This window comes from Carlito syrichta, unplaced genomic scaffold (genome assembly GCF_000164805.1).
Source record: "Carlito syrichta isolate Samal-C Ts95f unplaced genomic scaffold, Tarsius_syrichta-2.0.1 Scaffold306785, whole genome shotgun sequence".
Taxonomy (NCBI): Eukaryota; Metazoa; Chordata; class Mammalia; order Primates; family Tarsiidae; genus Carlito; species Carlito syrichta.
The window spans coordinates 133113-205201 of NW_007250881.1; positions in this window are offsets into that span (position 1 = coordinate 133113).

Here is a 72089-nt window from a genome sequence, read left to right on the forward strand (position 1 = left end):
ATAAAATAAAATAAAAAGTTTAAAAGAATCAAAATCATACAAATTATGTTCTCTGCCCATAATAGGATTAGACTAGAAATCAATGACAGAAAGATAACTGGTAAATCACTAACATTTGGAAAGATAAATGTGTAATTACCATAAGACCCAGAAATCTGCTAGATATTTACCCAAGTAAATTGAAAAGGTGTGTGCAAAAACCTGTCTGTGAAGGTTATAATAGCAGCTTTATTAATAATTGCCCAAATGAAATAATGCAAATGTCCTTCAGTGGGCAAATCGTTAAACTCTTGTATATCATGCAATGAAATACTACTTAGTAAAAAGAAACAAGATATTGATATATATAATAGCATGGATGCGTCTCAAAGGCATGATACCGAGCGACAGAATCCAGTTTCAAAAGGTTACATATTGTATGATTACCTTTATATGACAGCCTAGAAATAGAAGAGTTATGGTGACAGAGACTGATTATTGATTGCCAGTCATTATGGGCAGTGACAGAGGTGTGATCATGAATGTGCAGCTTTAGGAAGTTGTTCTGGGTGATAGAACTGTTCTATACCCTTATTGTGATGGTGATCATATGAATCCATACATGTGTTAAAACAGACATTCAAAAACTTTATTGGTCATATTATTCAATTAACTCTATGTTAAAAACAAAACAAGTTAAAATAAAAAAAAATCCAAGTTTTGCATACTTCCATCCAAAATAATTTTGTCTGCACTCTGACTCACAATAGCAAATAATTGCAGAAAAAGTAAATGTCCATCCATAGGTACAAATGTTAGTAAATTGCAGTATGATTATACAATTGGAGATTGTAGTTAAAATGGAGGAATTATAACTGTATTTTCTCAGCAAAGGTACATCTCCAAGTTGTAAAAGCATGTAAATATTTATGTATGATGTGGTGTGTGTGTGTGTGTAGCAGTAAGATACTATTTAGATAAGCTTCAAAACTGGCAAAATAACTTTTAGCATTATTTATAGATAAATATGTGTAGTAAAATTATAAAAATATTGATGAGAATAATGGACACTGTCTTAGTCAATTCTGGCTGCTGTAACAAATACACCATAGACTGGGTGACTTAAATGAAAGGAATGTATTTCTTATGGTTCTGGACGCTGGAAAGTTCAAGATCAAAGCAACAGCAGATCTAGTGCCTAGTGGGGGCACTCTTCCTGGTTTGTAGATAGCCATCTTCTCATGGTATCTTCATTGGTGGAGAGAGGATGACTGGTCTTTTCCTCTCTAATAAGGTCACTAAACCCGTTCACAATATTTCACCTCATACCCTAATTACCTGCTATAGTTTGGATGTTTGTCCCTGCAGATCTCATGTTGAAATTTGATCCTCGGTGTTGGAGGTGGGTCTAATGGGAGGGGTTAGGGTCATGGGAACAGAGCAAGAGCCCTTATGAATGTATTAATGCTTTGAAGAGGAGGTAGGAGTGAGTTCTCATTCTATTCGTTCCCTTGAGAGCTAGTTGTTAAAAAAAAAAACAAGACTGGCACCTCCTCCCCCACCCTCGCTTCTCCTCTCTGGCCAGTTGATCTCTGTGCATGCTGGCTCCTTTTCACCTTCTGCTTTGAGTGGAAGCACCTCGAAATTCTCACTAAAAGCAGACCCTGCTGCCATGTTTCTTGCCCGGTCTACAGAACCATGAGCCAAGTAAACCTCAGGTATTCCTTTACGGCAACAGTAAACAGACTAAGATCCCTCCCAAAGACCCCAACTTCAGATGCCATTACATTGGGGACCTAGGTTTCAACATATGGATTTGGAGGGAATGCAAACATTCAGTCTTTAACATACCACTGTGTGTTAAAGTAAGAGATGAGGGATTGTCGGAGATTATGCACAGGGTTTCAGTAGGATCAGAAATGGTTTACTTCTTAGGAAAAAGACCTGAAGGATGTATTATTCAATGTTAAAATTCAACAAAGTTGGTGGTGCTGTGTCAATATTTTCTAGATTTCTCTGTATACTTACAATATCTCATTAAAAATTTGACCTGATTCATCTTGTGGCTTCCTATTTTGGGCTTTTCTAGTTTCTTGAAGAAACAGTTGAGATAAAGTGTTGGGCTTTGATGTTAAGGTGAAGCGGGTTAATAAGAGTCAGCACTCAAGAAATTTGCTCTAGTTTTTTGAAAGGCGATACATGATAGAGGACAAAGAGCATGTGTAAGAACAAACTTGGCGTCAATGAACTGAATCTGTGTTTTGGGAAGAAATCCACAGCCTTTAGGTGTAGCTGTTTTGGGCCCATGCGTTTATTCTGAGCAGTGCCCTTGCATAGATGATGTGAGCTCTTGGTGCCAGACTGAACGACGACAGAGGAGTTTTCCCTGTTTCTGCCTTGACAGCAGAGCTGCTCTCAGAAGGTGGGAAGTCGGGACTTTTTGGGTCTTTAGAAAGTCATGTCTTAGAGTATTTGACTGTGGTCTAGCAACTTCTGATCCATCATATGAATTCCCAGCTCGTGGGTGAGATTCATGTTCAACACACGGAGAACAAATAAATATCTTGTTTTGGCTCAAAGTTCAGTCTCGGAACATCAATACAGCTAAAGTAAATAGAAATGATTCCGAAAAGCTTGAAAATTGCCGTGGGTCATCACCCAATGACATTCGGGGGGTGGAGAAGTGAGAATTGCGTTATGGAAGGACACAGCCATGAGTCGTCCTTTCTCGGCCTCCTGAACGCATGTATCTCCGCCAAGTCTGTGACTCCTTTGATCCCCGTCACCCTCTCGCCCCCCACCCACAGTCTCCACCCCACCACGTGTGCTCTCCTGACTTCCTCCCACCTCTGTCTTCCCACGTGTGGGGCGATCTGTGCCGCTCACCATGGCTGCAATGTCCCCCTTTGCTGCCTAGCAGTTTATCCTGACAGAGGGCTATCGGTGGCTGGGTGATGAAAGGATCCTTCCTTCCAGACAGGAGAATTTCCAATATTTATAATATATGATGATAACATTTGAGCTCTGACAAAGAATCGTAAAATTATTAATTGCAATCAGAACAAGTTCAATGACATCATCTTAACTCCCTTCATACGGCTGTTTTTTTAAAAACTTGAGAAGCAAGGACAAAAGGTGTAAAAGATGATTAATCATTTTAGAAACAGCTAGAGGGCCATAGCCCAAGCCTGTGCTGAACTAATCATGCTTTCTCCCTCTCTCTGGTTCATACTAGGCCGCACATCTCACAGGCTTCCACTGAGTTCACCTGGTAACTAGGAAAAGGCAAGTGGGCCCTCTGGCTTCTACACTCTCCCTCTGTTCTGCCCCTCATGTATGACACCCCTATGCTTGGACTAAAAATTGGACTTAGGTTTTTTTTTTTTTTTGAGTCGGAGTCTCACTCTGTCGCCCTGACTGGAGTGCAGTGGCCACTCCCGGCCACCGCAGCCTCAACCTGCTGGGCTCCGGCGATCCTTCCGCCTCAGCCTTCCGAGTAGCCGGGTACGCGCTACCACGCCCGGCTAATTTTTTGATTTGTTGTAGAGATGAGGTCTTGCCAAGTTGCCCAGGCGGGTCTTGAACCTGCAGATTCAGGCAATCCATTCACCTCGGCCTCCCAAAGCGCGGGATTACAGGCTGAGCCACCGAGCCCTACCGAGAAATCATTTTCAAAGCCTGTTGCTGAGCTCTGCTCAGGAAGGCAAGAACTCTGGCCAGCAGCAGTAGTGTGTAGGCAGAGAGGGCTCTACAGAACCTAACTTTCACGACATACTTATTTTTAACGACGCAAATAATACATGAGTATTTTCTCTTTGTAAAATGTGTGGACACTATCCAAGATTTCAGAGTAATAAGTGAAAGTCTCTCTCCTTCCTCTTCCCTATCCTATTTCCTTCCCTGGAGGTAACCATTGTTGGTTTGATATGACGCCTTCCAATGCTCCACGTACTTGAATAGTTTTGCCTCTACTAGTAACCAGAGAAATGCAAATTAAAACAATTGACAAAGGATCATTTCTTTCTCATCCTGTTTCCATTGCAAGAAATGAACAAACTATGTGGAATCAGTTAGGACTTAGGGAAAGAATGATAAATAAAAGCAACTGTTCTGGAAGTTAATTTGGTAATCTAAATGCATTTCTGCTCCATCAGTCAGGGTCCAGTTAGGAGATAAAAAAAATACCAATTATTTGAAAAGAAAAAACTTAATAAAAATGACTGTTAACTAGAAACAGTGATAAGACACCTCTAAGGGATCCAGGAACAGTAGCTGCAAAAAAGAAAACACTACATTTTGACTGAGAAAAAGCGGACACTGGAGGCACGAAGGACTAGGAGGGCTCCCCCAGCCGCAGCCCAAGGCCGAAATCGAGACCTCTTTACAGAAAACGTGTCCGCCATTAGAAAAGCCAGCCATGGGTGGGAAGAGAATTTCCAGACTGCAGGCCATATTGATCTCTAGAGGTGTCTGTGGGAGGGACCGACGGGTGCCAGAGCTGCCACTCTGGAGACAGCTGCAAGGTGGTGGGGGGACTGTGGCTTGTCAATGTGCTTGGAGCTAGCTGGTGGTGGCTACAGGCTCCCAAGCTGAAGCGACATGGAAGACTGGGGCCCGGAGGGGACATGTCGTCCCACCGCTACAGCCTTGCTGTGTTCCTTCAGCGCCCTCTGTTGACGAAGCCCATCATCATAACGCAGAATGACTAGAAAGGAGAAATGTGTGCAGGGTTCAGCTCCAGTTTCACAAAGCGGCAGGAAGAAAGATGTGGAGCCGAGACCATCAATTGGCAGCTGGCACAGGCTTTGACCTCTGAATTTCATTTCTAAAAATGTGAGACAGTTACTAAAGTTAGACGTAAATATGTAGATAAAGAATGGTTATTGCAGTGCAGAAAAAAATGGAAATAAGCCGAATGTTCAAAAATTGAGAACTGCTTGAGAAAAACAGTGGTTTATCTATAAGATGAAGCCGTATTTACTGATCATAGAAATATGTTTATATCACTAACTGTAAAGTGTACATTAATAGCGACTATTATATCACGACCTACTCACCAGCTCCTTGGTATAACATATGGCTCCTAACTCTTCAGTAAGTGTTTACTGAACAAATGGGTTGAATCATATTCCTGGGTCTACTGTAACAAACTGCTACACATATGTCACAAACAACAGAAATTCATTCTCTCACAATTCTGGGTATCAGGGATCTGAAACCCAGGACCACGTTTCCTCTGAAGAGTATAGGGAAGAAAACCTCCCCGCCTATTCCAGCCTCTGGAGGCTCCAGACTTTCCTTGGCTTGTGGCAGCATGACTCCCATCTCTGCTTCCATCTGCACATGGCCTACTTCTGTCTGCGAGTTTTCCTTTTCTTATAAGAACATTTGTTATTGGACTCAGTTAGGGTCTACCAGATCTTCCAGGATTGTTTCGTTTTGAGATCCTTGACATAATGACCTTTGTCTTTGCAGTGACTCCTTTGCAAAATAAGGTCACAGGTAGGTTCTGGGTAGACGTGTGTTTTGGGGGCAGGTTAAGGAAAGAGCACCGTTCAACCCACTGCATGTATAAATAAATATATGGCAACATTTTACAGTGGTTTGCTTGGGTGGTAGAATTTATGAATAATGTGCATTTTTTGCATACCAGTGTTTTTATGATTTTTATGCAAAGATGTTTATATTACTTTTGAAGTAAAAGGAATGTTAAAATATCTTTGGCATCTGAGAAATGAGAGATTATGTCGAGAAGTGCTAACTTCACACTCTTGAAGATACGGTTGAATCCGTGGCTCACAAACCCCAAGTAGTTGTATGCACTTAGAGAAGGAAACAGTAGGAGCAAATATACACCTGAGGAGGAGGGGCAGAGTCACCACACAGAGATCTAAGTTGGCCTGTTCTCTGTGGCAGACCTGCAGAGTTCCCAGCTGAAAGCGGTCACAGGGAAGTGGGCAACCAGAAATCCACGCTGAGTCTTCTGGGCATCTTTGAGTTGTGCAAACTTGTGGTTTGCACAACGCTTGCCATTTCGGGAAGCAGACCAGGTTTGGACTCTCCCCGCATTGCAGAGCTCTTTTTTCCCTGCTCTTCACGCTGTGATTTACTGATGAATTCTTAGTAGAAGTGCTCCATTAAAATAGGAAGTTCTGTGACGTCCAAAGATCTGAGGATGAAAGGCATTTTAAAAAGGCTGTCATCCTCTTCCTTTTACTTGGAGAGGCAGCCCTTTTAAAAGGAAAGAAGAGAGAACATGGGAATTAGGGCATATTTACCTTTTTATTTCTCTTAAAGTTGTAGTTATTTTATTTCCAGTCTCTTTTGGGGACAAATCTTTTTTTGTCCTAAAGTTTGAAGTTGAAACATCTATCCTAAAACATGACTCAATATCAAGTGCTGGACTAAAGATCCTAATGTCATCTGGGGGAAAAAAATGTCTGAATAGAAAATAATTTTTAAAAATTAGACTAGTTAAAAATAATAACCGCTAATTCATCAAAGAGGAGAGCATGATCCTTGAAAATAATTGTTTAATTTAATTCCAGATTGACATGTACTAACAGTGGTGTTAACATGTTAAAATGTCAGCAAAATGAAGGAATAAATACTTGAAATGTAAAAGCATACAAAGATTTTTTTTTTTTGAGTTGGAATCTCACTCCATCGCTCAGGCTGGAGGGCAGTGCCACACTCATGGCCCCCCCAGTGTTGACCAGCTGGGCTCCGGCAATCCTTCCGTCTTAGCCTTCCAAATAGCCGGAACTACAGGCGTGTGCTATCACGCCCAGCTAATTTTTGATTTATTGTAGAGATGAGGTCTCGCCAAGTTGCCCAGGCTGTTCTCATACCCATGGGCTTAGGCAATTCCCTCATCTTGGCCTTCCAAAGTGCTGGGATTACAGGCTTGAGCCACCGAGCCCGGCCTACAAAGGTTTTAAAACTAGAACAGGGCTGGCGTATCTTTTCTGCTAAGGGCCAGATAGTGAATATTTTAAGTTTTGTAGGCTAGATGATTTTTGTTGAAGTGACCAAACTCTGCCATTGTAATACAAAAGTAGCAATAAACAGTATGTAAACTAACAGGCATGGGAGTGTTCTAATAAAGCTTTATTTACAAAAACAGGCCGTAGGCTAGATGTAGTCTGTGGGTGGTAGTTTGCTCTCCCCCAAAGAGAACATCAGAGAACTGCAGTAGTACACCACTGAAGGTGGCTCTCTGGACTTGGGTTCTCCAAACATGACCATTGCTCTTCCATGAAAGAACTAGAGATTCTTCCATAACATGAGTCATTGTGAAATGGGAGAAGGGATTCTCTCAGATAAAAATCTGCTTTGTTATTTTTCTTTCTAGAAGGAAATACCAGCATATTTGCAGGTACCTGTGTTTTATTTAGAAGATTAACTTGCGCTCAATGATGATGGACATAAAAGGAAGAAAGAGAAAATGAACCTCTGTCTTTGTGAAATGAATGGTTGGATTCTCAGAAACAAGGATCTTTCCAATGAATTCTGTTGACAATACTTTTGACCACTATGTTCTGGGAACACGTATAATACCTGCCTTATAAATTCTTCTTCTTATATGGAGTCTTTACTGTATACAGTTATGTGTTGAATGATGGTGATTTATACATAATATGCTGAATCTTGAGGGTACCCAGTCACGGTGCACACAGAGCAGCTTGATGGATTTCTTTACTTGTGATGTTATTAATTCAACCATATTCATTTTTCCTACACAATATTTGATGGCAAGATAAAACTTCAGTGGAAAGTAAGACAACAGAAATGGATATTTTGGAGGAAATGTTGATGGAACATGGTTTTATTCTGGGTTAAGAGAGCTAAAATACCAATGAGGACTGAGCACATTCATTGGAACGTAAACTGCTTTGAGTAAGAATACCTGTATTCGGTATTTTTGGTAAGTTGGAGAAATCACTAACCTCCTACCTCTTCACTTTGAAATTAGATGATTTAATACGTATTTACTCAAATTAAAGAACACATGTTAACTTGTGCAGCTTCTTAATATCGTCTGTGTCAGTTGGGTTTTCTAGCAAACAGATGCTGAGACAGAATTAGGAGGTCAAAAGGACGCTGCTAGATGGCGAATTCTTTCTTGAATCACACTCCTTGCAGCTAGGAAGCTGAGTGGTCCATCTCCAGGTCTGATTTATCCTTTTATCTGTCAGTCTCCTCCTTCCAAATCTTATTGGCTGATTTATCTTCCTGTGGCCTTTGCATTGAGAAGGTGATCTTATTATTCCTGCCACCCCTCATTATGTAGATTCTTTTGGGATGAACTTTTCCACTTCCATGGTTCTAATGTAGCCTTTCATTATCCTCTGTAGGGGTTATCTATAAACTGATAATGATTTAATGTATCAATTAAGATTGTATTTCAGGGCATAAAACACAAATGTGGTTTAAATGTAAAATAAGTGTGTAGGTGTTCAGTCTGGGGGTGGGACGGGGGGTCCATGTAATTAAGAACCCAGGTCCTCCTATCGTTCTGCTCCATCTTCCTATTGTATGACTTCCATCTTCAGGATCACACCATGGGGGATGGGGAGACACCTCTTATCAACAAGGGTGCCTGAACGAAGCATATTTGTATACCTAACCCTTAACTATAGCCCACAATATCATAATAAACAATATTGATTTAAAAAATCACATCATGGACAAAATGGCAGTCAGAGCTCTGGCTGTCGCATCCTTGATCTTAGCAGGAGGAAAGGGGAAGAGTGGAAGAGCAAACAGAGTCTATCGTCATTTGCGTCACACAAGTTTAAGTAGTTTTGTCAGAAGTTCCACACAGCAGTTCTCCTTCTGTCACTGGCCAGAACATAGTCACACGGCTACATCTAGCTACTAGGGAAGCTGAGAAACAGAGATTTTAAAAATTCTTTTGAATTTTTTTTTAGCATTCTGCAGGAGAGGAGAGCACGCAAGAAGATGACGGGAGTGGATACCGAGCATAGACATCCACAGTCTTTTTCAAATCCTCAGGCCTGTGTTTCTAGGTCTGTCGTCTGAGTTTTGGAGACACGTATTCCCCTGGCTACTAGACATTTTCACCTGGGGGTTTCACAGGCAACTCCATTTGTACCTGTACTTAGCTGAACTCCATTTTTATTGCCCCACAATAATTATAATCTTTCATATACTTATTCCTTAACTACTTGATCAGTCCAAACTCTTGTTTTTTTTTGAGTTGGAGTCTTACTCAGTCGCCCAGACTGGAGTGCAGTGGCCGCTCCCAGCCACCGCAGCCTCGACCTGCTGGGCTCCGGCAATCCTTCCGCCTCAGCCTTCCAAGAAGCCGGAACTACAGGCGTGCGCTACCACGCCTGGCTAATTTTTTTGATTTATTGTAGAGATGAGGTCTCGCCAAGTTGCGCAGGCAGGTCTCGAACCCACGGGCTCAGGCAATCCACTCACCTCGGCCTTCCAAAGCGCGGGATTACAGGCTGAGCCACCGAGCCCGGCTCACACTCTTGTTTTATAGTCTTCTTTCCCCCTCACTTTCCATCTTTAATCTGTCTTGTGAATTCTTTCCTAATTACTTTTCAAATTTCCCTTTTTCCCCATTATTACTTCCAGAGTCTTTGTTTAGGACCTCATTGTTTTTCAATGAGCTAATTTGTATTTATTTCATTTTTAGAGATGAGCTAAATCAAAACCCAAAGGGCCCGTGCAATTCTCTCACTTTGGCCTCCAAAAGTGCTGGGATTACAGGCGTGAGCCACGGTACCCGGCCTGATTAGATAATTTTTAGTTTGCTTTATGAATCTTAGCCCTGCATCTTCTGATTCATCCTTCATACTGTTGCCGAATCTATTTTTGCAAAACGCAAATCTGGTCATGTGTTCCACACCTGAGAACCTTACACTGCCCACGTTATAAAGGCCAAGCTCTGTAGGTGGCGTCTTTCATGGACCTATGACGACTCCCATTTCACCATTGTCTTTGGCTGCCTCTTACTGTGCACCTGTGTCTCATGCTTGCGGTGGTACACCTCTCCCTCACTGTGACATGCCTAGCACATCCGGGCAGAGCCCAGTTACGCCGAGACACAGCTCTTCAGTTCTGTCTTACCTGCGTGCACTATGCCCTTCGCCTTGGAACACTTTCTTCTAACAAAGCTAAAAGAGCCTCTTCATCTTCATGAAGAAGACCAAAGCCCATGGATGTTAGGGAAAATGGATTAGTCTGGATTTGAAATGTTGCATTAAGATGACAGTATGAAATCCAGATGGAAACGTATAGTGCCTGGGGTGGGGAAATAAGGATTTTGATGAGGTCAGCGTAACCATCACAATATACTCTGTGAAAAGGGATGAGGTGGAAAGTTTTAGAAGGAGGTTTCAATGCATTTGGTTGCACATAATAGAAACATGGTCAGCAGCTGCTTGCGTACAGACCAGTTGTTATGCCTGTGCGCGGTTGCGACATTGGCTTGGCAGGTCCCTGCTGTCAGGACACAACACTGGCCTTCTGTACTCTTCTTGGCCTTCTCTTGTGGTGAGCTCTTATGGCACCATGACAGAGCTCAGTGCTTCATGTTTTTATGTGACAGCACTCCAAGAGGGGGAGGGCAGGAGGAAGTGTTTTTCTCATTATGTACCTCTTTTAGGGAGGAAAAGCCTTCCCAGAACCCCTTGGAGGTCTTCTCCCTACCACTGATTCAAGGGAAATGAGCCACATGCCTTCCTTTACAGCGATTGCTTTCAAAGGGGAAGAGTCAGCCACGACTAGGGCGGAGCGCTTGTTCTGTGAGGAGGGTAGAAGGTGAGAATGGTGGCTCTCCAAGTACCTGCCACAGAGTTCATCAGGACCCAGGATTTCACCCTAGTTTTGAGAGGAAGGGGAACATGGGGGTAAGTTTTGAAAGTGATCAACAGTGTCAAGTGTAGCAAATACTTCAAGAAGAGTGAGGACTGAGTAAAGACTGAAGAGGTGACCATGAGGACGATGTTGATGAACTCTAAGAGCAATTCTTTCTGTGGAGTGGTTGGGGTTAAAGCAGAAGGTTCACGGAGCTGTAGAGCAATCCAGTGATGTAGAAACGCAGGTAGAGAATGTTTTAAAAGTGAGGTTTTAGGAATGAGGTTTTAAGATTTTTTTTTCTTTTTAGACAGGATCTCTCTGTGTCACCCAGGCTGGAGTGCAGTGGCATGATCCTGGGTCACTGCAGCCTTAAACTCCTGGGCTCAGGTGAGCCTCCCACCTAAACCTCCTGAGTAGCTGGGACTGCAGGTGTGCCACCGTGTCTGACTATTTTCTTTTGACTTTAAAAATTTTTTTATTTTAAAATTGTGGAGCCGGGCTCGGTGGCTCAGCCTGTAATCCTGCGCCTTTGGGAGGCTGAGGTGAGTGGATTGCCTGAGCCTGCGGGTTCGAGGCCCGCCTGGGCAGCGAGATCTCATCGCAACAGTAAATAAAAAAATCAGCCGGGTGTGGTAGCACATGCCTGTAATTCCGGCTACTCGGAAGGCTGAGGCGGAAGGATCGCCGGAGCCCAGCAGGTCGAGGCTGCGGTGGCCGGGAGCGGCCACTGCACTCCAGTCTGGGCAACAGAGTGAGACTCCAACTCAAAAAAAAAATTAAAATAAATAAATAAATAAAATTGTGGGGTACATTTCGGGGTTAGGTATACAGTATTCACTGTGCAGTTACCCTTGTTGATGAAGTGTGCCCCTCTTCCCCAGGCAGATTTCCACTACTGTCAATCCCACCTCTCCGCACGCCCCCCCCCGCAGTTTCCCGCCACTGTCACTCCTTTTCTTTTAGTATTGTGGTAGTTGTTCAAGGTCCACTTATGAGTGAAAACATGCGACACTCAGTTCTTTGTTTCTATGAAAGATCAGTCAGTAGTATAGTCAGTATTATAGACTCTAATTCCATCCAGGTTGCTGTGAAGTTCATGATTTTGTTGTTCTTTATGGCTGCGTAATATTCCATCGTGTGTATGTACCACATTTTTTTAATCCAGTCCTCCTTTGATGGGCAGCATGGGTTGGTACCATGTTCTTGCTATGGTGAACAATGCTGCGATAAACATACGTGTGCAGGTATCTTTTTTATAGAGTGATTTGAGCTCTTCCGGGTATATTCCCAGTAGGGGGATTGTGGGGTCATATGGAAGGTCAATTTTTAGAACTTTTAGGGATCACCACACTGATTTCCATAGAGGCTATACTAGTTTGGACTCCCACCAACAGTGTAGAAGTGCTCCCTTTTCGCCACATCCTCTCCAGCATCTGTTGTTTTATTGACGATGGCCATCCTGACTGGAGTTAGGTGGTCTCTCAGTGTAGTTTTAATTTGCATCTCCTTGATGACTAGTGAGTCTGGACATTTTTTCATGTATCTGTTGGCTGCTCATATGTCTTCTTTTGAGAACTGTCTGTTCATATCTTCTGCCCACTTTGTAATGGGGCTGTTTGTTTTTTTCTTTTCAGCACATCTGAGTTCCTTGTAGATCCTAGATATTAGGCCTTTGTCAGACATGAAGTTGGCAAATATTTTTTCCCAATCTGTGGGCTGTCTCCCCGCTCTTAATGGTTTCTTTGGCTTTGCAGAAGCTTATCAGTTTGATGAGGTCCCACTTGTCTATCTTATCTCTTCTGTCACGGCCCTTTGGGTTTTGATCAGGAATTGATTGCCAGTTCCAATTTCCATAAGAGTGGTGTGACTATTTTTTAAAGCATTTTTGTAGAGGTAGGGTCTTGCTCTGTTGCCCAGGCTGGTCTCCAACTCCCGGTCTTCAGCGACCCTACTGCCTCAGCCTCCCCAGATGCTGAGATTACAGGCATGAGCTGCTGCCCTTGGCCTAATCTGAAGTTTTTGATAATGAAGGCAAGGTGAGTGGAAGGGGAAGGCAGCTAAAGGGGGTCTGCAGATAAAGTGAGGAATGGGCAGTTTTTCAAAGCAGGGAGATCTGGCTGTGTTTCAAGGGGGACGAGAAGGAGTCAGTGGAGAAGAAGAGACAGAATGTAGGAGGAAGGAGAAAAGTGGGTTTCTTGGGTGCTATGGAGGATAGCAAAACAAGGTTCACTCTTGAGAAGAAGCGAGGAGCATATTCCAAGGCTGGAGGGTAGGGTGAACACGGAGGGGCAGCGGATGTTTCGAGACGATCACAAGGGAAACACAAACGCTCAACATGGCTCTTAAAGAACCAGCAGGAATTGACCGAGAAATAAAAGTGGGGCCTCGAGGTGGAGGGCAGGAACAGGCTGGGAGCGATGGCTTCAGGCGAGAGGAGATCGGGAATGGAAAGGGTCGGGAAAACCTTGCAAGTTCAGAACAGAAACTAAAAAAGAAAAACAAACCCCCAAACAAAACACAAGTCCTGGGAAATTGAATCTAATGACCAAAGGGAAAGGAAGCCAGAAACCTATAAATTTCCTCGAGAAGGGAAAGGTTTACAGATGAAGAGAAACTTGACTTGGAAAACCCATTTTTGGCGTTTCCCAACCTCCTGCTGTTTGTGAAATAAATGATGTTTCTCAAACCTCGAATGTCTCAATTTCCTGAGTTGAAAGATGCCATGTTGCTATTATACTATTTATAAAGTGAGGCTTTGTTTCTCAACCTTACTCAGGATGATCAAATGGAAAATCAGGCTCTGGGACAGAATTTAAGTGAGTTAAGTGGAGACACCTACAGAGTGCACGTCATGGCTGTGCCATGTCAGGCTCTGAGAGGACCTAAAAACCACATCCCTCCGGCCCGCCCCACTTGGAAAGTGGTGAAAAACAGACGTGAAAATCTAACCGATGGAGATAAAAACATCACTTTTGCTACTCGTCAAGCTCTCTATTACCGGGCCGAGCTTGGCTCTGGCCAGCAGCCTTGTTTATACCTCCCTTCCCCTGAGTCAAATTTACATTCCCTCCCTCAAACCGGTGCCCTTCCTTGCAGGATTCGTCCTGTCCTGTCCTGTCCCATCCCGGTGCGCTTCCCGGGTGGTCAAGAACAAACAAGGATGCAGGGTTCCTGTAGTGGCTGGTTCTTCAGAGGGAGGTCGGGGGGTGAGTGCCGGACAGGGCCGGCTCAGATCCTGTCGTCAAACTCATGAATCAGGCACGTCACTTTCTCGCTGCTGGGGTGGGGTCATGGAAGAGGGCAGAGGGTCCTGCAGTGTAACTGTCACTGATGTTCTGCCCATGAAGGGCACACTGAGTCTCTCCCACAATGCAGCACTGTCTGAGGCACAGGGGCCTAGGTTATGAAGGTGAAGGGCACGTCTCTGGACCCTAGATGCTTATAAGCCGCATGAGCGAGACGAAATGGAGTGGTACGTGTATAGGACTACAGAGATGCCTGCTTTAGGGCAGGGGGCGCACAGTGAGAGAAGTGGAAGAAACTGAATTCCTTCCTTCCTTCCGAGTCGATGTCTCACTTTGTTACCCAGGCTGGAGTGCAATGGCATGCTCATGGCCACCGCAGCCTCGACCTGCTGGGCTCCGGCGATCCTTCCGCCTCAGCCTTCTGAGTAGCCGGAACTACAGGTGTGTGCTACCACGCCCAGCTAATTTTTTGATTTATTTTGGAGATGAGGTCTCACCAAGTTGCTCAGGCTGATCTCGAACCCCTGGGCTCAGGCAAACCTCTCACCTCCGCCTCCCAAAGTGCTGAGATTACACGTGTGAGCCACTGTGCCTGACCAGAAACTGAATTTCTAAGGGCCCAGAAGGTGGAGGCCTTCACAAGCTTTACCAAGGAATTCAATCTATATTGGGTAAGCAATAGGGAGCTATGGAGAGCTTCTGAGCAGGGGTGTGAACAACTGTTTTTCAGAAGGCAGTGTGTAGAATGGGTTAGAATTAAGGAGCGGCTTGAAGTAAGAGAAAATGAAGAAGACCGGAATAAGACAGCACTCGGGAGAAAAGTTAGGGGTGGAAACCATGGAGCAGTGGTCATGGAGTACCAAAGAGCACGGGGAGTTAAAAGGTGTTCTAAGACAAGGAAGAGGTCAAGAGTCTGCTTTTGGGTATGTGGAGTTTGACAGGCTAGAAATATCTGTGCGTGCCCAGCAGAGAGTTAGAAATAGACACAGAAAACTACGCAGATGGCAACAGACACACAGGTCTTCCCTGTGGCATGAGCTCTGCCCTGGGAAGACTGGAGATAGCAGGAGAGAGGTGCAACACGGTCCTTGTCCTCATGCACCTTGTGGGTGATCCAAACGGGTCCCCTCTCTGCGTGGCAGGGCCTCCATCCTCATCTAAACTATCGCCCAGATATTCAGGGAGTCTCTAAGCACACATGTCCAGAAGCCAGTCTACCCCTGCAGTGGCCACACCGCATCGGCGAAGCGCAGCGTTCTGACGCCGGATCCCCCCGTCTGTGCTATTCCTATCGCCGGAAAAACCCGTGCTCAGGGGACCACTGATGGCACGTGCCAGGGTGGACCTCTGGGCAGGGCTTTGTTGGTGTGTTCTGTTGTATCTTGTCTCCTGCACTCACCACGTTTTCCCCTCCTGTGTCTGAATGTTACAGCAGCTCTCACGGTTTTTGCCTCTGTGTCTTCCCTCCACACGGAGTCCCAAGGGAACCCCATGGGGCGGGCAGTGTACAGATGTGGTTTCCTTTTTTCCCCTTCAAGCATCCTTCATTGCTGCTTTTGGGTCGTTTCTCGAATTTCCCCTTTCAAATATCCGTTACAAGTGGAGAAGCTCCCTCAGAAGCTCCCTTGCATATGGAAGTTTGTGTGTGTGTGTGTGTCCGGTTATACCAGCAGCAGGCAGCTCCAAATACTTTGTTACTGAAGTAATTGCGACAAAGTATAGTGACTGTGATGTAAGGGAAGGTGAAAGGCACCACAGGGACAGATCATACTGGAGATAAGAGTCCAGGGCAGAGTCCCAAACTTTCTGGGTTCACAGAGTCCTTTAGGGTGTTAGTAATTCTTCCTCAGCACCCCAGGGCAAAAGAAGTAGCCTGGAGTTCTGTTTATTAAGAAGTTAGGTCCAAAAACTTAGCAAGTATTCATGCCTTAACAAGTTAGTAGCTACTAAAAAATACTGTAAAATGAAAACATGTTTTTACTTTATTCTTAAAGACCAGGTTCCTCGCTAACGGTGTGCACCAGCCTGTTGGGCCCTGCACGGCTCTGGGAACCCTGCAGTGAGGTCGGCACCACCACCCTCGTTTCCTTTTCCACGTTGATTTTTATGTGGCACTTGCTTTTCATCCGATATCAACCACCCCAAACCCAACTTTGCCAAAACATGACATCGTCAGAGGAATGTAGTGAGCTAATGTTGAAACTGTAAAATGCCTCCGACTGGGAGTTCTCACAGAGTCCAACCACGTCAACGGCCATTGGATTCCCTGGAAGTTTTAAAATATCCCCGAGTGCTCCCTGAGAGCTCATGACAGTGCCCTGGGACGCCTCAATACATTGGGATAGAGGGGGCAAGGAAGGCCCATGGAGTGGAAGAATATTTGAAGCGAGACGTGAACCACGAGGAAAAATTGTGCAGGCAAAATGGGCCCGTGAGAGCCTTTCACACAATAGCATTTGCGAGGAAGTCTTGTTTACGAAGGGTTGTGTGTCTTTTTAGAGCACTTACTATCTGGTTTTACAGCTCTATATATTTATAAATCTATATCTATATGAATTCATATCAATACATACTATGTATACACCCATGCATGTTACAAACAATATATACGATATATTTTCTACCTATATGTATTACAAACTCTCTCCCTCTCCCTCTGTCTTCCTCTCCCTCTCTCTATCTCTCTACCTCCTCCCTATCTCTGCGCCCTGGAAGACACATACACATATTGTTTTCTTGCCGCTGTGGGGGGAGGAGAAAGGGAGTTCCCTGGGCATGAGTCACAGAGGGCTCAGCTCAGGCTGTGAAGTCTGGATTTGTAGCAGAACCAACTGGCATGGCTTTAGAATTTCCTCAAGCAGTGTTTGCCAGTCTGGGAGCAGGAACAGAGAAAATGGAGGGTTGGCTGTATCCAAGGTCAGGAACTGGCAAAATAGACATGGCAGAAAATCAAGAGGTTGGAAGGTGTGAAGATTTTGGACATTCGTGGTCCTCACCTCAAAGCAGGATTTGCACGATGGCTTGTGTGAGCTGTTACTGGCAGAGAGGGCTTCGTGGCTGTGGCGACGGTGCCTTGCGGCCAGTTTCCTGCTCTCCTCATGACTGGCCAAGGACAGACCCTGGGGTGCAATGGCGCCTTCAGTCTGTGTGGGAAGAGTGGCTTCGCTCTGAACAGAGACTTCCAGGTCTCTGGGATTTAACTTACTCCCCCAAGGGATTCCACTGCAGATTTGCCTGAAAGTATCAAAAATGATCAACAGGCTTTTAATTTTTCTTGCTAGTTTTTGGCTTAAAGGGCCAGCAATGTGACAAAGCTTACTTTTGCATGCTTTATTTTTCCTGTCTCTATTTTTGCATATCGCATTATGGTAGGCAGCTTCTAAAAGGGCTCCTAGTGACTCTGCCTCTTGGTTTTCATGCCCTTGAGTAATAAAGTGTGAGTTGGCCTTAGTGACTCATCTAATACATGGAAAGATGTCAAAAATGATGAGACGTCACTGCTGAGCTTAGGTGTTGCAAATTGTGACTTCTGTCTTACTTGTCCTCTCTCACCTTCTGACTTTGATAAAACCAGATGCGGTGCTGTGAGCAGCTCACGAAAGGGCCAGGGTGGCAAAGGAATGAAAGTCACTGCCGGCCAATGGTAAGCAGGGACCGAGACAAACCGCAAGTAACTGAACCCTGCCGACAACCCGTCAGCTCAAGAATGGATTCTTCCCCAAAGGAGTCTTGTGATGACGCCCGTTCACAGTGACACCTTGACTGCCGTGTGAGTGACCAATGCAGAGACTAAGTTGTGCCTGAGTTCCTGACCCTCAAACACTAAGAAATCATTAACGATACCTTCGCCATTAAGTTGTGGGATAATTTGCTACACAGCAATAGAGAGTGAGCATACATAAGTCATGAACTCTGCGACGCCGTTGATTGTAAGGACATTATTATTTTATGTACTCTAAATAAACTCCCCTGCCAATATGATCTGTCATAAGACGGATAACACATCCATCTCGTTGGCTGTGGGATTTTGCCTAATTTCAGTGATGAGAGTGTGTGATAAATATGCACATCTTAGCATCTGTGTCAGTATGGTAGTTGCAATCGTCACACACTTACACTGTATCTCGTATCATTTCCTCCCGGATGTTTTATTATGGACATAGCTGCAGGTTGTATGTGATCTTTTCCCCATCTATTTTTGTTTGAACAGGCAATGCAGACGTATGACAAAAAGTTTCAAATAGCACATGTCCGTGTATTATTGTTGTCTATATCCGGAAAGAGTCTGTGCAGACCAAGCAATCTCATCCCTTCTTTTCTCCGCTTTCCCCTTTGTCTTATCTCTTTTAGCACAGCTGGTAGCACACTAGTTACATTGTTCTTCACCTTGTTCTTTTCACCCGATGGTATACGTTGGAGATAGTTTTGTAATACTGCATAGACATTCCCCCCAATCTTTGCAGTGGCTGCATATGAACTGTGAAAGCTGTACTCTGTTGTTTTTCTAGTACTGAGTGTTGAGGCTGAAGTCTGACATCAGCACAATTTCTCTCACCATTCTTTTTCCCTCTAACATTTTTTTAGGATCTTCTCTTTTTCCATGATTTATAAAATTCTGGGATGATATGCCTTGATGTATCTCTAATTTTGCCTCTGATGCTGGTTTTCTTGTATAGTCTTTTAGTCTAGGGGTTCCTATCTCTCACTCTTGTATGTATGTGTATAAAAATGTGTGTGTGTGTGTGTGTGTGTGTGTGTGTGTGTGTATTTTTCTCTAGTTGTTGTTTTCTGTTTGTTGGTTCTGAAATGCCTGTTCCTATTATTTAACTGTTAGACTTTCTGGATTAATTCTTTCTCTCATATCTTTCTTTGGCTGTTATTTTTATTTCCTTATCTCTATTTGTTTTCTTTCTGGGAAGAAAACTGAGATGAACTTTATTTTCAAGATAATCCATGGAAATTTTTATTTTGGGTGCTCTCTCTCTACTTTTTAAAAGCTCTTCTTTGCTCACTGATGAATAAATTCTTTTATGTTTTATGAGTGTATTATCTTCTCATATTTCTCCAGGGATGTTATTTGACATTTTAAAAATCCTGCATTCTCTGTTTTCCTTTCATTCCTTTCTCTCTCTGTCTTCCTCTCTCTCTCTCTCTCTCTCTTTTTAATTAGCCCAAACTTTGGGCCTATTAAGAAATAAGGCAAAAAAAAAAAAAAATAAGGCCGATGAGAGACTAAAGTACCATTTTTGCTAATCGATTGGAAGCTCAGGTGGAAGATGTGGCTTAGTCTAAATGCCAAGTGGGCTTGCAAACTGAACCTCCGGATTGGTAGACTTGTCACAGCAATCACAGGCCTTGCTGGTCTGGGACAAGCCTCCTCACCTGGTGCCAAGACTCGGCTCATGGAGGTGAGGGGCAAAAGGAGCAGACTTATTCCCAAGAGGAAAGGTAGAGCTGAACTAAGTCTCACCCGTTCTTTCTCCCAGATTTGCCTTCCCTGTTCTGTGGGAGGAGCAGGTGGGAGAGTGGGAGAGGCCAAGAGTGTGTCCTGCCTCCATTTGGAAGTGGACAGGAAGCTGGCTAATTTCCCCGCCAGCATCTCCTTGTCAGTCAGGTAGAGCATAAATCTGGCATTTCCGAAGCATGTGTCATCTTGGAGAAGTGACCAGCTTCCTGTTTGAAAATTTAAAAAATGGATACATAATATATTGAATGTTAATGGGAGAACATATTCTATTTTGCTACAAGCATAGAAGGTGTGATGGTCAGGTCAAGGTATTTGACATATCCATTGCCTTGCAAAATTGTTTTGCAAGATGACGACTGCTTCATGGGACATGAAACTGTGTTATCTACTTATTTCCTGAAATACAGCCAAGCAATGCAATTGAAGGCAGGAGAAATTGTGGAATTCCACAGAATAGATGAAAGAAATTTCAAAGCCATGAGAGACTATTGTGATGAATTGGTTGATTGTGATAAGATCAAGAAAGCACCAAATCAGAACTGGCAGAATAAATGTCAGTGTGTTGAAAGAACATCCCAGAGGAGAATCATCAATAGCCTGAAGAATGATTATATGAAGAAAAGCGTGGATTTTGACTTTGACAAGTCTGATTAAAGAAGCGGTTTAGAACATTCAGACTCTGAATACTTTCTTTTTTATTTTCTTTTTCACTGAGACACAGGAGTGATATATGACAACCACTAAATGTGAGTTTAGAGCAGCTCTTTCAATGATAAGTAGAAAATAAAAGCTCAAAGTGACTTAAAAAAGCCATGTGATAATTTAATTGGCGGTTTTTATTTACTGTTTAGAGGTACAGAAAATAATAGTATGTCCTTCAGGTGATAGAAGGTTAGATTTGATGAAAAACAGTAATACACATAGAACACTTTGCACAGTGCCATAGTTCCCTTCGGCTGTTTTTGCCCCGTTTTGCCTCAATAAGAGGTGCATAAACGAAGAGAAATATATGCCTGTGGTAGCCAGTCTTCAGAGCGCTGCCCATGTTCTCTGCCTCCTGGTTCTCATGCCCTTGAATAAGCCCCTTCCACTTTTAATAGGGGTGATTTGTGTAGCCAACAGCCCATTGCAGAGACTTTAGCGTATGACTTCTGGGGCATGGTCATCAAAACATTGCTGCCTCCCCCTCCAGATCACTCCTTTTGGGGAAGATCAGCCACTATGTCATGAGGACACTCAAGCAGTCCTAAGCAGGCGGTACACATGGTGAGAAACCAATGGCTCTTGATGGCCAGTGGGGCCCTTCCAACAGCCATAGGAGTGAGCCATCTTAGAAGTGGACTTTCCAGGCCTGGTCAGAAAACTGCTTCCTCTGGCCTCTTGGCTGTGGCTTTATGAGAGACCCTGCATCTGAGCCATTCAGCTGAGTCACTCCTGAATTTCTGACCCATAGGAACTGCGAGACAAGGAATGTTTGCTGTTTTGAGTGGCTCAGTTTTGGAATATGTAGTAATAGATAATGGATAGAATATCATTATACAACAAGAGTTTTTTTTTTAAAGTGAAGAGATTCAATTAAAAACAAAACAAAACAAAAAAGGTTAAGAAAAATAAGATAAACCCAGAGGTCTGGTCAATACTCAGAGGCATGCTGTAGAGATCGTATACATACTAAGGGTAAACCCTCAATGGTTCTGTTTTATTGTTTTTGTGTTTTTTTATTTTTATTTTTTGCAACCTTGGCCATTATAGAGTATTTTTTACAGATTCAAACTTATAAATGACCATCTCTTAGTAGTATACTCTTGGAGTTTATGTGATGCCAACCATGTGCATCATATTAAAATTTCATGGAAATGAACACAGAAATTTTACAAAAAGAATACCACAATGGAAAATTTGCCTGAAGATATTATAGGTAATTTGCAAAGGGGAAATTACTAATATTCAAGAAATATAAGGATACAAATGTTCAAAATTATTAGTACCTGGAACAAATAAATTCTAACATTTTTCCACCCATCGGACTAGCTACAATGAAGGAAACATGATGTGTCCTACGTTGGTCAAAGTGTGAGGAGAGAAACTGTGCATGGCAACATAAACAAATGTTCAATTTTTCTTCTGCAAAGATTGTCATCCAAGTTATACATGTACATCGCTTTTAAAAAGTTCAATACAAGATAATAATCCCCTGCCACATCCCTCCTCACTCCACATCTTGTTGCCTGGAGCCAACTGCTGTCAACTCTTTTTTTTTTTTTGAGTTGGAGTCTCACTCCCATGGCCCAGGCTGGAGGGCGGTGGCACACTCACGGCCACCCCAGCGATCGTCTGCTGGGCTCTGGTGATCCTTCTGCCTCAGCCTGCCAAGTAGCTGGTACTACCTCGCCTGGCTAATTTGTTATTTACTGTAGATACGAGGTCTCTCCAAGTTGCCCGGGATAGTCTTGAACCCATGGACTCAAGGCAACCCACTTGCCTCAGCCTCCCAAAGTGCCAGGATGACAGGCTGAGCCATCGAGCCCGGCTGCTGTCAACTCTTTAGTGATTTCTTTTGCTATTTGCTTCCATATCTTAAAATAATATGCTTAAGGAGCTTTTTTTTTTAATTTTTGATTTTATATATTATCTATCGACCCCTCACTACAAAAGAAGAGGCTTGACCTATGTTTTAGTTTTTACTCCCCACAAAGGTAGAGTTCCCAGAAAAAATACAGAACGCTTAGGGGTTTTTTTTTTTCTTTTTAATAAATTATGAAATTTATCTATATGTTGCTTTCTAAAAGCCAGGACCTAACATGTTTCCCATCTGTATTTTTATTTGCCAAATTTTCAATCTCGTCCAGGGCTGCCGTGACAGTGGAGTCAGGAGGCAGCCAGGACACCCGAGTCAGAGAGAAGGGCGTGTGGGGACCAGGAGAGCAAAGGGTCTTTTGGCGAGTGGACATCGCCGTGGGCAGCGACTTGAGCTCAGTCCTGCTGGGGCCCTTTGAGAGGCGGTGGACTCACCTCCGTCCTCCCGCTGGAGAGAGGCGGGCAGGGTGCTGACCCAGGGCTGCATCTTGCCCGGAGGGTGGCCCCCACGTCCTGCCTGGCCCTGGGCAGTCCCCGCACACCGTCCCTTCCCCTGACCCCGTCTGACCGGGTCCTCATGCCTGCGGCCCAGGGAACCCCTTCATGACACAGCAGCAGAGGCGGCAAAGAAAGAGCTTCTTGATGGCAGGACGGCCAAACCAGAGATGGGAGCTGGTTCTCAAATCCACCTTCCTGAGAACCTTTAGGCTTGGGTTCCTGAAGATAATTGAGCCGGCAGGGGACCGGGGAACTGGCCTGCCGCTTGGTTGGAAATGACGTCATGGGGACGTGGAAACTCTTCCTCCGAAGGGCCGTGGGGGTCTGACCCGCTGACCAGCTCCTTGGCGTGGGAGCTGGGTCTGGGTGGGGGCAGTGGGTCCACCCACGCAAAGTCTGACAAATACCCAGACGCCAATCTTAGGTTTTACAACAGCAACTGGGGAAGTTACAAATCCTGTGACCCCCAGTGACCTGACTCCAGGGTAGTAAACCGTTGTAGAGAAGCCCATTGGGGCATCGGCTGGTTACCAGCAGGGTTACCATTTACCTGGGCCTGGAGCTTTACAGAAAGCAGTCGGGGAGGCGGAGTGGACTCCTGGGTGTCATCACAGAGGTCTGCAGGATCCAAGGCTCATCTTTAAGGGAAGTTGAGTCCATCCGTCTCAGGGCAGCTGTCCCCGAGAGTCAGGACATGAAAATAATTGTTAGTGAGTGCTCTCGACTGAAGTCACTCTGTACGAGCAATCATGCAGGGAAGACAGACAAACTTAAAGACAGAACGTGTACGAAACCACAGATGTGTTCATTTTAACTCAGGTCTGCAATTTGCAGAAGTCAGCTCTTTTCTGCAGCTTTTATTCTGTGGGGCTGTATTAATTTTAACAGGTAGTTTCACTTCCATTTTCCATTGTTGGTGCATCAACATCGTGTATCGACATTCTTATGACTATATAATGATGATTCCCCACCAAGCTGCAGCTGCATTTCTTTTTCTTCTTCTTCTTGTTTTTTTTTTTTTTTTTTGAGTCGGAGTCTCACTCTGTCGCCCAGGCTGAAGGGCAGTGGCACACTCATGGCCACCCCAGTGTTGACCTGCTGGGCTCCGGGGATCCTTCTGCCTCGGTCTTCCAAGTAGCCAGAACTACACGTGTGTACTACCACGCCTGGCTAATTTTTGACCCATTGTAGAGACGAGGTCTTGCCAAGTTGCCCAGGCTGGCCTTGAACCCTTGAACTCAGGCAGTCCCCTCGCCTCAGTCTCCCAAAGTGCTGGGATGACAGGCTGAGCCACCAAGCCAGGCCACACCTGCATTTCTTACACAACTCTTTGGATACTTGGGATTCATTCCTCCAAAGTTTCTATCGCGCCAGTTAGTAATTCATCCCTCAGCTTCGCAAGTGAATGGTTAGTCCTCTGGGAATGCATTCTGACAGCTCAGGCATTCCCTCGACTTAATCATCTCTTCTTGGCTCCATCTCTCTTTGAGTCCTTGTTCTCTTCTGCTCTGAACCGGTGTCCTTCTAGCCCAGCATATCCTAAGATATCTCTTTACCACTATTCCTGAAAAATCTCTTTTTCCTCTTCTGGGTTGGATCCCCTTTTCTCAAATCTCTGCCTTGGAATTCTTCCTTATTTTGATGGAGAACATTCTCCAGGAACTTCCCACGAAGAACTCATGAGAAGTAAATTTTTGTGTCCTTACATGTCGGAGAATGTCTTTTTTTTTTTAAAAGGACACTTTGGCTGTATATCAAATTTTACACCGGACAGTATTTTCCACAGAATTTTGAAGGTCCTGTTCATTATCCAGTACCAATATTCTGAAGCCTATTTCATTCCATCTGATCTGCTCTTTTCTCTTTACTCTGAACTTTTTTTGAAAAAAAAGAATCATGATTATGTGCCTTGTGGATTCTTTTTCTCTTTTCTTTTTTCTTTATTGTGCCAGACATTTTATGAAAACTTTCAGTCTGGAAAATCATATCTTTCACTCCTGATATTATTTCCTTGCTAATTTCTTCCCTTCTGGTTGCCATTTACTGTCTTTTTTTTCCCTCAACATTTTTTTCCCTTTTGATTTAGACTATCTTAGATCCTTCTAGTTTTTCTATCTCTTTTCTTCTATTTTCCAGATTTTATCTTTGGATTTGACTTGTTGGAGGCTTTTTTTCAGTGCCATCTCCTTTCAATCATTCTGTCAAATTAGAATTTCTATTATGTTTTTAATTTCTGGGACATATTTCTTGTTCTCTTATTATTCCTTTTTATAGACCACCATTCACCCTAATATAACTATTTTTCTGAGAATATTTATTACAGCTTCAGAGTTATTCTGTCTTCTGTATTGTTTTTATTTCCTTGGAGTTTGTTTTTCTTTTGGTTTTATTAAACCCCATCCCTGGCTCCTTTTTTTTTTAACCTTTAAAAGCTTAGACAAAGGCTGAGACCCAACTATTCGGCATACCAATACAAAACAAAGCAAAACCGTGTCAAAGCATCTAGCTATTCTTGGCTATTGATTTATACTTATAGTGAGGCACTAAAATGCAGCCTCTGCTTTAGTGGACAAGATAGGGTCTTTTTAATTTTGAAATTCACTGTAGAGTCATCAGGTAGAAACGTGGCATTTAGCCAGCTCGGTGGCTCAGCCTGTAATCCTGCGCTTTTGGGAGGCTGAGGTTGAGTGGATTGCCTGAGCCCGCGGGTTCGAGATCCGCCTGGGCAGCGAGACCTCATCTCTACAATAAATCACAAAATCAGCCGGGCGTGGTAGTGCATGCCTGTAATCCCGGCTACTCGGAAGACTGAGGCGGAAGGATCGCCGGAGCCTGGCAGGTCGAGGCTGCGGTGGCCGGGAGCGGCCACTGCACTCCAATTTGGGCAACAGAGCGAGACTCCAACTCAAAAAAAAAAAAAAAAAGAAAGAAACGTGGCATTTTACTGGGAGACTTTCAGGTATCAGTGTCTGCAGGATTTTTCTCTTGGTCTAATCAGTTTCCCTAGAGAGGAATCTTCCACTGTCCTATCTTGTGGGGATCGGTGATGGTCTAAGTCTGGCTGTTAGTGTTCTTGAAGCCAAGTGGAGTAGGGCCAGGAGACCACCAAGACTGAGTTTAGACCTCAAGTAGGTAGGTTGATAGATAGATGATAGATAGATAGCCGTAAAAATTGCCACGTCTTTCCGCCCAACAAGAACAGATGGGGCAAAGACCTTCACATGGCTTTGCGTGGATAGACAAAGCTGAGCCCAGACCTCTTCCAGATTGTGGACCCTGGTAATGTTTAAGGGGCTTTGTGTATTATAAAAAGGCTGGCTGACGTTCAGCATTTCTCTTTAGGCTTCCACTTTATCCCTCTGCTCCCAGGGCAGGGCTTCCCTCTGGCCCCAGCTAGGCCTTGTACCCTGACCCACAGTCTGTTTCCTCTTCGGAAAGGAGGATTCCAGTTCTCAGTTGAGTGTGGTCGGCTCTTAACTGCATGGGGTGGTGTGAGGGGTGGGGCGGGGACGCGGGGATCGAATTCCTTCACTTGCAGCCTTCCTGCCACACCTTCCACCCTCCACAGCATCCTCAGAAGTGCCAGTGGCCTATAGTTTCGGAGTCCTTCTAGGATTCTGAGGACAAAACCAACTTGCTTTGCGTTGCCTCTTCTGCAGGCTTTGGTTTTAGTATCTTCTTGCCTGCTCAGTTAATTTGCCTCTTATTCATTTGCTGTCTGGCTCCCAAATATCACTGGCATCTCTTGTTTACTGCTCTCGGTCTTTTTCTGTTTTACCTTGTGTGTCTTCCTTTTTATTCCTCTGCTGTTAGCTGAGTGTGGTTTTTGAGTAGAGTGGAGATAAACACATGTCAATCTTCTTTGTTTAAACAGAGGGCCTGACTATTGTTATTACAGTTATCTCATGTAATCCTTACAAAAAGCCTCTGGGAGTATTATCACCATTTTACAGAACAGGAAAGAGAGGCTTGAGCAGGGGAACAGTCACACAGCCCAGTGGTGTTGCAGCCAGATGCTCTTGCTATGAGTCCTCTGACTACTGTATTGGATGCAAATATTTTCCTCATTCTTTAATTTTTCCCTCTTATATCAGTTGTCTTATTATACTTACTTTTTATTGGCACTTTTATTTAAAATGGCTTTGTTTTTGTAAAAATTGCATAGACTCATCAAAATTTAAGCTACACAGAGTAGCACAAAAGAAGAAAGAAAGGTCATACTAGCCAGTGATAACTTCTATTAATATCTTGTTGAGTACCTTCCAGAAGCCTCTCTATGCACACACGTGCACATGCGCGTGTGAGCACGCGCATGCAACACACACACACGTACACACAGATGTACTCAGTTTTATGTATATAAGGTTGTTCTCTATGTACTCTTCTCTAACCCACTTTTCTATACAATAATATCTTGTGGCTCTCTTCCTATTCCAGTCGTGTAGACCATCACTGGGAACGAATGCAGAGTGTTCCTTTGTCTCTATTTGCTATATTTTACTTATTGGGTCCCTTATTCATGGACTTTTAACTGATTTCTAATTTTTATCTATCATAAGGCATGCGATACTAAACACCCTTGTGTCATTTATGGACTTGTGACTGCTTGTTGGAATGTTGCTTGTTTACGATTGATACATGTTACCAACCGGTCTCTGAGTCTAGAAATCTTGCCTACCTGTGTTTCATTTTTAGAGAGTAAAATCTATTTCTCTTTACCTTTTGATTTCTTTGATTCTTCAAAGCTTAGGAATTTTTTTTCAAAGGCCTGGCTTACCTTTATGTGATTTTTCTGTAATTTGATTACAAAGATAAAACTTTAATTCAACTGGAGCACCCAGGCTTTTGATTCTCACTTTTGTTAGAAGTCAAGTGACAAATTTTTTCTTCAGAGCAGAAGAAATCTTTTCTTCGGAGGAGGAAGTTTTTCTTCATTTTAGGTGGATAAGGTAGAGCTAATTTTTATAAATATTTGTCTATCATTATTATTTATATGAGTTATTCATGACTTATTCTTATGCAAAATGCAGAAGCAAAGCACATGGAAAGAGATAAATAAAAAGTACATTTGTGTCCTCAACCACCTCTTTGCCATCAGATTTACCCTTATCCCTTTGGTGTGCGACCTTTCATTGATTTTCTTTTCATTTACCTATGGAACATGTACATATCGAAACACATAAATCTGTTATGCATTTGTTTTAATCTAAATGTGACCAGGCACACATATTCTGCAGATGACTTTTTCCAACTCATAACATGACTTGGAGGCCTCTCTCTCCATGCCACTTTATCTCTAGACTTACTTCATTCCTTCTAACCGTCGTACAGTATTTTGCAACACAGAGGCACCATCGTTTGTGGAACCATTCTCAAATGATGGACGTTTACGTTGTTTCACTATCAAAAGTGATGATGTCGGTGGCAACTTAGTTGTTCTTTTTCATCTTTTGGGGACTCGCTGTAGGTCAGACAATAGAAGCAGAATTACTAGGTCAAAGCAGAAAGCATGTTTGAATTATAGTTTCCGTGTTTCTCAACCTTTTTTGTTCTGTTATCATCCTCCCCGCCAGAAAAAAATTAAACTTGATTTATTAAATTAAATAAATTACTTATACTAATTTAATTTAGATTTAAATTAACATAGGTAATTAATTTAAATCAAATCAAATTTCTTCGTAATATGAGAAATTAAACACTGAAGAATAAGATTTTGTGGGGTGGGTTTGCAATATTGTGATATCCAGTGACAATGCATGCTTTAGATAAAAACAAGTGGAATCCCTTTTTCATTGGGTGAGTCTATGGAACAGACACGTCTCTGTTTTGTGTTTGACTCTCGTAACCTGTGCAGCAGCCAGCACTTGGAGGCCTCAGCAAATATTCCCTGAATTGAGCTGAATGTTGATAATGCGGCGCCCTAGAACGTGATCATGCCCGTCAGGCGGCAGAGCAGAGAGACACGGTTAATTTGCTCTCCTTCCTCATATATTAATTAATATTGTCAAGAACCCTAGAATATCACTAGAGAACTCACCGAGAACAAAACACGGAAAAGAAATAATTGGGCTGGAGGCTGTCACTCACGGGACTTGCTCACGCATTCCCTTTGTAGTGGCTTCACCTGGTGAAGGAGAATGGCCCATGCTTTGAAATACTTTCTGTGCCAAGTCTGGACTGCAGGAAAGCCTAAGCGGCTGCATTTGTTATGGGAGACAAAGCTAGCTGACGCTGAAAGAGATTGGGCCCCCCAGGTGGGAAAGCTGCAAGGTGAAAGCCGTGACATTTAGAAAAGATGACTCCTAGCTCTGTTGCATGACTCGTCATCATATTAGACGTGAGAGGGAGGGGACTCCAAACAAACCGGGAACGAGACAAGAGTCCCCAGCAAGGAGGGTTGGAAGAATGAGAGGCCCAGACATAGCTGTTGCTCAGTGCTCTTGGGAGAATAAGGATGCCTTCACCAGCTGTGTTATGGAGAAGATGTGGTCGAATATTTTTGCCCCGCACTGGCTGTGTTATCTTGAGCAAGTTGCTTGGCGGCTCTGGTCTTCAGCTGAGCGGGACAGGCTGGAGCAAGAGGTTTTGTTCAGGGCACTTGGGTAGAGAGATGCCAGAACGTTTGGAACTGCAGCCGAGTGCTCGTAAAACGCGAGCCTAGCAATGAAGAGACTCCATGGAGTTCTAAGCAACATTTTTATGCCTTTGTGAACATTTTTATTTTCATGGCTTGACTTTAATGTGGATTAGGAAAAAATACAACTAGCACGTAAATTCCTGGTTTCATAGATATTACTTATTGCTTTGGATGTGACTTTTAAAAGACCAGATTCTTTGCAAATTGACCGATTGCAGATGGATCGGGTTTAGAAATAATGAAGGGGTTCTGGAATGAATAAGGTTGGAGAAACGGTGACCTGGGCCACGGCTCCCTCGAACTGGCTCCTCGGCCCACCACTCAGCCTAGATTGGTCAAAGTCATTCATTGGATGGAACCATTCATTGTGTCTTCTGTAGCTGAGAAGGAAGATGTGGAAGGAACCTCCAAGATAGATTCAGCTCCTTTGTTAGGAATCCAACCTACAAACATGTCCTTAAAACACTAATAGTGAACGCTTACTGTGGGTTTGTTGCACCAGGCACTGTTCTAAATATTTTATGTGTTTTCTTCCATCTGTTCCTCACGGCATCCCTGGGAACCAAATTCCATTATTATCATCATTGTCTCCATTTTGCTTATTGGAAAATTGAGACCCAGAGAGCCCATTTCTTAAAGCCCCAGAGTTAATACATGAAGAGCCAGGCTTTGAACTCAGCAGATGACTTCCAGGGCATGTACCCCTTTTTATGCCAGTCCTGTGATTGCAAGAGCTCCCAACACGGGGAATCCTAACTTCTGGAGCAGCTGGTAAGGGGGGCGGATCTCATCTTTTCCAGAAGTTTGAGGCTGGCTTCCCAGACAAAGCTTCTCACACTTTTATGAACTTTCTGAATCATTCAGGGATCTTGTGTAACAACACAGATTAAGTGGATCTTGGCTAGGGCTCGAGAGCCAGAATTTCTAGCAAGCTCCCAGGTGATTCTGTTCTTGCTGATCCTTGGACTGTGCTTTGAATAGAAAGGCCGAGAACCTCTCACTGTTGCAGGGTGCCCCTCTCTTGCCCTTTCTTGCCCTGCCCTGTCTCCAAGGCATCGACTGCGTTCAAGGTGTGCACAGAGTTGGATTCAAACTCATGTCGGTGAAACAAGATTTTTGGCAATCAGATTCAGCCCAGATGGGTCCATGGATTTCTCCACTTCCTAGTTTGCTAACAAGGGAGCAAATCTAGCGCCTCTCAAAGAAGAAAGCAAACAATGGCATCAACTTCACAGGGCACGAAGGCACAGTTCCTCCTTTTCAGGGAAATAAGATTGTGAATACATCCGGAGGGGTTTGGTATTAGTCTTGGACCTTGAGCTACAAACCTGTTTTTAACTTTATGTAACATCTTGGCCCCATTTCCAAGAAGCAGTGTTTCAAAACGGCTTGACATCCCTGCTCTGGGATGTCTATAAAGAGACAAATTGTCCTTTCATGTGAGCTGACTTGGCAGTGAAGCATGGTCTGTCCCTTTTGCTGTCCAGAAATCTTTCAGACCTGTGACTTGTAAGCCGTCTTTTTTTCCCCTCCTCTCCCAAGAGTCCCATCGTGCAGAAGTCTGCCATGAATGCTCTCTCGATTTACATTCAATTATACAAATTGTCATAGATGTGAATCTTTGTTCAGAGGCTCATAGCCTGTTTTTGAAATTTCGTCTAATTTATGTTTCAAGCCCCTGCTTCACCAGGGTGGAAGCATTTAATCTCAGTTAGTTTGAGGTTTCTTCCTGCTCCAGGTTTGTATTTAACTTTTGGAGAACTGGCTGTCTCATGGGTATAGCTATGCTTTGATGTAATCTTGTTATATGGGCATTGGATAAGAATCTGCCACCCAATTTGTCCCACCCTCATTGGCCCAAATGTGTCACCACAGAGACTTCCTTGTTCTTGTTTGTGCGCTTCCTGCATGGCCTTCCTCTCTTCAAGATGTTTTCCAAGAAATATTTTTTCTAAGGTGAAAGTCCTTTCCAGATCCCTAACATCATTGTCTTTGAAAACATTTTGGAGCCAGGAGAAACATTATTTTTTTTTCTCGGCTTCCTTCTTTTTTGCACCGCGCCACTCCAGACCAATAAGCACAAAAGAGTTTGCTGTTAAAAACGAAGGAAGGGCCAAAAGAGAGGCAACATAGATGCCATTTGAAATATATCACCGCATGACAAAATCTAATGCCCCTAAGGAATTGCCATGTCATGTATCCAGATCTATGTGTGTTTCAACTTTTTTCCCAATCTCGACTTGTTTTCATGGTACTGTTGTTCTCCTAAGTGCTGTCCCTTATATTTGTCTTTTCTCTTCTGGTTCACTCAGCCTCTGGCAAAGAAGTATGAAGTCAGGAGAGGTGGAGGAACAGGAGCTAAAGGAGAAGGAAGAAGGATAGCAGAGTGCGCCCGAGAACCTTGCTGCATTGTGGTTCTGAAAACGTGACTTAGCCTGATTGCCCATCGCATGTGAGTTTGTTGGGGGATGAGTAAGCTCATGGTAATGAATCCAATAATGGAGGTGATACTGGTGGTAACCTCATTTTGATGTGTATTTTGGGGGACTACCCACATCAGCTTTAAAGTAAGAAGGCCACATTTGATTCCTGGCTCTGACACTTCCTACATAGTTGGCTTGGGCACTGTATGGTAGGACTGCTGTAATGTTTGAATGAGATAATGTAATGCCCACTAAGAGCGATAGCATAGTGAATGCATGCTCCTTCCTTGGCAAGCACAGAACAAAAGTTATCTTGTAGTAATAATCATACAAACAGGGTTGATTTTCTGATAATTTCAATATTTTAGTTATCTTCAAGGAGGTACTTTGGTTCTTATTTATGAAGATGGAAAAGACCCCAGAGAGGCAAATAACTTTATTGAACTGATCTTAAGAATGAGAAGGCACAGCGTCTGATGAAAATTTGTCATTATTCTCTTCATGATAGAAATGATGGCTCTAACATACCTTATTTTGAGCATTTTTCTTTGGTAAACATGCGACCCTGGTCTTAATATGCAAGACTCGATGCATGGCCACTTGTAAAATGTGCCCAAACACTTCTGTGGGAAGATGGCTGCACCTGTCAACATGGCAACTGGAATGAATCATCTTAAAAAGTAAGACATGTGTTTGAAAGTTGGATAGGGAAGGATATCTTCACCCTAACCACACAGCTCATTTGCATTAACTAAGTCTGAATATTCACAAGTTGCAAAGCTCCAGACAGGTTTTCAGCAGCCCACGAGCAGGGACTGACAGTATTTACCGCATTCGAAGCTGAGGCTTTTCACCCGGAGTTCATAAATAGGGAGGACACTTGCTCTGCTGTCACTGGTGTGATTTCTAGGCCGCGTCTCAGATTTTCTGGGCTCTTTGAATCTGGGAACCTAAGCTTGAGCTCCATACAGGCTGCCCAGGGCACTCTTGGCGATGTCCACATGGGACTTGGCTTTCCAGCCCGTGCTCCTGGCCTGTTCCCCTGTCCTTCTTCTGCCTTTGCCTTTTTCCGTCTGGACTGCTCTTCAACAAAACAAAATACATCCCAGAGAAATGAACTAGCTTCATCTGGTGTGGCAGAAGTTATGCCTTTATGTTGAACTATAAGCATGGATTTCTTTCCAGATTTACCCCTTGATCTTGAAGTTTCTGTAGTTTTCTCCCTGGGACGATGGAAAGAGTGGGGAATCTGAGTCCTTCTTCGACCCATGTCACTGGAGGATGAACATATCTGCTCTTACATATTACACAAGGGTAGCGCAAGCAGAGAATTTTGTTTCCGGGCAAATATAAATTTTAATAAATTTAAATTAATATGGATTGTATAAGCAGCAATAGTAATAATGCATTTTAGGGTTTAAAATATATTTTGAAGTAAAATGTAGGACAATAGAAACATAGGTTTTCATAAAACATAGGAATGGGGGAGAATGGGGTTAAAGTGTTCTCAAGTCTTTGTATTGTAAGAAAGGAGGTAACGGCATCAATTAGTATCATGCTTTGATAAGGCAAGGGTGCGTGTTGTAATTTCCACATAATACTAAAAGAATGGTTAATGAATGTACAGCTTTCATGCTAAGAGAGAAAAGATAAAAAAATTAATAATAAAAAATTAATCCAAAAAGATAAGAAAAGACAAAAAGGAACAAAGAACCAATGGCACAAACAGAGAACATATGGTGGATGGTAGTTTTATCTGCTTGATCTGTTTGATGACATGTTTACTACTGAATTGTGGCCCCTCAAATTCATATGTGGAAGATCTAACCCCTAATCCCTAAGACTGTGACTATTATTTGGAGAGAGGGCTTTTAAAGAAGTAATTAAAGTTAAATGTGGTCATTATGGTGAGCCTGATCCAATATGATAGGTCTTCCTATGAGATGAGAATATTAGGATATCGAGACACAGAAGAGAGAACATGTGAAGAACGAGAGAAAAGACGGTTATCTACAAGCGAAAGAGAGACAACTCAGAAGAAATCAGCCCAGTGGACACCTTGATCTGGACTCCTCACCTCCAGAACTGTGAGAAGATGGATATCTATGGTTTAAGCCATCTGATCTGTGGTCCTTTGCTGTGGCAGCCCTGGTAAACTACTACAACTGCCTCCACTTCTCGGGAATTAAGTCACATGTAAATGAACAGGATGCGTCAATTGAAAGACACAGACTGTGAAACTAGAACGAAAGAAGACTTGTCTTTATGCTACTTATAAAAGATAGATCAGAAAAACAAGAATATGAAACGATTAGAGTAAAAAGGTGGAAAAAGATATACTCTAAAAACTCTAACAAAAAGAAATCTGGTGTCGCTATACAAAGATCAAAAGATGCTGATTTTATGGCAAAAAGACTAGTAGAGATAAAGAGGACATTTCATAATGCTAGAAGGTTCAATTCACCAAGAGGATAGATGAATTCTAAATTTGTATAGTTCCAATAATATGAAATCAAAAAGGTAAAAATGGATGGCATCGCAGTCATATTAGAAGATTTTGTCACACCTGTCTCGGTAGCTGATAAAATAAGTGAATTAAAAAATATGCAAAATTTCAGTGATTCATTGAGCAAATTTGACCTATGTACATGCAGAGAACAACTAAAGAGTACACATTAATTGTAAGCACAAGAAAAATGGACTATATGTTGAGACATAAGGAAGTCTTAACCAAATCTCAAGAATTAATTCATATGAAAGCTAACAAGATCACAAACTCATCCGAGAAAAAGTGCTACATACCTTATTGTTGACTGTCTCTATGGTCACCTTCAAAGTATTCCCCGGGGGAAGCTATGCACCTACAGTAGCGCCCAGTCCACCTGTCAGAGCAATTTTGGAACTTTTTCGGGACTGACCATCAGAGCTGTTGTCATATTACCCTTGATGTCCTGAATGTCATCAAAATTTCTTCCTTTCAAGACTTCCTTTATCTTCGGAAAGAAAAAAAGTCATTGGGGGCCAAATCAGGCGAGTAGGGAGAGTGTTCTCATATAGTTATGTGTTTACGGGCTAAAAATTCCCTCAGAGACAGTCCTGTGTGAACTGGTACCTTGTCGTAATGTAAGAGTTTCTTTGGGACCATTTTTGCACACACCTTTCTTGTGCCAAGATTTTCAGCTAAGATTTTCCGGTTTCTTTATCAATGAAATGCCCCTCACAGGAAGTCGACAATTTTGACACAAACTTTTGCAATGTTTTCGTCAGTTCTGCTTGTTACTCCATCCTGATCTCTCTTCATCAATGATGCTTTCTGTCTCCTTAGAAGAACATTTAATTCATTTGTACACTGCTGTTTTCTTCATGGCATTATTCTTGTAAACTTGGAATAATGTGTCCTTGATTTCACTTCCACTCATGCCAAGTTTAACAAGATATTTAGTGTTTGTTCGATGCTCTAATTCAAACTCTGACATTCTTGTGACAACAGCTCTGATGGCCATCTAAATGATCAGGATGCTCCAATTAAAAAACTTTACAAGACACTTTATAAGAAACCTCTGCATAGCTTCCCAAGGGGAGTACTTCGAAGGTGACCCCTGTGGTATTCAGCTATGAGGTATGTAGCACTTTTTAAAGGATGAGTTCATCAACTTAACTGTCAGACTTCACACAGTGTGTGATTTCTAAACAAAATTTAAGTTAAAAATCAATAACAACAAATTGTGATGGAACAGCTAGACATTCACGTGCAAAACATGAATCTCTACCCATATATTGCATCATACACAAAAATGAAAAAATATGTCTTAGAACTAGATGTAATAGCTAAAATTATTTTTGAAAATTAAGAGGAAAATTCAGGAAAAAATTTCACGGTTTTGGGAGAAGCAGAGATTTTTTTTTTAACAGCTCTAGTCATAATTGCTCTTCAAAAGACACTGTTAAGAAATTGAAGTGGTAAGCTCAGACTTAGAAAAAATATTGGCAATACTTTTATATAAAAGAAATTAGTTGTGTCCAGAATATGTAAAGAACTCTTGCAGCTCAGTCTTAAGAGGACAATAACCTAATAAAAAATGGGGAAAATATATGAATGAATACTTCACAAAAGAAAATTTCTTAATAGCCAAGAAGCACATGGAATGATGCTGAGTGTTATTAGCCATAAGATAAATGCAGATTAAAGCTAGTAGGATGGCCCAAATTTAAAAGCTTAGCAGCAGCCAGTTGGTGAGGATGTAGAGAAATTAGAGCCTTTTAAACAATGATTACTTTTGAGAATGCAAAATTTGTAGAACCACTTCAGAAAAAAAGTTGGAAGTTTCTTATAAAGTGTTTATATTTACTGTACTGATCCAGAAATTTCATCATTAGGTCTGTGTGTGCATAATGCATGTCTGCAAAAAGTACTATACAGAAATGTTTATTGATGTTTGATTTACAATAACAAAACATTGGAAACAATCTAGATGCTTATCAAGCACTGAATGGATAAATAAGTTGTGACATATCCATTCAGTGGACTACCAGGAATAAGAAGAAACAAGCAGCTCTTGCATGTTTTTGAGGCTGTGTCTCAAAAGCATGATGATGATGAAAGATGGTAGAGTAAATAGTATATGATTTTACCTATACAAAATGGTATAGCAACCAAAACTAGTCTGTAATGACAGAAAGCAGTTTATTAGTTGTCCAGGGGAGAGATGAAGAACTTTTTTGGAGTGAAAAATGTCTTATATTTGAATTGTGGTCCTGGTTATACAAATGTTTGTTTTCTACACCTCACTAAACTGCATTAATGTGTATGAATGCATTTGCTTTACTGTTTATAAATTAGGCCTGAATAAAATTGATTTAAAAAGAAATGTTTTATTTAATAACAAAAATACTAAGCAGTACACTTCTAAGTAAACCATGAGGCCAAGTACCAGTCATAATGGAAACTAGAAAACATTTTGAATTGGATGATATTAGAGATATCAGATCTCAGAACTTTCAGTTAAATCAGTGCCTATGGGGAAATGCCTTAATATACTGAAATAGAAAAACATGTTGAAAATTAATTAACCAAGAATTCACTCCAAGAAGTTAGAAAAAAAAAAACCCAGCAAAAGAAACTTAAAAGAGGTAGAAGAAAAGAAATAAATAATACAACAGATGATAATAACATAGAAGGCAAAAGGCAAAGTCAAGATTTAGTCTTTTGAAGAAACTAAAATAATTGATCAACTTCTTATAAGATTAATTTAAAGGAAAAGAGAGATGGCACACATGACCAATATCTGAAATAAAAATAGAGATGTTACCATAGATCTTACAGACTTAAAAAGATGTTAAAATGATTTCCAAAACAAGAAGGCAAGGAAAGTGGGCATAAACTATTTATGCCTGAGATGAAAAGGGAGACATCACCACTAATCCTACAGACATCAAAAAGATAAGAGAATTTTATAAACTCTGCCATAAACTAAATCAAGTCCCCCCAACTACCAAACGCATATGTTGAGGTCCTAACTCCCAATGTGACTATGTTTGAGATAGAGTTTTTAAAGAAGATTATAAGTGTAAATGAGGTTATATGAAGGGGTCCTAATCCAATATGACTGGTGTCCTTGTAAGAGAAGGAAGAGAACCCAAGGACGCCTCTGTAGAGAAAGGCCATGTGAGGACATCATGAGAAGGCAGCCACCTGCAAGTCAGACAGAGAGGCCTCAGGGGAAATCCAACCTGCTAGACCTTGGTCTTGGACGTCCAGCCTTCAGAACTAAGAGAAAATAGACTTCTGTTGTTTCAGCCACCCAGTCTGTAGTATTTTGTTATGACAGCCCCGGCAAATGAGTACAAACTCTAATACATTTTGTTTGGATAAAAAATAAATCCCTTGACACAAGAAAAAAATAGAAAACCCGAATGTTCTTATTGGAGATACCGATCCATAATTAAAAATCTTTATTCTAAGGCAGCTCCAGGCAAACATGGCTTCACTGGCAAATTATGCCAGACAACTTAAGAAAAAAGATGCTAGTCTTCCAGAAATGCTCCCAGAGAATTGTAAAAGATGGATCATTCTCCAATGCATTCCACCATAACTTTATACCCAAACCAGCATACACAAAACCTTGTTGAAATACATGGAAAAGAGCCAGCCAAACGAGTGGAAATAAGAACATGATCTGAAGACGCACTTCGAAAGAAGGACATGCAGATGGCCTGTGTACTTAAACGGCTCGACTTCATTATACTCCAGGAAAATGAACGTTAAAATCACGATGAGCTAACCGCACATACCCTCCAAATGGCTCACATTAAAATCAAGTGTTGTGGAAGATATGGGGTATTTGGAATTCCTGCACACTGCTAGTTAGAGTATAAACTGGTTACAGTCACTTTGGAACATGGTTTGGTGCTTTTTATTGCCGCTGACGACTCCTATACACTATGACTCAGGAATGTCACTCCTAGCTATACAGCTAACAGAAAGAAGTGCACGTGTGCACTCAGAGTTATACACGAGAATTGCAAAGCAGTATCATTCACGATAGCCCTGAGGGAAGAACAATATCCATCAACCACAGGATGGATATATGCATTGTAATATAATACACAATTAAACTCTACTGCATTGAAAATCAGTGCATCCTAGCTACATAAGGATGTGAATGAATGTCACAACATGACGTTGAGCGAAAGATGCTAATCACAAAGCTGTCATACTTTATAATCCCACTTCTGTAAAGATGAAGATAAACTGAATACAACTGTAGATTTTAATGGTGAATCCATAGTAAGTAAAATGCAGTAAGTGTAAAAATGCAGCAAGTGGTTACCGTAAAAGTCATGATGGCGGATGTGTCCTTGGTGGGAAAGGATGGAACTGTGATTAGGAAGAGGCACACAAAGGGGTGCAGGTGTCTTGGAAAGTTCTATTTCTTGATGGTGGTGGTGGTGATGTTGGTGCGTGCTTTATGGGGCCATTAAGTTTTTCCACCATTTCCCTCCGTGCTTTATATTTCACAATTAGAGTTAAAATTAAATGAGAAAATACCCCCGATTTTTTAGAAATAAAAATGTAAGATGCATGTTAAGTCTTGCTATTATACCTGTTCACATATTCACCCATTTGCCCACCACCGTCTATGCATCCATCCATCCATCCATCCATCCATCCATCCATCCATCCATCCATCCATCCATCATTCCATCCATCCTTCTACCACTCATTCATCTACCCACAGTTGAGGCAGTTCAGTTTTCCTCAGAGAACTATAGGGAGTGACAGCTTGAGTGATAATGATGACTAGACCTGGAAATGAATGATTGGACCATTTCTGAACCATCCAGTCTTCTTTCCTTCAAGTCCACATAATCCTCATTAAGAACTGGATGTGGGCTTGTTTTCTACTGATGTGAAGTCTCATAGAGTTCTAAGAGCTGCACATAACTCTGGGCTAGGGTACAGAGACATTCCCCGTCCAATCTCTTGTGGTTTGTATTCAATAGTGAGAATCTGTCATGTGCCTATTCTGAGAACGCTATAATCTCTGTGAGAGGCATATGCAGTCTTGTGCCACATAATGATGTTTTTGGTCAACGATGGACTACATATACGACAGTGATCCCAAAAGGTTATAACACAGTATTTTTGCTGTATCTCTCCTTTCTTTAGATATGTTTAGACACACAAATACCATTGTGTTACAGTTGTCAGTATTCAGTACAGTCACATCCTGTACGTGTTTGTAGCCTAGGAACAATAGGCGATATCCACAGCCTGAGTGTATACTAGCTTATACTACTTAGGTTTATGTGAGTACATTCTGTGACGTGTACACAACAATGATGTTCTCACAACAATGAAATCACCTAATGAAGCATTTTTCAAATGTATCCCTGCCATTACTAAATGTATGACAAATAAATAAATGTCTATATACCTGAAATCAAAAATTCCATTCATAAAAAGCTACCCTCAGAAAATATCAGTGCTAGTATCATAAAGTTACATGCCCCAAAATTGTTTACTTCAGAATTGCTTGTAATAGCCCAACAATTCGAAACATCTTAAATTTTCATCATAAGGGTACCAGTTAAAGAAATTATGGTACAGCCATACAATGAAATATAGCACCATCTTTTATAAATGTGGTATTAACTGACTTAGAGAGTTCTCCAAATTTTATTATTAAATGCAAAAGGCAAGTTAAAGAATACTACATATAATAATATAATATCACTTGAATTAAAACTGTAGATCTCAATGTACACATAAACATATCTGCATAAAAATAGCCCCCAAAGTTATGCACGCTCAGTTTTTAACAGGGATTATTTCTGGGAGTGGAACGAGACCGACGGGAATGATGCTGAGAAGGAACTTCAAGATCGCAGCACTTTACAGTTCTGACACTTAGAATTGTTGCCAGAAGAGAACATGCGTGCATTTCTTGTGTGCTTTTAAAATTAATTTTTTAGCTTTTAATCCGAAAATAAAAAAGTAATACCTGATCATTGTTGAAAAATTAGAACATGCTTACACAAAATAAGAAAGGAAAACACTAAAACCTCATCTGTGCTTTCATTATCCAGACCCCTTCACGTCTTATTTACATAAATGCACATATATGTACACATGTATGGTATTTTGAATTCTAATGATTTTACTCAAATTGTTCTTCGTATAATATAGTTTATATACATTTCTGATAATTGCATGATATTTTATTATCTAAATTTGCCACAGTTTATTTAATTATTCCTTCATTGTTTGACAGAATGTCTATTTGTTCATATGTATATAAAAATGTATATAAACTGTAATATTTATGAGCACATCTTTGATGAACTTCCTTATCAATCAATTTCTGACTATATCTCTGATTAATTCCTCTCCCTATAAGTAGAATTCTTGGTCAATAGGTAGGAACCTTTTTAAGTTCCCTTTTTCTCTGTGCTATTGCAAAATGTTCTGTATATTTTCTACATAGGATTTAAGATTAGAGTAATTAAATAACCCTATAATTATTTGTTCGATTACTAGCTCCACTGCCACTCTTTAAGCTACCTGAGGTCAGGGCTCATTCCTAGTCTGTGCCTGACAGTCAGAGAATGAATGAAACTTTCCGAGCTCTGCTTCTAATGCCAAGTTCTGCTGAAATAAATGGTTTCATTATAAGAGGGTGAGATGCCTAAAAGGACCCTGCCTTGTACAGTGAAGATGACATTAAGCCAGGGATTCAATGATCTAAGTTAAATTACATGTATAACTCAAGTCACCTTGAACGTATCATTTAACCTCTCTGAGCTACAATGAACATGTTTGAAAAATGAGGATAATAATTTCTGCCGGACTGCTGTGAAGATTAATAAAATAATCTGTGAAGCTGGACTTTAGCTCTGTATAGAGCTGAGGTACTAATCAAGAATGAGATATTTGTTGCAATGAAGTGAAAAATAAGATACTTGTGACAGCTAATTGCTTCTTCAGGAAGGCATTTCCCCAGATTCTTAGAAACAGTTATCATGTTGCCATCTCTCTGGCATAGACATATCCACAGAACCAAGAGTAGCTGGAAGGAATCCCTCAATCTGTGCTCTCAGGCAATGAGGTTATGTATCATGAAAGGAGGCAAACCCTTGATGTACTTCGGTCTCCTACATGGTGCTTGCATTTAGCATACACCTAGTCTTCACATCACCTCTGGAGGTCATGCAGTGAATGCTTTTCTAATTGTAGGTCCAGCGTCTCATGACCCTGTCACTATGCCCTTATCCAGAGTAGTGGACCCCTGGAAGCCATTTTGCATGACGTGACCCCTCCCATCACAAATGGTTGATCCAAAAAGGGGCAGCTTGCTCAAGCTGGTCCAATCACAGCATCTCTTCCAGGAACATGAAAAAAAGTCAATCTCTTTATTGACTGAAGCTGTATCCTTTAACCCTTTGGTGGAATAATAACCTTCTTCTTTTTTTTTCTTTTTTTTCGAGTTGGAGTCTCACTCTGTCGCCCAGACTGGAGTGCAGTGGCCGCTCCCTGCCACCACAGCCTCGACTTGCTGGGCTCCGGCGATCCTTTCCCCTCAGCCTTCCAAGTAGCTGGAATTACAGGCATGCGCTACCATGCCCGGCTGATTTTTTGTGGAGATGAGGTCTCGCTGCCCAGGCGGGTCTCCAACCCGCGGGCTCAGGCAATCCACTCACCTCAGCCTCCCAAAGGCGCGGGATGACAGCCTGAGCCACCGAGCCCGGCTAACCTTCTTCTTTACAGTTATTAAAGGTGAGTTTTTTTTTTGTACTCCACTGACTCTGTCCTAGCTCAGAGGACAGAATTTATCAGCAGTGGTTTTACTGTCATCCTACCTGTTGTGGTGGATTTCTGGCCTTCTCTCTCTCTCTCTTGTTTCTTCCCTACCTTCTTACCGTTACCCCCCAGTCTTTTCCTAATAAACACAGGGATAGACAATTTGCAAAACATTAGTTCTTGTCAGGAACAATTTTCCCCCACTGCTGTGAAAGTTAAAATAAAAACAAAAACAATAACCGCAACCCCATTCTTTACCAGCTGTTGAATTTTATGAGCCAACAAAACAAGCTTGTGTCTGGACAAAACAGCATGCAGGAGAGGCAGCAAATTCCTTTCTAGACCAACGGCTTCTTGGATGCAACAAGGAACATGATGTGGCTTTTTCCGAGCACTCGAAGCAGGGGCAGGCGTTTTGTACCAGCCAACACAGGCAGCAGAAGCTGTGTGTTTTGTGGCACTTCATTCTATATGAGAAACAATTTTGAAGAAGCCCTGAATTCCCCAGACAGGTATTTTAAAATAATGACGTTAATAGCCAAGCTTATGCAGTTGTCCTCCCTACCGCCAACTCCCTTCCAAGTAGCCGCAAAGCCAGTCTTGGAGATTGGGAAGGTGGATTTTTCCAAGAAGATTGAAGAAACTGAAAAGAGAGACGAAGAAAAAAGAGAGACGGGGAAATCATTGTTCCCGGTCTTCCGATAGCTTTCCAGTTCCTACTCCTGTTTTTAGGTTACACAAAACACCTGGGCGGCCTTATAGTAAATCACCCTTTGTTTTGGTAAAGTTGGCCTGAGTGAAGTTCAGACACTTGTTTCAAAAGAAGTCTAAATAACAGTGAGAGATACCACTTCTCTCCTTTTTCAGGGAAGAAACTGGCAGTCGATAAAGTTAAATGACTTGCCTGAGATCTAGTGGCTTTCCTTTCCTGGTTTATTTAACTTCCAAGCCCAGGAGATTTCCACTGAGCTTGAGGACAGGAAGTGTCTAAGCAGATGGTGGCCTGAATTGTGAGGGTGCACTGCCTTGTCCATCTTCTCCTTTGCTCTCTGCAAGAAAATCATCTTGTAGGAACCTTGTTTATCACGTATGCACTTTTCCGACGCTCGCTTATGGTTCATCTGTCTTCCCATTTTTCTGACTAGGCCAGGAACTCCCTGGATCATGCAGGCTGGTGAGAGAGGGATTTGGAAGTGAGATTTTGGTGCCTCTCTCCTCAGATCTGCGGGAGACAGGCTGGCTGCTACCTACCCCTGTGATTTGACTGTGAAGTTGGAGATTCAAAAGCAAGTGGTCAATTTTAGTCCTGCCAGTCTACCAAGGACTAGCGTCTTATCTTCCCTCCCACCTGGTCTCACGAAAAGGAGTTTCCAAAACGAAGAAATTGAGTCCTGTCACTGAACAGAATTGGTGCATTTGGGTGTTTTTTTTTTTTTTTTTAGTTTTATGAAAAATAGAAGAAGGTGTATGTTGCCCATGATCCTACGATCTTAGCACCAACAATGTTAGGAATTTGGTACGTTTTCCCCATCCTTTTTTCTACACATCTGTTTCATACACAGTTGTTATCAAATGTCTGTTGAGTTTTGTAACATGATTTTAAAAATTTAGCATGGCACTGCAAGCATTTTCCACACTGCTGTGTCCTTTACAATCGCAGTCAGATATTAAGACTGTCGTGTGATTGTGGTGGACATTTGCAGGACTCTTACCTGGCATCTGGCCTCCTACTTTCCAAAGGCCAATTTGGTTCTCATCCCGAGATGAGCCAGACGTTCCCTCCCCACTCCATGGAGGCCAGGACATGGGGCAGGATGTAAGTTCGGCTGCACAGTGCTCGTAGCCTTCTGAGAGAGATGCAAATGTACTGGAAGAGGAGAATATTCACTACTGCAGACATGGCACTGGAATTCCAGCAATGGCAGCTTGGGGTGTGAAACCGCGCTGGGGCCGGAGGTCGCATCTAGCAGACCCTTCCTGGAGCAGGACCCTGGCTCTCTTCCCCTGCTCAGTGTCCTTGGGGTCCTGTCACTTTCAGTTCAGGTTCTCCTTCCTCTCCAGAGAGCCAGAACTCTCTGATACCTTTACAATAATTTCCTTTCTGCCTACGCTAGCCAGAGACAACTTCCGTTCCTCCCAGCCAGAAACTCTGTTCCTAGAACTGGTCCTCACAATGTGGACAGTTGAGTTTATTCATTCTGTTCCACTTACGAAGCTTCTACCACTGCCCTGTGCTGCTTTAGGAACTAGACACACAGCAGTAAAAATATGTTTTTAAAAATCACCAGTCACCCAGAGCTTGCTTACTACTGGAGTTCTAGTGTATATTTTAAAGGAAGATAAGGCTGTTTCCAAATTATCATTGTTATCATTAAGGTTGCACAAAATTTAGAGTGATGTAAATAGTTGCAGAGAGGTGCTTAAATGGTGAGAGGTGCTTACATTTGGAGAGGTGCTTAAATGGTTGAACCATATATCAAGTCTGGTTTGGAATGGAAAGCCTGTGTGACCTCTATTTGCTTTAAGCTATACAGTCAGGTGTTGCTTAACGAAGGAGACATGTTTTGACTGTTGGTGGGAGTGCAAACTAGTTCACCTCTATGGAAAACAGTGTGATGATTTTTTTTTTTTTAGTTGGAGTCTCACTCTGTCACCCAGACTGGACTGCAGTGGCCGCTCCCGGCCACTGTAGCCTTGAACTGCTGGGCTCTGGCAATCCTTCCGCCTCAGCCTTCCAAGTAGCTGGAATTACAGGCCTGCGCTACCACGCCTGGCTGATTTTTTGATTTACTGTAGAGATGAGGTCTCGCTGCCCAGGTGGGTCTTGAACTCGCGGGCTCAGGCAATCCACTCACCTCAGCCTCCCAAAGGCGTGGGATTACAGGCTTAGCCACCGAGCCCGGCTAGTGTGACGTTTTTTAGAAGAACTAGAAATTGACTTACCATATGATCCAGCAATCCCCGCTTCTGGGAATACACCCAGAGGAACTCAAACCATTCTACCGAAAAAGATACCTGCACATGTGTTTGTTGCTGTACTATTCATAATAGCAAAAACATGGAACCCACCCTGCTGCCCAGCGAAAGTGGACAAAATGTGGTGCATATACACGATGGAGTATTACACAGCCAGAAAGAAGGACAAAATTCTGGACTTTGCAGGAACTTGGATGGGTTCAGAGTCCATCATACTCAGTGATCCATCACAGAAACAGAGACCCGAATACCACATGTTCTCACTCATAAGTGGGTCCCGAACATTCAACACAACACTGTGAGAGGGAGATTGGCAGTAGCAGGACACTGCCAGAAAGAGTGGAGGGGGGGCACATAACATCACTAAGAGTATCTGGCCCTAAACCAGGGGAACTGAGGACCAGTTGGAGGCCAAATTTCACCTGCACGCAGACGACCTGTGTACCTAACCCCACATCATTACAATAAAATAAAGGAACAAAAAAAGAGAAATGCATCATTAGGCAATTTTATTGTTGTGCAGCCATCAGAGAGAACACTTACACAAACCTAGACGGTCTAGCCTATTAAACACCTAGGCTGGATGGTGTACCCTATTGCTCCCTCAGGACACACCTGGGTAGCATCTGACTGCACTGCATACTGTAGGCAATTGTGGCACAATGGTCAGCATTTGTGTATCTATCTAAACATACAAAAGGTGCAGTAAAAGTGCAGTAAAAAGGTGCAGTCTTATCAACCTATGGGAGGGACCACGGCTGTCTATGTGGTCTGTCATTGACTAGTTGTATCCACAGTATACAAGAGTGCCCTTAATCCTGCCTGCTTCCTAACACTGCATTTTATCAATATTTGTTAAATATTTGCTATAATAATCTTTGTCTTTTTAGAGTTTAAAAGAGGTTGAGCCTATGTTCATGTTTGCTTGTGACTTACATTTCTTTTCTCATAATGTTTGTAACTTTTATCTGGTTTTGTTTGTTTTCTGCTGAGATGTTTGCCCATTTCTTACTGATTTTCAGTAATTCTATATTCTGGATATTATTTCTTTATCTATTATATTTGCTGCAAATATTTTCTCCCAGCCAGTTATTGGTTCATTTCTAGCTTCACTTATGGTATCTTTTGTAGTGCAGATTTTTAAATTTTTAGGTAGTCAAATCTTTTCATTTACACCCTCTTAGTTTTATGTCTTGCTCAGGAATGCTTAACCATGGAGATATAAACATATTCTTAAATGCTTTTGTAGTATTGTGGTCTATGTTTAGGTATTGAATCCATCTGAAATTCGTTTTTGTATGTGGTGTGAGGGAAGGATTGAACTCCTTTCTTTAAATGTAAATCTCCAACACAATTTGTTAAATACTGACTCTTTTCTTTCTCCACTTTGAAAATGCTGTATTAATGGGGAAACACCTCTTATCAACAAGGGTGCCTGAACGGAGCATATTTGTATGCCTAACCCTTAACTGTACCCCACAATATCATAAAAAAATATTGATTAAAATTAAAAAAAAAGAAAAAAAAGAAAATGCTATATTATATATCACACGCCCTCATATTCATGCTTCTGTTTTTGGGCTGAACCTAATTCATTCTAACATATAACTAACACCAAATCAATATTTCTTATGCAGATGTGCAGTTTTCCAGTATCAAAACCAAACTAATATTCTTGCAAGAAGCAGTCCCCATCCAACTCTGATTTCCTTCCTTCCTTCCTTCCCTCCCTCCCTCCCTTCCTTTCTTCCTCCCTTCCTTCTTTTTGAGACAGGGTCTCGCTATTTTGCCTAGGCTGGTCTTGAACTCCTAGGCTGGAGTGATCCTCCCTCCTGGGACTCCCAAAGTGCTGGAATTATAGGTATGAGCCACCATGTCCAGCTAACTCTTGACTATTCTTTTACTTTCATACGTTTATGGCTGATTTTTTTTCACGCATTACGTATTACCTGTTTTTCTCCTGAAACACTTTACCATATAAGTGAACTTGACTTTCCCCAGTAACTGGGGGCAGGACCGGTAGGTTTTTCTCTTTGGCACATTTCCCAAATCTATTGAGTTTTACTCGGACCTCTAGCTTGTTTCAACAGACTTTGCCATTGGATTATTCTTTATGCCTTGTTCTGGTTTTCTTCTAGGAGAAATCATGATATGAAGGACCCTCAGGAGTGAGAAGGAGACACAGGTCATTAGAATCACAACCTCTAAAGTTTCTGATTTATTGAGGTGAGATTTAGCCCTAGACTCTGCACTTTTTTTTTTGAGTTAGAGTCTCACTCTGTCGCCCAGGCTGGAGTGCAGTGGCACATTCACGGCCACGCAGCCTCCACCTGCTGGGCTCCAGCCATGCTTCTGTCTCAGCCTTCCAAGTAGCCAGAATGACAGGTGTGTGCTACCATGTCCGGCTAATTTTTGATTTATTGTAGAAAGGAGCTCTCTCACCAAGTTGCCCAGGTGGGTCTCAAACCCATGGGTTCAGGCAATCCACTCGCCTCGGCCTCCCAAAGTGCTGGGATGACAGACTGAGCCACCGAACCCAGCCGACTCTGCACTTTTAAAAAATGAGGCCTTTGCTTTCCCTGCAGACCAGTGTCTTATTCATAAATAAGATGATGATTGGGCAAGTAGAGCCACGAGAACAAAACATCTGGTGTAGCAGAGGATTCTCTCAGCCACTGCTTCTCATTTCATTAACCCGAGGTGCTTCACGTAAACTCTTGAGTCCTGTCATCCCCTATGCCACTCTGACACTTACTTCCACGATGCAAGCTGGAGGCATCTTCCTAACCAATCAGCAAAACCAAAAACAGAAAGGAAGGAGAATCCAAAAGCACCAGATTGCAAATGTCACCGCTCAGTGTCTTGCGTCCTTTCAGATGAATGGGAATTTTGCCATCACACCCACACGTTTCTCTCTCTTCCAAAGACACCATCAGCGGAAAGATTCTGATGCTAACATCAATCAGTCGCTGTGCAAGATGACCCAGAATGAACTATTGCTTCTTTTTCCACTGTCTCTTCTGGAAATTATTAAGATATAGATGCCAGAGCCAAAACTTGAGAAAATGCCAGGAGGTTGTTTATTCTGATCTGGCTCTTCAGAGATGCAAATGCACAAAAGAAATTATGAACATAATGAATGGAATAATAATATTTTAACCCACCATCTGTACATCAAGGCCTAATTGTGTCTTCCTGAAAAAAGGCAAATGTTTTGTCAGGGGAGGAGTAGAAATTTCTAGAACTTTTACTTCTGATAACTCAAATCCGGACCTAGCAAAGTATTTCATTTATGAAGGATTCATTTCTCAGTACCAATGTATATGCATATAAATACCGCCATCTCTGTACAAATATACATGCAAGTCCATACTCATACATTGTGAGGCTTTTGTCTTCATGGTGCAAGATGGCTGCTCTACTTAAAACTGCATTCATACTTAGGCAGAAAGAAGGTGGGAAGGGTAGGAAACTGAGTCAGTAGAGTCTGTCCTTAGCAAGAGCTCTTCCAAAAGCCTGTTTAGTAACTTCCATTTACATCTCCATGATCGACTCTAGCAGCAAGGATTGTTGGAGATGATGAGTATTGCAATAGGAATATTCTACCATAAACCCTACCTGGAACCCTGAAGAATGTACTTGAACTCTGATTGATTCTGGGCTGCTGTTGGTAGGTAAAAAGGGGAGACTGAGAACCAATAGGGAGTGCCTTGATTTACCCCAAATATATCTCAGACCTGTCCAATTTTCCCCATCTCCACCAGCAACATCCCAGTGAAATCACAGTTCACTCTTACCTGGACATTTTTCTAACTGATCTTCCTGCACAGCAAAATTATAAGTATTTTTTTTTGAGTTGGGGTCTCACACTCTCGCCCAAGCTGGAGTGCAGTGGCATGCTCATGGACACCGCAGGCTCTACCTGCTGGCCTCAGGCGATCCTTCCACCTCAGCCTTCCAAGTAGCCAGAACTACAGATACACACCTGGCTAGTATTTGTGATGTATTGTATAGACGAGCTCTCACCAAGTTGCCCAGGCTGGCCCCAAACCCCCAGGCCATTCCAAAAGTGGAATGTCACTTTTTCTGACCATTCTATCTAGAATGCTGTGATGGTCTTTCTGACATGTCAACTTGGGTAAGCTATAGTCTCTGGTTCTCAAATGACAAGCAAATACTTATCTATGCTTTGTTGTGAAGATATTTTATAGATGTGATTAAAGTCCATAATCAGTTGACTTGAAGAAAAGGAGATTTATCTGGGACAGTTTTGGTGGGCCTGGTTCAATTAGTTGACAGAACTGAGGCTTCCCTGAAAAAAATAGAAATTTTGCCTGTGAATAGCAGCTTCAATCCATGCCCGAAGTGTCAGCCTGCCCTAAGGATTTTGGACTTACCTAGTCGGGTCTCACAATCCCATTAATCAATTCCTTGTCGCAAGTCTTTTTGTATATATCTGCTGCCGGTTCTGCTTTTTCTGGCTGAACCCTGATCGATCCCTCTTCCTTCTTCCCACCTACTAGTTCTTCTTTATCACACTGCCCCATTTATCTACTCAAAAGCACTATTCCCCTAGAAAATTATCTTGCTTATTTATACATTTTCTGGTCTATTTATGCCTTCCCTACTCAGATGTTTGTTCCATGAAGGCCTGCCACATTCAACAATGTGTCTCTAGCACTCAGAACAACACATGGCCCATAGTCAACATTTAGTAAATATTTGTTGAAAGAAGGAATTAATTGGAATCTGAATAAAATTTGACCCACCCACTTACTCCTAGATTATACATAATAACACTTCTGGGTTATACCTGAATAAAGGATTGATAAGATGGCAAAGAAAAATGTTTTAAGATATTGATTATATTGGAAACTACTGTGTGTGTGTGTGTGTGTGTGTGTGTGTGTGTGTGTGTGTGTGTATTGCCTCCACTGATAGGGAATCTGTGAAATAAATTGTGATACATACTTATTTACTGAAATGCTACACAACAGCCAAAAAGCAAAAGGTAGCTCTATATGTGTGGATAAAAAAATGTGTCTGAGAAGTGCTACTAAGAAGAAAGGAGACTGTTGGACTGCATATTTGGCAACCTTCCCAAGTGTTTAAAAGAAAAAGATAGCATTGGAAACACAGACTTTCAAGTGGATGCTTTATAAAATATACTTGTGACTAACAAAAGTCCTAAAATAGTTCAATGTATGAAAGATGGTGAAATCTGCTGGCTGAATCACTGAAAAAAAGTATAGAATATAGGATTTAAAAAAACCTCTAGACAGATGGATTAACTGTTTCTTCCCCCTTCTGCCCGGGTTGCTGTGCTCATTATCTGATGGCTGGGGTGGAAGATTGTGTAAGTTTCATACTTTCCTTTCTCTTGTCTCCTCAAAATATTTCAGGAATGAAATAATTATGTAAATGTGACTTTTCTGAATACATTGTGTGGCCTGTTTGGACTATTCCCTTCTGGGTCAAAACTTTCCATCACATTTCTTGCTTGTGTATTCATTCATTCACTCATTAATTCATTTAACTAGTGTATTGAACTTAGTGACCTGGTTAGGCACTGATCCCAGGCGAGTATAGAGTCATAAAACAGTTTTCTCTGAAAAGAGTGTTATAATTTCTCCTGAGCATCACTCACATTGTGAGATCCACATATTATTCCAAACAACTGTTAGAAGGTGATGAGACAGGTTGTGTTATACCTCAAACCCCAAGAGGCTCAGTGACTTCTCTGGGAAAACCTGGAATGGTCTCTTGACTGGTGTTCAGCGCTCTCTGAAAGTCAACTGACAAGATCATTCCTTCATCCCAGCAAGTGATTGCAGGTTTTTCCTTTGGCTTTTTAACAGAAGGGTGAGCTTTATGGATTGAATTGTGTGTCCTCCAAAATCCATATGTTAAAGTTCTAACCCTCATCATCTTATGATGTAGCCTCATTTGGAAACAGGGTCACTGCAGATATAATTAATTAAGATGATGCCATGCTGGAGTAGGGTGACCTCCTAAGCCGACTAATGTCCTAAAGAAAAGGGGGAATTTGGACACAGACACAAAGACACAGGAAGAACAGAGATAGATGAAAATAAAGACAGAGATACAGAGGTGATGTAGCAGAATTCAACGAATACCAAATATTGCCAGTCAACCACCAGAAGCCAGGGCAGAGCATGGAACAAAATTTCCCTCATAGCCGCAGAAGGCACCCTTGATCTCAAACATCTGGCTTTCAGAACTGTAAGGTGAGACTTCTGGTGTTCGAAGTCACTGGTTTTTGGTACTTTGTTGTGGCATCCGTAGGACTAATATTGTGCTAAATCTTATTTCTTAGAAAGTATCTGATTTTTCACTGAACCCAAGGAAGCAGCATTGAGGTGAGGTTGTTTGGAGACAAGTGATTAACATTGATTTCAAATTTGATTCAATTAAAAGCAAACTTTTTTTTAGATGCATGATTGATACATTATCGTCATACATAATTATGCATTATGGAGTATAATGCAACGTTTTGATAGGGGTATACATTATATAATGATAAAATCAGGGTAATTAATATACCCATCTCCTTAAACATTGATTATTTCTCTGTGATGAGAACGTTACAAAACCTTTCTTCTAGCTATTTTGAAGGATACAACACATAAGTGTTATTCTAGTTGGCTTATATTCAGTAGAGGCCAGAGTTAACTGTGGCTGCACTGCACAGCCACCATCTTTCGCCATCTTCCTCCCCACCCTCTCTCCTTCCCTCCCCATCCTTCGGTAACCACTATTCTATGCTCCACTTCTACGTAAACAGCTTTTTACTTTCCACATATGGGTGAGAAGAGTGTCTTTCTGTATCTGGCCTGTTTTACTGAACAGTGTTCTCCAGGTTCATCCACGTTGCCACAAATCACAGAATTTCATTTTTTCATGGCTGAGTATAGTAGCTCGTTGTGCATGTGTACCACATTTTCTGTATCCATTCGTCTGTTGATGGAAACTTAGGTGATTTCACATCTTGGCTACTGTGAATAGACATGGGGTGTAGATGTCTCTGCAACATGCTGATTTCATTTCCTTTAGGGTTTTTTAAAAAATAGTACCTCAGAAGCATGAGCAACAAAAGAAAATATATACAAATGGGATTATATCACACTAAAAAACTTCTGCATAGAAAAGGAAGTGATTGACAGAACCAAGAGACAACCTACAGAATCGGAGAATGTGTCTGCAAACTATACACCTGATACAAGCTTAATATCCAAAATAGATAAGAAACTCAAACAACTCAACAACACAGCAGCACAATTACAAAATGAGAAAAATATCTGAATAAGCACTTCTCAAAAGAAGACATACAGATGACCAACAGATATATGCAAAAATGATCAGTATTCCTAATTATCAGGGAAATACAAACCAAAACTGCAATAAGATATCACTCACTTCAGTCAGAATGGCTACTATCAAAGACATCAAAAGATAGCAAGTGTTGGTGAGGATGTGGAGAAGAAGGAAACTTCAAACACTTCTGAGGGGAATGTAAATTAAGAACACAATTTGCTGCATAATTTCTAAGCTGGAGGGCTGAGTAGATAATAAACTGTGCTCAAGTTATTGTTAAATGTTGATGCCTCTTTTGCTGGTAAAGAAAAATACTCACTGTTTCATGTTATTATTGTTTAGTCCAAAAACTCATCTCCTGTTGACGGGTATTGAAAATTCTATGATTGTGGTAATTATCATGTTACTATTTTAACATTTACAATATTTATAATTTACGATCTTTGGATGTAACAATATTATCTAAACTTTTATTATGTGCTTGTGCTAAGCCTGATACAAAAGGATATGCCTAAAGAATCAATAGCTTTGGAACAAAGCTAGATGTGGTAAAATGCTCTGAGGTAGATCGAACAGTGGTTATGATACAGCACAATGATGATTTAGAAGGATTCACTCTGCAAAACATTAGAGCTTCGTGCTGAGAAAAAAAATACAATTATAATGATAAACAGTAATAGTTTAGTTTCACAAAAATTCTGTAATTGGACAAAATAATGGTGAAAATGAGGAAATTGATGACAACACATCTATAAGAACGATTTTGCTTGTAGCCATATGTGTCAGTAAACACATTCTCCAAACATTATATATGTTCCTGCAGGACAGTTGGTCCTAAGACTTGTGAATAGAAGGAACACGTCCCTTGCATCCAATGTGACTATCTCTAGCAACCTGAAGTAGGAAGGAGCAGAGGTGGGAAGAGCACAGAGGAGAGGGAGCTGAGACTTGAAAACAACAGGAGGAGCAGTCACGGAGGGTCTCCACTTCCCCATGAGGAAGTAACGTTCAGCCTAGCAGGCAGTGGGGAAACCCCTGAAAGTATGTCAGCAGACCAGTAATGCTGTGCCTGAGACTGTAAGTGCTCAACAAAGTTGAATATTAAGTGAATGGCTGATCAGAAGCACCCTGTAGAAAGTTCTCAGTACCTTTGCAAGGCAGATCATATGTGAGATGTCCCTGGGTCCTAAGATGCAGAAGTACCCGGTTCTCTTCTGCCAAAATACATTGTCCCCACAGGCGTCCTCTGCTTTCACAGAAACGGCAGACAGTTATTTGCTTTGGATTCCTGAAATCTCAGAACGCCGAGAAATCAGGGAAACTGCTCTGAAATACATTTGGTTCCCGTAAGTGTTGAGTCTTTTCTTTTTTTCCGGTAAAAGTTTGATGCTGGCAGAATCAATCACCCAGCTGTTTCCTAAATCAAAGATCAACTTGTTAGATTATTTTTACTAGTGGCATCGGGATAACCGCTTCTGGAAAACATCTGTTCTGTAATTGGAATACAAAGGCTTCTTTGCCTCAATTACTTTTGGGCATCAGAGGGAAAGTTTTAGGATCATAATCACAATTCAATGCAGATGGTTTGCAGCAGAATTTCTCCTTTTGAAAATTTCCTCTAAAGTAGCATGGACACTGTAAGAAAATCTGTGTTTATTAGCATTGTAAAGACTATAATAGAAAAAAGCAAAACCCCCAAATCTGTATGGGTTTATTAATACAGATAACTCCAGGGACCTCAACTCCGTCAATTCAAAGGAATTCCATTTTGAAAAGAAGTGAAGAGGTGTCAGAGTGTTAGAGGTCTCTCCTGCAAGTCCATAAACAGTTCTAATTTCAGGGGATCTCAACCCCATTGGCAAACGATGACCACTCCGGGTGCCACGGACTTGCTCCGATTTGCTTTTCATGATGACGCACTGTGGATGGCGAGCTGGTGTGATTACACACATCCTCAGAGAGTGCTACTCTGAGATTTGAATGTCAGCTCTTTCTTTTGCTTCCCTATGGGTCCCCTCCATACCTGCCGCCCGTCACCACTACACCCCGGATCTAGCTAGTTTCTACAGCTCTCCCTGCATCACACCCAGGCTCCTGTCTTACTCTGGTTCATTGAGTCTCTTGACCTCCCCAGTTTCAACCCTATCTTGATTTCACCAGTTTCCTATTGATACGTGTGACCACATAGAGGAATCTCAAAATAATTATGTTAGGGGAAAGAAGCAAGATGAAAGAGAGTGCATACTATTTTTACTGCATTTATAGAAAACTCTAGAAAATGCAAACTAATCTATGGTGGCAGAAAGACCAGTAGTTGTTTGGAGTTAGGGGATGGGAATGGTCAGGAGGGAGGAATTGCGAAAGGAAACTTACGAGGGGGATGATGTGTTCCCAGACTTCATTGTGGCGATGGTTTCAGGAGTGTGTAAATATGTGAACACTAGCCGGGCTCGGTGCCTCAGTCTGTAATCCCGCTCCTTGGGAGGCTGAGGTGAGTGGATTGCCTGAGCCCATGGGTTCGAGACCTGCCCGGGCAACTTGGTGAGACCTCATCTCTACAATAAATCAAAAAATTAGCCAGGTTTGGTAGCGCGCGCCTGTAGTTCCAGCTATTTGGAAGGCTGAGGCCGAAGGATCGCCGGAGCCCAGCAGGCCGAGGCTGCGGTGGCCAGGAGCGGCCACTGCACTCCAGTCCAGATGACTGAGTGAGACTCCAACTCAAAAAAAATATATATATGTGAACACTTATCAAATTGTATATGCTATCTTAAAGTCTATTTTGTCTGATGTTAGTATGCCATGCCAGCTCTTTTAAGGTTGAAATTGCATACTTTAAATATGTTTGATTGATTGTATGGTTATTACATCTTAAAAAGCCTTTTTTTCTTCTTTTTCTTTTCCTTTTAAAACAAACTGATGAAATTCTCACACACAAGAAGTGGTAGCACCATAAACCTAAGCCCAGGACTACCTGACTCTAAAGCTTATCCTGTTGCCACTTGGTAATGACTGCTTCCTCTGGAGTGCAAATAGCCAGTCTTAGTTGATATGGTTGGTGTGGTTGGACTTCTTAATATTGGATAGTTTGGGACTAGAAAACAAGATGCTTTCATATACCTCTGATGGGAGCGAAAATTAATCTAAAGTTTCTGCAATGCAATGGGGCAATGTTTGAAAGCTTTATTAAAACACATATGCTTTGGTTTATCAATTCTGTATCTAGAAGTCTATCTTAAGGAAGTAATCGTAGATTTCTGCAAATACTTATTTACAGGCATACTAAATACAGCTTTTTATAAAAATGGAAAAGTAGAAAATTAATCTGTACCATGCAGCCATTGACACTGCTTTAGTAGAAGAATATTTCCTGACGTGAAAAAATATTCAGAAACATACGATTATGTGAACAGATCCATTTTAATAAAATATAAGTCATCTGTGAAGAAAAACGTCTGGAAGTAGGTTTTAAAATGGTAATTGGGTATGTACTTCCTGAGAAGTACAAATTATGCTATTTTACTTTTATTCTTCGCGCTCTTTTTTTTTTGGTATTTTTCAAATTTTTTGCAAATGGCTATGCATTAATTCTGTATTAGATAAAACAATGACTAAGTAGGTGGCATTAGAAAAGAAGGTACAGGTCGGGCTCGGTGGCTCAGCCTGTAATCCCAGCGCTTTGGGAGGCCGAGGTGAGTGGATTGCCTGAGCCCATGAGTTCGAGACTCGCCTGGGCAACTTGGTGAGACCTCATCTCTACAATAAATCAAAAATTAGCCCGGTGTCGTAGCATGCCTCTGTAGTTCCAGCTACTTGGAAGGCTGAGGCGGAAGGATCACCAGAGCCCAGCAGGTCGAGGCTGCAGTGGCCGGGAGTGGCCACTGCACTCCAGTCTGGGTGACACAGTGAGACTCCAACTCAAAAAAAAAAGAAAGGTACAGTAGCGTGCAAGTTTGCTTTTCAGATGCTCTTAAACTTCTGGATTTTTCCTTGAATGTAGTCATCTGTTGGGATAGATGGGGTCACGTCCCAGGTGTGGGTGCATATTTATGGTGACACTGAGTGCGCAGGTGTGGTTTTAGCTTGGGGTTCGGGGCAGCAGTGTTCCTAGTTGGGTCCGGTGGGAACATGCAAAGCAGCAGAGGCTCACAGGGTAACTGTGGGAGTGAGTTCACACGAAAGGGAAGAGCACATCTTACCTGACGGGCCACCTGTGGCTAGATCAGGGACAGAGCTATCTATAAAGGACTCTGGGATGAACTGCTGCATGGGTAGACCAGATCATCATGGTGTGTCCTGCCTCACTCACCTTCATTAGGTTGAATTTGCTTTATCTGCTCGAGAACTTAAGATCGGGTCATGACACCAGGCCCTACTTGGCGTCAGTCTTGGTCTCTACCATGTGGCTGAGGGTCCCGGCTGTACCTTCCTACCCATACTGTGTATTTCCTCTCCTGGGACTCTTCCTCCCTTCCTCTCCCATCCCAACCTCACCCTGTGTTTTTGGAATCTCCATGCATGATCCCCAGATTCCATTACCTCCTCAATCTCTTTACAGATGGCTTCTCTTTGCTACTGAAACATACACATTCACCCAATCATAATAAACTTCTTTCTAGAGACCCAATGGTCTCTAACATTTCCACACCTACAGAATAGAACCCTTCATCTTTCCCCTCAAATATGTCTTTTTGTCATCCAGCTAGTTAATACTTTAACCTCACCAGTCCTTATAACTTAAGATCAAGGATATCACCTGAATAGGATAAAAAAAAATGTGCAGAGCACAATACCGATGTTCCGCTTTGAAATCACGAGACTAGCTGCTCTTTCAATCCTCTGAGTTTTCGTCTTCGTTAAATCATGCGTTTACATGTTTTTACCTCCCCATCATTATACCCTCATCATGCATTTCCTTTATCTTCACACACTCAATATGGGGAGAATCTAGCATTGCACATGAAATAAGTAAACCAGAGCACTTCAAGGAGCTAAGATTGACTTGACTGGGACTGGGACTTACAGGCTGGGTCATGACTCATTGCAGCGATGCTTCCCCTTTAAGGTACTTAGCATAGACTATGCAAAGTTATGCATGGGAAGTTCCTTTCTTTTTTTTTTTTTGAGTTGGCGTCTCACTCCATCAACCAGGCTGGGGTGCAGTGGCACGCTCACAGCCACCCTAGCATCCGCCAGCTGGGCTCAGGTGATACTTTCGCCTCAGTCTTCCAAGTAGACAGAACTATAGTCGCGTGCTACCACGCCCAGCTGATTTTTTTTGTGGTTTATTGTAGAGATGAGGTCTCGCCAAGTTGCCCAAGCTGTTCCCCAACCTGTGGGCTCAGGCAATCCCCTCATCTTGTCTCCCAAATTGCTGGGATTATAGGCTTGAACCATTGCACCCAACCGGGAAGTTTCAAGCTTTACCTTTAGACTCAGCCAGTCATCCAAAATGAAAATTCACACAGGGAAGGATGGGGGGTGTGTGGGGAGTGTGGATATCTCATTTGCTATATCGGAGGCAAGATACTATCAGTGCTTCTGTAATCCAGATGTTGGTCAACATCTGAGACTTTGCTAGATAACATAGTGGTATTAGAAATACATCGATTGGTGAAAACAACTTGTAAATTAGCATGATGATTATTAGAAATGAGTTCTCATTGAATAAATGAAAGTATTCAGGCTTTGTATGTTGGCTGAAATGTTTCAGAGACACCTGTTACCTTCCGTGGCCAGGCATGACAGTCTCACAAGGTTGTAGCGTTCACCCTCAGAGCAGGCATCTGAGGCTGAGTCACTGCTTGGCCTTGAGTTGACTCTCTGACTTTGGAGCATTTCTAGTTGCCTGAGGCCGACTGAGAGTCATTGAATCCTGCTTCTGGGATGCTTTCGCATCTGTCTTGACTAAAGCCTGCCAATAAATGTTCACAGCTCCCAAAACACAGATCTTGGAGTTCATTTGAGTCTACAGAAATGATTGTATGAACTTTGCCATACCTGCTTGCCAATGCATGTTTCTGAGTAGATGTCCGTGTGTTAGGACAAATTTGGTCGGAGATTTGCTTTTCCTATAGGCTGGAAGGAAGATGATGAGAGAACCAATAAATTATTCAGCAGCTACCATTATCTGCAAAAAGAATTTATGAGTTGTGTGAAACCCTTAGGCCAGTTTGCAATAAAAGCATGTGTAAAAATAATAGACCACTTTATTCATCAAAGTATGAAATTAAAAATTAGACTTCAAATGGCAAGTGCTTTTTATCTGGACTGTTCAGTCATTGCTCTAAAGGAAAACTTCTTTTAGGCCTCAGGAACTATCTAGCTGGAAGAGAAGGATTTCAAAGATCAGCTGATGCCACATTACAGGTCAGAGCAGGGACAGAGATGCCCATTCTGGGGACAATCGTGGCAGAGAATGTCTGGATGCAGACCTCTCAAATCCAGTGGCGGTGGAGGAAAGGCTGGTTACAAAAACATGTCCCATCACAATTATCTTTGCCCATAAGGATTTGTGAATTATTTCCCTCTCTTAAATCAATGCCAGGCCAGACCCAAACGCCAGCAAGCACACGACATCAGTGACCTCCCACTCAGTAGGACAGTGCAATTGAGGACAGGGCCTTCAGGCCCGAGGAAACAGCAGTTAAGTCTCAAGCCCTGACTTGTCATTGTCTTGCATTCCGCATTTCCTTTGGCTTGAGGCGCTGAGGTCAGTATCCAGGGCCCAGAAAGCCAGCAACAAAGGACACACAAGAGTTTTTTTCCTGGGTGAACATCTTTCTGACTAACCAGATATTTAACTGTATATTTTTGTCTTGGACAGGACAGTGGTAAGAATGGGAGGTGGGGAGGGGAGGGAAGACCCGCCTTCTGCTCATCCTTCCCGACTTTCCTTTTTGTGTGTCCCTGAGGGATCCCACATCGATCCCCTTTACTCCAAGTCAAACTGCTTTGTTATTCAGTCATCAGAACATGCTGGTTGTGGTAGTCTGCTTGTTCAGAATCTTCTAGCAAAGTGCCATAGACTGGGTGGCTTCTAAACAACAGAACTTATTTCTCCTGGTTCTGGAGACAGAAAGGCTGAGGTCAAGGTGCCAGCGTGACTGAGTTCTGGGGAGGGCTCTCTTCCGGGTTCCGGATTGCCGTCTTCTTGCTGGACATTCACATGGAGGAAAGAAGGCAAGCAAAGTCCCCAAGGTCCCTTTTATAAGAGCACTAATAAAAGAGCACGAGAGCAATGACTGAACAGTCCAGATAAAAAGCACTTGCCTTTAATAAGAGCACGAGGGCTCCACTCTCACGGCCCAATCACCTGCCAAAGGCCTTATCTCCAAAAGCCATCACACTGGGAATTAGCCTTTCAGCATATGAATTTGGAATCTGTCACTTAGCTTCTAAGTAGAAAGTAGAAAGACCGGCCCAGCCTAGAAGTCAAGAAGGTAGAGGGGGTATGATTTTGACACACTGAAAAAAAAATAGACAACATTCCTAAGGCCAGGGCTGGTCACTTTCTAGGTGCTAAAGAGAAGCCCAGAGAGGCAAGACAGAACGGTTGGAGGTTGGAGGTCAACCCAGCTGGGTGATGGGGAGTAGGCAGTGATGCATGTCCAATACTTTCATTCCCGTTTCTGTGGCAGGTTGACCTCTTTACACATGACACCCATCATGGACTTGGAAAATCCTGTACCTTCCTGTGCGGTTGCTTCCTGGCCAAGTAGGTAATTTCGGAGTCTGGAGATCCTAGACTCTCTTTCAAAAGAGTGAATTCCAGATCCAGAAAGGACCTCCGAGGCGATTCACAGCAAGCAGCCCTCCCATCTTGCATGAGAAACAACGGGGGCCCTAGAGAGGGGAAGTGACACACTTCAGGTGAACCACCTGTCAGTGGCATAGGTGGGACTAGAACTCAGGTTTCCTTCTCCCTCTGCTCAAACCTAGCACCACCTTCCTGGCTTTCTGGTGGGGTCACACTCCAGAGGCCCTCTGTCTTCAGAGCGGGACTCATTGAATATGCTAGGGCACACTTTCCACCCACGTGCTTCCAGCATCTTTCTTGTAAAGGTAAGAGAGGATGAGTGTCCTCAGTAAATCTGGATGGTTGATTGTCCTCTGAAGAGTAGGTGTGAAATGGAGGTGGGGCAGTATCTAAAAGGAATGGGACTGGGTCAGGAGAGCCAAGGGACATAGGCAGGCACCATTAATGGTCCAGTGCTTTGGAGGTGCCCGCATGTCTGACGTCTTCCCATTCTGGTTCCAGACCAGCGCTGTCTTGGCTTCAGGGTCTCATAGCATTTCCATTATTTTACTTGTAATTCTCTTCTTCCTAGGACTCAGGCCTAAGTCCTGGAGAGGAGGGTCTGAGTGACAGACTCTCAAACTAAGCCAAAGATGCCTCTTGCTTCCCAAAGACTGAGGCCTTTGTATTGGTCAGTCTCGTGTGCCCATCTGGCCCCAGCCATGCCTGCACAAAACTGACTCCTCGGGGGAACACAGCTGGGTTCAAGTCAAGTTCCTTACTGCATTGAGAACAATGGCCAACTTGCTTTCCTGAAACTTCTAGAAGAAATTTCAGCCTTCTGTGTATGTTGGAAAAAGTTAGAGTGAAGATCCAGATTCTCCAACATGTGTAAAAACATTTTTCATTGCTATTCTTTTTTTGTTTTTGAAGATGTGGGGTACAGTTCATGGTTAGGTATACAAATGTTCATTATGCAGGTACCCTTGTTGGTGAGGTGCGCCCCTCACGCCCCTGGCAGTTTCCTATAGTGCAAAAACATTTTAAAGCAACTTTATTCTTGACTGGGTGAACTTACAATGATTATTTTGCCCGTGTGAGTATGAATAAGAACATTTCTTCAGTGTTCCTGTTAGTGTTTGACTGTGATGCTGTGGTTGTACAAAGAATGGGCTGGTAGACCCAAGCAGAAAGACACAGTCAGGGGCCTATGTTGTGAGCAGATGGGAGAGAACCAGGCAGAGTGCCTCCCAAAGGGGCAAAGGGAGTTCAGTGCAAGTGGGGACAAAGTCCAGCTGAGCTGGCGAGCACTTCACGGCAGACTTGGCAAATTACATCTCTTGGACGAAGATCCTCATTAAAGGTCTGCACCTCAGAGACTTTTCAGCCTACCAAGGTGCCTCATTATAGAAGACTGGGCATGATCATAGTAATTTCAAGGAAGTTAAAAGAGTAGTCTAAATTAGAACAGGTGTTCACATTTCAGCTTCTCTTGAGATGAGCCTCTCTACTGGGTAAAGAAAATTCACAGGGCGAAATAATTGTTGGAAGGTCAACTTTATCGGCCGTGGTGGGCAAGGTTTAGAAACATGCAGCACATTCTATGGCTTTCGGGTTCTATTGTTTTCTTTCATAGTGTTCCATTGCAGAACCACTTTTGGCAGCCACCCTTGGTCGACTCTGTGGCTCAGTTATGCTACGTTAGGACTTCTCATCAAATGTGACCTTGGCCCTACCACTACAGCCATTGCTAAATATCGACATGGTTCCCTGTTGGGGAGAATTTCCAAATGATTCTCTTGGGGACTCCTGGGTAGAGGATGGGGCATTTTTTTCTGCCTCCAGTTGTGCTCCACCGCAGTCTTTTACGCCCTCTATACCCAGCAGGGTGACTCTAAGAGAGCCTTGGAAGGAAGCGCGCGGGGGCGGGGGAGAGGCCAGGGACATTTTCTCGCCGCACTTTATAACACCCAGCAGAGGCAAAGCATAGCACAGGTGTGGGAGTTTGGCTGACTTACAGCAAAAAATAAACACAGTTTCCTGTTTGTCTCTTATTTTCATTCCTTCCTTCATCCATTTTATTCTTATTTTCCTTCAAGTGGTGAGGAGTGACAGGTACTTCCTGCCAGGACTAACATGGAGGCAAAGAAGGTGTCATTTTGGGATAAAAAAATATCAGTACCTGCAACCTTCCAAAAATTCTCACCTCCCACTCACCAGTATCATTCCTTAAAATAATATTGAATATTGTAAGTTGGGCTAACTCATCATGTTATTCGCAATGTTGAATAATTGGCATCTTGATGCACTATGATTTTCTCATGTGTTTGATTAGCTTGGAGCAGTTCCAAGTGCTGAGAGTATTCTGCTGCCTTCTGTCCACTGACCCACCCACCCATCCATTTCTGCATCCATCCATCTAAAGAAGGGGGTGATTGTTCTGCGTTGAAGAGACAGAATGTGCAAAAGTGCTGAGGAATGACAAACTTGATGTTTCTAAGGAAGAAAAGGAAGATTGCTGAGTTGAAGATGGTGAGACCTGAAGAGAGGAGGCAAGGGAGAGATGGGAGGGGGAAGAGGGTATAGAAAGAAGGGAATTTGGGGGTCAGACCATGGAGAGCCCTGTAGTCCACTGTTGAAGACTTTACTCTCAGTGCAATGAGAACCCAGTTGGGGACTTTAATCTAAGGAGTGGCCTGATGCAACTGACATTTCAGAGACAAACAGGAAACTGGCTGGTGCGTGCAGGGTGGACTTTGGGATGGCAAGAATAGAAGCTTGAGATCTGAGAGAGACGGCAGTGCTGATGGGGACAAAGGGATGGATTCCGGATGTGGAGCTGATAGAATTTGCTAGGGGACTGGACCTAGAGAGGAAAAGTGAGTGCGTGTCGATGGTCTCTACGTGCAGGGCTTGAACAACTGGTTAGACATTGACATTGCTGACTGGGACAGCATACACTGAGGGATTGTCAGACCTAGGGAAATATGGGGCAGTCAGTAGCTCTGCTTAGTATACTTAAGTTCGCAGCATCTGAGAATTTTTGAGAGAAAGTATTCAAGGAAGATAAACAAGATTGGAACCTGAGAGAGTGGTCGGGTGGGAGACGGACATTTGGAAGTCATCAGCACATAGGAGATTTCTAACACTAGATATACAGGAAAGTTTACCCGGAAGAGAGAGAGTGTTGGAGCGCTCCAGCATTTAGAGATTGGTCAGCAGAGGAGGAGACAGTGAAGAGGAGGTTTAATCGTCATCAGCTCAGTTTAGGGCTGGTGGGCATGAAGGATGGGGGATCACTAGTCAATGGAGAGTTCTTCCTGAGACTTGCAAAAGTCTGATTTCCCATACCGGAAACCAATGCTTTGCAGGTATGTTGGCTGTCCAGGCTGTTCAGCTGGATGCACTACTCCGCGTAATACATGTATTGTGTGGAGTAGTTGAAGTTTTGGGAAATAGGAAAATGATAAAATTTCTATGGCCCTTAGAAATGTTGCTTGGGGTCCTAGAAAAATTTCATATTGTTGACGTCAAGATGCTCCATATTCTACTCTCAGTTCATCTAGTTGGTCAGTGCAGTGGTAAGAACATGCTGGGAACCTCGGTTTTTGTCTTAGCCTAATCATCTACTAGTTGGGTAACCTTGAGCAAGTTGTCTAACCTCTCTGAGCTTCTCTTCTTTACTATGCCATACTGAGTGGTTAGGAGTACTCACAGGACGGTGTGTGTGTGTGTGTGTGTGTGTGTGTGTGTGTGTGTGTGTGCGCGTGTGCGTGTGCGTGTGCTCGCATGCATGCATGTGAGGAATGACGGAGACAGCACATGACCAGGGCTCCGCAAATTGTTATTGCTATAGTGGTGTTTACTCTCTCCACCTTCTTCTCTCCAAATTCTGCTCTCTGCTCCACATTGTGTTCACATTTACTTTTGTCCAGCTTTCCCTCCATTTCACAGTGTCTTTTCTCCTCCCTTTCTGGCTTCCCACTTCCTACCCGTCTTCTGTTCTGTGTTTTTTGGCCGACATTTAACACACATTTTCTAAGCCCAGCCTGTGTGTTTATCTCGCGAACTCTTCCTTAGCCACCCCGTCTTCCACCTTGTCTCCCTGCCTCCCTTCCTCACTCCCTTCATTCCTCCGTACTTTAGGTGTCTCATTGCTGTCAACTGAGTCGATGCTCTCTAACATTGCTCTTATATGGTCTTATAACTTCTAATAACTCCAGGAGCAGATATTATCTTTCCCAGTGTGGCTGTAATTTCCTGAGTGGAAGGAGAACATCTAATACTTTTTAAATAATGCATCAGCACTTACAGCAAAAGGTCAGACGTCCAAAAGGCATGTAGCACATTCATGTTAAAATGAAATGAGACCCAGGGAATGATGTGCCCAGCCCGACTGAGAAAGTCCCCCAAACAAAGCCCTCCTTTGGTCTCCCTACCAGACTGCTACCACGTGGCTGTTTCCAGACTGTGATTTTTCAGGATGGGCAGAGCTGCCTCAATTACACAAATCACACAGTGCTGCCTAAGGAAAATGCCTGCCAATTGCAGGGGAGTCTGCCGACATTCATTTTTTGCTGTCGGAGCATTCAACAACCGATTTGACAGGCACTTTCCCCGAGTCACCTCGGGCTCTCTCTGGTGTCTTCTGGGTTCCCTGGGAACAGCTGCTGGATGAGGGCAACCCAATTTTCCAAAGTCTGGGTGCCACTTTTGTTTTTTTCCTTCTTCTGCTTCTTTGCCAGACACTTGATGAGCAGCCATTGAGAACTGGGCATTGGACTGCGTGTGGGGGAATACAGTGGTGAGTGACACACAATTAGGACTCTTTAGGAAATCAGAGCGCTCAAGGCAGACAGCAGACAACTGCCATTCACTGTGAGAAACATAAAAGTGGAGCAAAACAGAGAGGGGCTAATTCTGCCTGTGCCCTGGAAGGAAGCTTCGCAGGTGAAGGATGCGGAGGCCTTCCCGAGGAGATGAGGACAGGACGGAGCGGTGGAGAGGAATTGTGACGACAAGACACCGGGAGGTAAAGGGATGCTTGGTGTTAAGGGAAGGGCATGAATGTGAGGGGTGGGGTTCAAAGGAAGTGGTTGGAGAGAGGCAGAAGATGATGCTGGATCAGATAAAGAAGGGCTCCGTGTGACCTGATACGAGTTTTGGCCACCATTGTGTAGAGGCAAAGGGTGGCCTTTAAAGGCGCAAGGAGATACAAACTCATTTTCAGAAAACCCTCTCTGACGGGGAGAAGAGTCACTGGGCTGTTGTCAGTGCAGAGAAGAGACAATGAGGGCTATGACCAAGACGGTGGAAGGCGGATGGAGACAAGGAACATTCATCATTCGAAAGACGCTTGGAAAGTAGGAGCGATAGGTGGCAGCGCAGAGAGAGAGAGACATGAAGGATGACCCCAAGATTTCCAGTTCCAATAGCTTTATTAAATGAGACATGGAAGACGGAAGAGAAGCAGGACTTTGGAGGGAATGTGGCGCTTTGTGTTTGAGACACGTTGCCCTTAGAGACAGACGGGCACATCTAGAACTCAAAGGGAGAAGGATGGATCTACAAATGATGCTGTTTCCAGGCTGTAGCTTTTCTCTCTGTCCTTTACTCTGGTGGTCCCCTACCTTTTGGGCACCAGGGACTGGTTTCGCGGGAGACAATTTTTCCACGGACTGAGGGTAGGAGAAGGGTTTCGGGATGAGTCTAGGGCGTTGCATTTACCGTGCACTCTCTATTATCATCACATTTGAATATATAATGAAATAATCACCATTATGAAATTGCTATTTTGATATGAGTCTGCAAGCAACTGATTTAGGGTGGTCTCTGTGCAGTCAAGTCTCACTGCCGTTTGTATCTGCAGCTGCTCCCCAGCGCTAGCATCACCGCCTCAGCTCCACCTCAGATCATCAGGCATTTGATTCTCCTAAGGAGCATGCAACCTAGATCCCTCATATGCTCAGTTCACAGTAGGGTTTGGCTTCTAGGAGAATCTCATGCTTCTGCTGCTCTGAGTGGAGGCGGAGCTCAGGCAGGAATGTGAGCGACGAGGAGTGTAAATGCAGATGAAACTTCCCTTGCTTGCCCGTCACTCACCTTCTGCCGTGCAGCCTGGTTCCTGATAGGCTACGGACTGATACTGGTCTGTCTGTGGCCGGGGGGTTGGGGATCCCTGCTTTATTCCGCTTACAGATCCTCAGTTTTGGGTAAAACGGGAATCTTTATCTTCTTGAGTTTCAGCATTGGACAGGCTTGGATTAAAATTCTGTCCCTCTAATGTGCCAACAGCCTGACTTCCTACAGGCTAACCCATAGCTACCTGCCAGCTTCTACAACTGGAAAACGGGGAAAAGTGACAGCAGCTATAGGGTCGTTGTGATGAGGCCCGAGACACGGGAGATGCTGTAAACAGCAGTCGGCACAGCGAAGCATTCTAAAAAGACCGTTCTGAGCATCCGGTAGGCTCTGTGCAGATTTAGCCATTTTCAAGTGTCTCAATTTAAAAAAAACAACAACCGAAATATTATTTGGGAAGTGCACCCAGGCCTGGAAGTACATTTTGCTTACCAAAGTTCTGCTTCCTCACCTTAATTATTCCTGGAGGATTGCTTCAGATTCCAAAGGACACTGGGCCATGAGATTCAACTCACGTGTTCCCTTTCCTGGCATTCCAGAAAAAAAACCTTGGAACAAAACCAAAAACCTACTGTCCACACAGCAGCCCTCAGCGATTACTGCAATTGCTCAATTACATGGTTATTCACGAATTGCAGATTACAGGGTTACTTAGCTGAAGGCTGTATGGCTGGACCAGATAAAACTAAATTTTAAAAAAAACTACACCAAATATGCAAGCGCTGGACATTTTCTGAGCATATGGCAGCATTTAATTCTCGTCAGCAATAGGAACAAAACAAAGCAGAACTGTGAGCAATTTTGCTGTTGCTGTTGTAGTTCTATTTTACTGTTTTGTTTTGCTTTTCGAGGATGTGGCCATCTGAGACCCAGGCTTGGGTGTACAGAGCAAGTCTGTTTGAGAATACCCGAAATTAAACAACATGTTAAAAGTACAGGCTATTTGCAATTTTTACGTGGGCCCTATTTCAAAAGTCTGTGGCTAGATCCGTGCTTTGAGGCTTGCAGTTCAGTTTCTCAGGGAGACGGTGGCATGCAGGTCTCCAGGCCAAGCCTTGCCTTGGCGTGAGAGGTGTGCGCCAAGGTCTTCCTTTTTCACACAGACATCACAGTGGCCAGGAGCTCAGTTGGGCTGGGGAGAGACAGCTGAGCGGCCAGGCGTTGGGGCAGCCGAGTAGAGCGACAAGGGAAGAAGTAAGCCTTCGATCACTCACTGCGATGGCACAAGTGAGCGTCTAAAGTCCAAGAACGTGCCAACACCCCTGTCCATTTCCCTTGGTGGAACCGTGAGGGAGCGGGTGGATCAGCCCGGACGTGGCATCGGTTCTCTGTTGACGGAGCCTGGAACAAAGGGCTCCAGCAGTTGCATGGATCCTGAGGTCAGGGGAGCCGAGGGGAGAGGGTAGGAGTAGAAAAGACTTGGTGCTGAATCATGGAGGGAGGGAATGCGTCTTCAAGGGCTCCCCCCACCCTCTTGTACTAGGAGGCCTTGGCAGGGTCGCCTGAGGAACACCTCTGCCCAAGGCCACAGAGGAAGAGATCCCCGAGGGATCTTTGTGCTGGGAATGCAAAGCTGTGATGGAGAGCGCGACCGGCCAGAGGGAAGGAGTCCTTGACCGCGACTTCCTTGGAGACCGCGATGCACTGATGTGCTCTGAGTCTGGGATGGGAGCCCGGCTTTCTCCCGCAAGGCCTGCCAGGGAAAGCCATCAGAACTGCCTGCGGCCAGGCCTGAAAAAACGCGGGTGGGTTTTGAGCCAGCAGCTGGACTCAGCCTCACCTGGGCATCTTGCTACAGGCCCCAGGGCCATAAGTGGCGGAATTTCAGCTTGAACCCACCTCCCACCATCGGGCCATTCCAGGCAGACTTCGGCACGCCCCCACCCCCTTTCCCCCTCATCTCTCTCCATCTAGCGCCTCCCACCTCGCCGTGGGACCCGCCTGCCTCCCCTCAGTTGCCTCAAGGTCAATGTCCTCACTCTTCCATCTTCGCTGTGGGAGGCAGCGGCCAAAATGTTAAGATTAAAAAAAGGAAGAAATAGAAGAAGACATGGGCTTTTGTGCACGGAGCCATTATTCAATAAACGCGCCGAATTTGCTTGTAAAAAATAGAAGAAGAAACAGTGGCAGACGAATCCATCAGGATCTGTTATGCGCGTGGGCGCTGAGGAAAGAGCGTAGAACAAGGGAACAGCAGGGCTGGTGGGGTGAGGGTGTGCCAGCTGTGCAGGAGTGAGCCAGGTGAGGGCCTGCTCACCGGGCGGGGCGCGGTGAGCAGGATGTGGTGGTGTTGCCGAAACCTCTCGAAATTTCAGTTTTCTCATCCTTGATCACGATGGATCATTATGATGGAGCAATGGCACGGTTTAAAAGAGGTAAATCCCGGAAGCTTTTATTTATTTATTTTTTTGAGTTGGAGTCTCACTCGGTCGCCCAGACTGGAGTGCAGTGGCCGCTCCCGGCCACCGCAGCCTCGACCTGCCGGGCTCCGGCGATCCTTCCGCCTCAGCCTTCCGAGTAGCCAGAATTACAGGCACGCGCTACCACGCCCGGCTGATTTTTTGATTTATTGTAGAGATGAGGTCTCGCTGCCCAGGCGGGTCTCGAACCCGCGGGCTCAGGCAATCCACTCACCTCAGCCTCCCAAAGGCACGGGATTACAGGCTGAGCCACCGAGCCCGGCTCCAGAAGCTGTTAATCCAGTGTGTGGAGCAAAGTCGTTACTCAGGACATGCTGGTCGGTGCAACTGTTATGACTTCTCACTGCTGAGCTCTGCCTCACCCAAGTCCTATGAGTAGAAGATAAGCTTTTAAAAAATGCAGCTCTTGCTTTGTGTAGTTACTAGGCTTCTGCAGAGCTGTGTGTAACTCAGATCCATTGTCAGCTGTGAACTAATGTGATGGTTCTTTGTAACGTTCGGGCATCTCATCTGAGTGCTAGAAATCTCTGTAGGCCTCAAGCTCTGTGGTCTGGCATTACAGTTATCCAGAGCTTTGACTTTGCTCTGGGTTCTCGGTGGAAGGCTACACCTCTTTTACAGGAAAATAAACAGGGTGGGAGGTCTGGTGTTCAGGCCTCACTGGCACCTGAATGGAGCCGCCCCTTACTGACCGGCGGAAGCAGGTGGGAGAATGACAAGAGAGACTGAAGCTTATACACCGACGGTCAGTTCCTGCACGAGACTCGCAGACGGGTTTCTTAATGCAGATGGCAAGTTAACCCACAGGCAGGTCGAGTGGTGATGGGGCCAGCAGCAGGCAGGTGTCTGCTGTGACTCCTTCCAGGGAGAGGTCTCTGTTTTCTGTTGCTTATATCAGAAAAGCTGAAACTGGCTAATTCACTTTAAAAAGGAATTTATTTCTCGCAGTTATGAAAGCTGAGGAGGCCAGGTCAAGGGACAGCTTCTGGTGAAGGCCTTCTTGTGGGTGGGGGCTCGGCACAGCCCTGAGATGGCACAGGGTGTCACATAGCGAGAGGGCCGGGCATGATGGCTCAGGTCTCTCTTCCTCTTCTTGTAAAGGCTCCAGTCCCACTCCTGTGATATTAACCCAGTAATCTGCTAATCCATGAATGAATTAACCCATTTGCTGGAGCGGTGTTCTCATGACCCAATCACTTCTTAAAGTGAATTAAGTTTCAGCCTGCGTTTTAGCGGAGACAGACCTTCAAACCTTAGCAGAAGTGAACTGGATAAGTTCTAGATTTTCTTTGCTGGCAATGAATATCCAAGAGGGCAGGGAAAACCACACAGAGGTCTCTATTTGGGACTTAGGCTGGGAGGGAAGAACTAGCTGGGAACACAAAGGAGAGGAATGCTTGGGGGAAGGGGAAGTAACCCCACTGGGCAGGCAGGATCATACAGTGGTCAGGACGCAGGTGCTGGGAACATGTCTCCTGGGTCCCAGTTGTGCTTCTGCTTCTTATTAGCTGTGTTACTTTCCCTTGCTGTGCCTCCGTTTCCTCCTCTGTAACACGGGGATAATGGTAGCATACCTACTTCGTAGTGTGGTTGCAAAAATTAATCAGTACATTTGGTACGCTGTAAATAGTCAGTAAATATTAGCTGTTAGTATTATTGTTACTTGGATTCATATTTGTGGGGAAAGACTTGGATGGACATAGTCATGGGCCCTAGACTTTAGGGAAATTAAAGCAATTATAAATTAATTTTTAATTAAAAAAATTCAAAGGTAAGTGGGTAGGAAATGTCGAGGGGAATTTGGCTTAAGACAGTTCAGCAAGCTTTTCCTGTAAAGGGCCAGATAGTAAATATTGTCTGCTTTACAGGCCATAGAATCTCCATGGCAACGAGTCAGCTCTGCCACGGAAGCAGGAAAGCAGCCATAGACAATGTGTGCACTAATGGGCATGTCTGCGTCCCAATAAAACTTTATTTACAAAAGCAGGTTTGCATAGTCTGTGAACCCATGGTCTAAGAAAACTGAGAAAATGTAATATAACATCCTGCCTGTGTAATTGTAAATGATGTCAGCAAATTGAAAAGCAAGAAGGCGATTAAATGACCTAATACAGCTGCAAAGGGGGTTTTTACCCCTTTGAAAGACAACATGTGTCAAAAAGGAGTGAACTGTGGCATCTTCTGCATATCATGTAGTTCAGAAATAAAGGTGATGGTATTGAAAAATAAAGTTAAGCCCTCTGTGAATCTGTGAAAAAGGTTGAGGGTTTAAAGAAAAAAGAGGAAGGAATAAGTTATATTTTTCTTTTGGAAGGTTGTCTAGTGTGTTCAAAACTCGAAGCAAAGAAAGAATAGGCCACTTGCCTGGGTGCAGTGTCGTGATGCCGACAGATGCCATGGCCTCTGTAACCGCAGCCATGTGGGAGGAAACCTGGGAGTGAACCAGAGGACCCCTTGAAAGATACGGGGCAATGGCACCAAGAGACAACCTCAGCATTGTCAGCAGGGGTAAGAGACTGAAACTCAATCCAAAAGCTCCCGGGTGTAGACACAAGTTAACTCTAAATTGTGAGATGTGGGGTAATTATTTTCTTGTTTATGCCTTTGAGTGATTTTTATTATCATCACCAACTTCCTTTAAATGTCAAAGGAAAACAAAAGCGATTTAGGGTGGAGCCATTTTCTTAGAGGAGCAGACTTAGAATTGATGCTTAGAAATTATAAGGTGGCAGATTTTCACTCGGCATAAATAAACATTTCTCATTGTAATCATCCTTCAATGCGGTGAATGTTCTACTGCAGCAGACATCAGTTGTTTTCCATCAGTCATTTTTCTACTTTCCTTCTCTGATGGTACAACTTGGCTCCTGGTGTATGCCCAATATTTGCTTCCCCTACTTCCTTCATAGTTAGGGCATAGGTAAGTCACACCATCTTGTCCATGAATTGCTGGGATATCTGCTGAGCGGCTCCCTCCCAGGAAACGTTTTCTCTCTCTCTCTCTCTCTGTGTGTGTGTGTGTATGTGTGTGTGTGTAGCTTGAGAAGAAATATTACCCTTCCAGTGTTTGATGTATTCTGCAAGGATGTCATATATGGTGCACTGGCAGCCACATTGTGACCATGAGGAACTAAACTGGAGGTTACCATTCAGCAGTTTGGGATGGTAGAGCAGAAAGATGGAAAGAGTGGGGTCTTGGATTTATTGAACTGTACTGTCTCCTCACCCCATCTTCAGACTTCTGAGCAAGTGTTCTAATTGATGATTCCATTCTAGTTGTGTGTTGTGGTTCCTAATGGTCTCACCCACCCTAGAATGTTCACCCACAGGCATGACACTGGGCTTCTTCAGGTTATCCAAATGTTACCAGGTTTGAAAATGTCTCAGCATTCTTGGGTCCCCGGATTCTCATTGTTTCAGTGCAAAACCTTGCAGCAAGGAGTCAGAATGCAGCTTTGAAATTTTTTTTCTGTGTCATTAGCTTGTGTTACTTTAACTACTGGGGGAGGTAAAGGCA